The 72089-nt window shown below is 41.0% G+C and overlaps 2 protein-coding genes and 2 long non-coding RNA genes across 5 annotated transcripts; 2 read left to right on the forward strand and 2 right to left on the reverse strand.

Annotated features, from left to right (window-relative positions):
- Window positions 1-7088: 7088 nt before the first annotated feature.
- Window positions 7089-14578, reverse strand: LOC120317186. Its single transcript, XM_039363546.1, has 2 exons — window positions 13987-14578; window positions 7089-9745 (listed from the first exon to the last, which is right to left on the reverse strand). The coding sequence occupies exon 2, from the start codon at window positions 9725-9727 to the stop codon at window positions 8597-8599; it is 1131 nt and encodes a 376-aa protein (XP_039219480.1). The 5' UTR covers window positions 9728-9745; window positions 13987-14578; the 3' UTR covers window positions 7089-8596.
- A 7631-nt stretch (window positions 14579-22209) lies between these two features.
- LOC120317060 (glycine-rich cell wall structural protein 1.8-like) lies at window positions 22210-25191 on the forward strand. 2 transcript variants are annotated; one of them, XM_039363321.1, is made up of 3 exons: window positions 22210-22459; window positions 22564-22702; window positions 23424-25191. In XM_039363321.1, the coding sequence occupies exon 3, from the start codon at window positions 23442-23444 to the stop codon at window positions 24708-24710; it is 1269 nt and encodes a 422-aa protein (XP_039219255.1). In that variant the 5' UTR covers window positions 22210-22459; window positions 22564-22702; window positions 23424-23441; the 3' UTR covers window positions 24711-25191. The 2 variants fall into 2 exon arrangements, with proteins under 2 accessions (XP_039219255.1, XP_039219256.1); XM_039363322.1 differs by lacking the exons at window positions 22210-22459; window positions 22564-22702 and adding an exon at window positions 22839-23002.
- A 7902-nt stretch (window positions 25192-33093) lies between these two features.
- LOC120317051 lies at window positions 33094-35280 on the reverse strand. The gene is made up of 2 exons (XR_005559125.1): window positions 35142-35280; window positions 33094-33755 (listed from the first exon to the last, which is right to left on the reverse strand). It is a non-coding gene; the product is annotated as an uncharacterized LOC120317051 (long non-coding RNA).
- A 26796-nt stretch (window positions 35281-62076) lies between these two features.
- On the forward strand, window positions 62077-63554 carry LOC120317169. The gene is made up of 2 exons (XR_005559146.1): window positions 62077-62130; window positions 62890-63554. It is a non-coding gene; the product is annotated as an uncharacterized LOC120317169 (long non-coding RNA).
- The last annotated feature ends 8535 nt before the right edge of the window (window positions 63555-72089 follow it).

Consider the following 72089-nt stretch of genomic DNA (forward strand, 5'->3'; position numbering starts at 1 on the left):
AAAAAGCAAACGGAACAGTTATTTTGGGTGTACCAAGTTCTGACATGTCCTTTCAAGACCTATTTCCATGATAATGAGGTCTGATGAAATGTCCTTTTTCTGAGTCAATTCAGATTGATGAAGAGCCTGGAATCCATCAAATAAAGTGAATGCATCTGAATTAACTTGGAGCAATTTGAAGATCTTCTGAGGCTGCAGAGCTGTCTCCAGGTGGTCTGGATTGGTCTGAATAAGTTGGGTTTGGAGATCTGTTCCCGATCAGTTTGGGGACCAGGAGTTGAAGTGGATTGATTTTTGAAACTGATTGGACTCCCCAAAGTTGACTTAAGTCTCACCCCTGTAATGATTACATGCCAATTTGTCCACAAGCAACTAAAAGAATTTTCTGATTGGTATTCTGCAAATTTGTCCTTTCATGCTTTTCAGTCTTTGCGTCAATCCATAGCTGAAGCATTCAGTCACTTGGGCCCCAAGATCCAGCATAACTTAATAACTTCTTCTCCAGGTGACTCACTGCCACCTCTTTCCAAACCATGTTATCATGGATTATTGGATTCTCCCAAGATAGACATCCTTTGCAAAGGATCCAATTACTCAACAGTAATTGAGTAACATTTCAATTAACACCTGTTGTCTTTTAGCCTTGATTTTTTTTAATTTTTAAAATAACAGTTGTCTTTTATATGTTAATATTTTACTATCTTGTACATCACCCAGTTATTATTTTTTGTGAGACAGGCAGCCATGTAAATTTGATCAAATAAATAAATAAATGTTCAAAACCTTAAAGCAATCTCCTTTTATTTTTTTTATTTACTTTACATAAGCTCTTTAGCCACAAACAACACTAAGAAACATATATTCCAATAAACATAAATCGGATTAAAACATAAAAGTGCAAAAAAGTATCATAAAAGTATATATTAACAACAAAATATCACACATACACACACGACAGAGCATGGTTTCCTCCCTCCCCCGTCTTTCCTTCCTTCCTTCCTTCCTTCCTTCCTTCCTTCCTTCCTTCCTTCCTTCCTTCCTTCCTTCCTTCCTTCCTTCCTCCCTCCCTCCCTCCCTCCCTCCCTCCCTTCCTTCCTTCCTTCCTTCCTTCCTTCCTCATTTCCCAATTTGTCCCATTTCAATGTTTACATACCGGAGATATTTTGAGCCAAAGTCAAAAGATTTTTAGCAAAAATAAATGATGGGCCTTTGAAAGTCATTTGCCTAACACTTTAATGAACTTGCACAATGTTGTCATCACTGCATCCTCTCCTCCCTCACTCTCTTTTCTTCTTTTTATATCCCAAGGGAATATACGCGCGAGCACTTGAATCAGAAATCAGACTGGAGGCAAACTGTATCATCCCTGTCTGATTGTACGGTAGAAAGAATTAACCATGTTTTCTCTCTCTTGAACGGCAATTTTCACACGGTGCTCAGTCGGTCCAGCTTGCTGCTTTCTAAATTTTTGGTGCTGAGACAGGGAACTCACCATCACTAAATGTTACAGAGGCTTCTAAGCCATTGGGTTGGACTACTCTTTTTAAAATCACAGGTGCTAATTGCAGGAGCACCAAGGAAAATCACCCAGGATGCTATTAATAATATAAGGTCACTTCTCCTCTCTTCTCCAACTCCATACTTTGCAAATGTTTTCCAAGTTCCTCCCCAGCAATGCCCTCATCTCTGTGGCATGTTGCAAAAATGCCCAAAGTTTTTTCATTTTTGCTTCATCTTCTCATACCTACATTCCCTCACTGGTTGCCCCCCAAATGAAGCCTAAACCAATTGAGTCCCAGCATTAAGCAAAAACCTTCCCCTGAAATTACAAATCTGTCCCAAATCTGCCTCATTTAAGATGAGGCACACATAGTGGGCAACCTGTGAGATGTTTGGGGTTCTTATTGCCCTTCAACTATACCTCCCAAAAGATGCTGGTTCAGGGCAGGACTGAAGAACAATATTTCTCATTTTGTTTGACTAATCCTCTCGGCAGAGAAAAAATTGACAAGTTTTCCCAGACAGCCATGAATGAATAAAGAGGGTTTTGTAGAAGTTCTCCATCATTGGTGAGACTTCTGACCACAAAACCCAGAAGCCAAACTAGCCACTAAGGTACTGTTGAATTCCACTGCAAAATTCTTCTTCTTGATCCACAGAATGTGTATCTTCTATTTTTTGTGTGCCTTATGCTATTTGGAAGTGGATGAATCGAGAGGAGGTATATCAACAAAGATCTCCAGAATGTCGAGAGGGAAGGTCTTTCTGCTTATCCACACTATCTTAATCTTTCAATATTTCTTGAAAACATTTTTGAAGCCCACTCCCAAAATACTATTGTGAAGGAGAAGAAACAATTTTAGAAGCTAGTTTCGTAAGTGAAATCTTATCTGCTTTATAGTTATGCTGCTAAAAGTGGACCACATTGAATAGATTTTGATGAATGGATTTGAACCCTAAACTGACTCAGTTGGCTGGGTTAGCATCCTGTCCTCACATGCCAAAGAACTGACCCAGATGAAAACCATCCAATCCTGAAAAACTCCATCCAACCTTCCTTAAATCAGTGTGGATATCTATGTACTGTATCAGTGATAGCAATCAAGAATCTGGTTCAACGGGGTATGCCAGATCCATAACTGGCTTTTGGCATGTGCTAGTCTTCATTATTAGCATACTTTGATAATAACCCTTTTGACAGATTGTCACAGCTGGTAATATTGTCACGTGATGGAATGTCTATGAAGACTATGTGTGCCAAATGACATTGACCTCAATAGTAGGTGGGCCACAGATCTCCCATAGCTTTCTGAAGACATTGTTGCCTTGGTTCCCTTTGAATTTATGCCATTTGTCAACACATATTGATCCAATGCAAGGCTATGACCAGCATACTAATGCTCAATTTCCATTACTTTCTCCACTGCCAGGGTGGGAATTGACACTGAAAGACATTATTAGATGGAGGCACATTGGCTTCATGAAATGTGAGAAGATTATCTTTGCTACAGCCAACTGACATGGTTATTCTTTGGTGAAAAATGACCTTCTCATGAGATACTTCCACCCTTGTGTACATGGCATCTATTAATTGGACATATTGAAGGCAAAAGGAGAAGGGAACGGCAGAGGATGAGATGGTTAGATAGTGTCATCAACATAATGAACATGAATTTGGACAGGGGAGGAAAGGGGAGCCTGGCGTGCTATTTTCCATGGGGTTGTGAAGAGTCAGACACAACTTAGTGACTGAACAAAAATAATAGGACCTAGTTCAGGAGCGATGAGTTATAAATTGAAGAGTTGGAGGGAAGGAAAGAAGGGTTTGCTCCTGAGATTTTCTAAGACCCCTATCCTAGATCTTTTGCTCGGGAGACTTTCTTTGTGGGTAGACAACTTCAGGAATGTTGGTAAACAAATTTGAAAGGAACCAAGAAGCAAAGAGGAGGTGGTTGATTATAGTATTAGATTGGCAAGCGGAGGCTCACCCAAGAGGTATGGCCCAACACCCAGTTGCATTGAAGAAGAAGAGATCATTCAAGCAGGTGTTTATTCTTCACAATAATTACTAACCTTACAGAGATTTACTGCATTCTTTACCATCTTGATTTTGAGAACTGGCTTTTCAAAGACACCTCCTTCACAGCCTACACAAATCGTAGGTGGCATTCTTCCAGAGCGGTTTAGTCTAGTCTACAGGCCTGTAATGTATTCAAACCAGATCCAACGTTGCTTAGTTTCATGGTCCAGGCAAGGTTAGTCAGAGTCTGCTATAGGTTGAAAACGCTGAAATCTCCTAATCTAGCCACCGACTAATCCATCTTCTGGCAGAGTTTGTTTTGCGAAAGACCTGTATGTGGGAATGACCTTGGAGACTGGGCCCAGAGACACTTAGAGAATTTCAAATCAGATAACAGTTAGCATAGCCCACAACTACATAAGAGAAAGAGACTCAGAAGAGACCTTGTCTAATTTCTTGAGACTGTAAAGGAGATGGCGGGAGATTTGTACTTTCAATTTGCAAGATTCAGTTAATGCATTTTTACAATAAGGTAGAATTAGACCATCTGGGTGTGTTTCCTGTCTGGTCCACTTGCTAAGGCTGACAAGACATCAGCAATTATTCAAGCAATTCACATAATTGTTAAAAAACGAATGTGGTATTCTCCTTGTGGAATACCACAAGAGAGAAAAGCTGGAAGGAGCAGACAAAAGGGCTTGCTACTGAACTTGTAGTCTAGAATTCATTGGCTTGATGTCCTTGAGAACCTGACAACACTTTACAACTGTTTATTGGGGATACCATAATCTCTTCTTTATCCATTTTGAATATCTTCACCAACTTGTTCTTAAGCTTCTGAAGAGCTAGATTTCCAGAACAGGGGGCTAGGTTCAATGGGATTGGTTAAGTTGTAACTCAGAGGGTTGTGTGAATCCAACAAAATGTAGAATTCATTTCCCACATTTATATTTATATATCAGTTTTGATTTTCTGGTGTTTTCTGAATAGCAAACGATAGAAGGCAGTATTTGCAAGAATTTGAAACATTCTTTGCTCAGGATGAGATGATAAGCTTGGCCCTTAGAGGGCAGATCTTTTACTCCTTTGCCATAACTAACCCTGGGTGCAGTTGTGGCCACCAGGAGGCAGACTCTTCATTCCTTGCTATTGTTTCATTTCTCCAAGTGCAATAGCAAAGTAAGTCCACAAGAGGGCAAAATACTTTAATCTTTCAAAATAGTCCCTCTTTTTTTCCCTCTGAGAACAGTTGCAAACTGTAGCCACCAGGAGGCAGACTCTTCATTCCTTGCTATTGTTTCATTTCTCTAAGTGCAATAGCAAAGTAAGTCCATCAGAGGGCAATATACTTCAATCTTTTGGAATACAATAGTCTTTTCCCTTCCTCTGGGTGCAGTTTCAAAGTCTGGCTGCCAGATGGCCACCAGGGGGCAGACTCTTAATTCTTTGGAATAGTTCTAAAATGTTTCTTTCTGGGTGCAGTGGCAAAGTATGGCCAGTGGGAGGCAGAAATTTCACTTCTCTTTTTATATGGATGCAGCTGTACTGGGCCCAGAGAAAGAGAGAAAATTGCTTTAAATAATGTTATTTAATCTCTTTTTCCCCTTGCAGAACTTTCTCTAAAATATTAACAATTCCCCCCCAAATAAATTTTTACTTATAGCCAGTGTTTTTATGTGGTTTTTCCAAAAACAAACACAGGGCGGATGGAGGAATTCCTTCAAAGTTTTTCACATCCTCCTAATTTGGCATCAGCTGCTGATTTGATTTGTAATTCCAGTCATTTGACTGCCCGCAAGTGGAGAAATTGGTTTACCTCTCAAGTTCTCAATTTGGTTCACCAGTTCCTCAATGTCATCACTAGGGGGCAGTCAAAGCTAGTTATTTTCCTAAGCTAGAGATCTCTCTTTTCTGTAGTATGCTGTTAAAAGAACTAGTGTAGTTCTTAAATCTTAAAGGGGTTTCCAAACTTGGCAACTTTAAGACATGTGGACTTCAACTCCCAGAATTCCTCAGCCAGAATGGCTGGCTGAGGAATTCTGAGAGTTGAAGTCCACAAGTCTTAAAGTTGCCAAGTTTGGAAAGTCCTGTTATAGCTTGTCAACAAAAAGCATCCCAATGTGTCCAAAACAATAGTTATGGATGGAATGAATTGGCCGATACTGATCATTGTTCCTCTTCTCATTTTTACAGTGTTCTCCAAATGAGAAAAAAAGGGGTCAAAGAGGATCTTTCTGAATGCTGAATTCACTTCCGTTTTTGAGATTCCTTAGGACCTGTTGGTGGAGTTGAGCTAAGGATGGTGCTGGCAATTCTTTGAACGTTAGAAGAACCGGATCTGCGTGAATTCTGATAAGACGCTGATGCTTATGCACTTGAACCTGTAGGACAGGAATTTGCTTCTCCCTCTTTTGCAGTTTTGAGACTGTGAATTGGCCCCTTGGGTGGTTTCTCCTGGAAAAACGTGAATATGTATTTGAAGTGGTTCTTGTTTTAAATTCTGCAGATTCCCTCTGAAGCAGGATGGCGCTTGCTGACGGAACAAACTCATGAGAAATTGACTGTACCTAGGAAAAAATGAATGTCCTCGTGTTAAGCCCCGATGTTGCTTAATTAGATGGATAAAATAAATGGATTACTCTTATACACTAAGGAATTACCAGTGACAATGAGCAAGAACAGTTCTTTTTTTGGGGGAAAAATAATAATAATAACCCAGGCATGTCTTATGATAAGAAGATGAAGAAAGTATCCGAGATAAACCATGACCTGCCTTTTTCCATTCTCAGAAGAATCTGTCTTCTCATGTTTTAAGAATAATTTGCTGTACCTTTACTATGACTTTCACGTTTCGCTGGGGAAGGTCCAGAGCCTAGAAAATTTCTCCAGAAGACCCTGTTCTTCTCTTCCAAGTCATTCGAAGAGCTTGAGGTGAAAGATGGAAGATCTGACGTGGGAAGGAACTGGGAAGCAACCCTATTAAGAAAACAGGATTATGTTTCTTCTTGAACCTTCTTTTGATGCAGCTTCCAATTTTGCCACATGCATTGTTTTTAGGTCAGATGAAGGTCCACCAGGAACGGTGAAGAATAAAGTCTTGAAGAATGGAAGGATTTTGAAGCAGGCAACAACATGTTGTTAATAGATATCATTAGGAGCTACCGTGCACATATTTTTGAGGAAAGGAAATTCCATCCTCTCAAGGCTACCATTAAAGGCTCTTTATAACTGATTACTTACCATTTTAATGGCCTTAAATGATAGTTCCATGAGGTCTCCTGTGTAGGAACGTGGGACAGTGATAATAGGGTTGAGGGGTTACATTCTCCACTACACTTTTCGAAGCAGGAAAATTAGACATTCAGATTGAACAAGGATTGGGTATGAGCAGTGTAAACACAAAGATTGGTCTAGGGTTTTTTTTGAGTCAAGTTGGAGACGTGTGGTTGAATTTGCTCCCCAAAACTATCTGGTTACAATGAAAATTAATATTTCATATATTATTAGAATATTAGTTCTCTCCTCCCTTCCCTGCCAAGCAATTAATTAATAGGATAAAGTCTGCAACTTTTTAGAAGTTTAACTCAGTTTATTATTGGAAGAGTTGGCATTTTGAGAATTAGAATTGTTTTAAAAAAACATTTTGCATAATATAAACATGTGAGCTCTATTTCAAAGACTAAGAATATCAGTTATCATCCCTAAAAGGTTTTTTTTACTACAAACTGAGGATCATTTAGGAGATTAGTTCATTTCCTCCAACTTATCGCATCCTTCTGAAAGAAATTCCAAACCTGTTTGGTATAATGTTATCAAGATTTGTTCACCTTGGAGTACGTCTTCTATGGAACTGAATAGGAGGGTCCTTAGAACCACAAGTTTACTCAGAAGCTTTGTTGGGTCAATGGGATAGATCTGAAGAACCAACTTTCAGATCCTCTCAGTATCAAATCTGATTAGTTGTCGATTAGCCACACGTGTCATGGCAAATTGATCATCACCACCTCTTCTGAAGATTGTGAGGAAATAGTGGTTCTCTAGACACAATGAATTCTGAGGTCTTCTACTACTTGATGCTTGCAACTTTTTCTCATTAGTAAGGGTCCTTAATGTAGACCCACCTCATTGTTCTATATATAATACCACATAGAGTCTCAGTGGTCCTTGTAATCTGATGCAATCCTCGGGAGAAAGTTTTGAGAACATCCTCAAACAAGGAGGGCGAGAAGCTGTCCTAGATCTGCTAATGGAAACTTCTCCATCAGACATTGTATGCTGCTTGCTTCTACCATCACTTTTATTCTCTAATCTTTGAAAATAAGTTGTTTGTCCAACTTCTGATGGACCTCACTCCCATCAACATGGACGAAGACATCATGGTGAGATCACATGTGAGTACCCCCATGATGAGGTAGTGATGCAAGAGCCAAGCATTCCTGCCCATAGGAGAATGGACCATCTATAAGTTCTGCAGAACTTTGAAAAGCCAAACATCTTAACTGATTCAGGCCTTGGATTGATATAGAAGTTATTTTGAAATGCCACAAAATGCTATCTTTGAGGCAAAATGTGCAGATGACCTACATTTGGATAAATTCATGGAAACTAGGTTTACTAGAAAACATCTTGGCCACTGGTAGCAACAAGATCCTGCAGTAATCCACTGATCCACCAAAAGATATTAAATTAGAATACTCAGCATTCCTCATTGATCACAAATCTGGGGAGTTTTCTATTTCCCCTCTTTTCTGGTATACCACATTCCCATGCAAACACCAGACACTAAAAGGGCAAGTGATGCTACTTTGGAATCTATGGAGTCAAAAACCTTGATTGCCTGGGCTTTAAACCTAAATGGGACCCCAAGACAGGAGAAGAAACAGTCTACAACTTCTAAACCACTGGAAGAACAACTTAGATAAATGTCTTATCTGATCCATAGGTACGGTGGATGGTGTGTTTTTCCTCCTGGATGCACCCTCACTTTTTACATATACAAATACTTATAAAAATACTAGCTGTCTTTACAACATCATGTCCACTGAAAGTTTAGCAAGATGATTGTCCACAGAAAGTTTAGTAAGATGATTGGGAATGCATGGAGTATAAGGCATTGCGGTATTTTGCCAGTCGGGATTGTTGTGACAATGCGATGCTTCGGGGTGTCATTGACCGGCTGTACATCTCAGCCCAGGGTCGAGGGGGACGTCGGACATCAGGCAGAGGACGTTTGGTCCTGGTGTTGGTAGTAGCAAGGGCAGTTGAGGGCATCTTGCTGTCACATAAGGCCTTGGTCTCACTACCAGTGATGGCCTCAGATTCTGGAGGACATGAACTCAGAGTTTCTATCTTACACGCTTCTGGAAAAACTTCAAGGATGGGTCCCGGAAGGTCAACTTCAATAGGAGGGGGCTGGATAATTATTTTCATCTCTGGACCCTGGGAGATGCAGGATGAAGTGTCCATCAGCCCACATACTGTGGTGCATGTCTTGGCCTGTGGAATTAGAGCTTTGACTTCACCCTCGTCACCATTGGTGATGGCCTTTTGGTCACTGCCAGTGAGGGCATTGTTACCAGAGCAGGAGTTGTAGACTTCCACAGTACACTCTTCCGCAGCTAACTCAAGGACTGGACCAGGAATGGTGACCTCAATCGGCGGAGGGTGGATCACCACTTTGTTTGAAGGTCCTTGTGTTATGCAGCGGGCTGTGCTGTTGAGCCCCGATGGGACAGAGGATGAGCGAGTTAGACGTTGTGGAGTAGAGGAGCAATCGGAGACAGATGTTGAACGGGGCAATGCAGGGCGTTGGGCGCCACTGGTGATACAGTTGGTTGAGCTTTTGATGATACATTCATTGGGGTAGCTGGTGAGGACTGCACCCGGGATGGTGATGCAGACTGGCGGAGGCTGAATCACCACTTGCGAATCGGGACATGTGGTTGTACAACAGGGAGTATCTCCACCAGAAAGGGCAACTAAGCCTGAAGTTTTGGTGACAATGGCTGTGGAGCCCGACTCACAGCTCACCTCACAGCCATTAGTGAGGCATGAAGTCTGGCTTTCCACCAGGCACTGATTTGGAGAGGTCTTGAGGCTCAATCCAGGTAAGGTCAGGACCAGGGGAGGTGGATGGATCACCACTTTGGCATCTGGGCAGGAGGTGACGCAAGGAGTGGTGACACACTTCACACCTGAGCCAGACATTCTGCTGGGAGGATGAATCTGGAAAGGAGACAGAAAGGAGACAAGCAAAATTATCTGGGCGTTCAGCAGCCACATATGGTGAGAGATGGGCAGGTTGACCTCACCTTTTTTCTGAGAACATTCACTTCGTACAACAAGGTGAACCACTGTTTCTCTCTAGTTAACCTAGTAGAACTGGTTGGAAATATCATTTGTTCTTATTTGGGAAAGAGATTCTGATCCCAACTGTCCTTCCTTCCTTCCTTCCTTCCTTCCTTCCTTCCTTCCTTCCTTCCTTCCTTCCTTCCTTCCTTCCTTCCTTCCTTCCTCTCCTTTCCCCCTCTTTTCCTATATAACTCAGGTCACGAACATTCTCAAAACCTCCGCTCTTCTGACAGATGTCCCACAACTAGTCTCCCTCTTTGTTTCATTCTCTATTTTCCTGCCAACACCTTCAATCCACTCTCATTCTGCTCCCTTTCCCTGTCTGAGAAGCCAGATTGACAGGAGCCACAACTGTGGCAAAGCAGCTCTTACGTCTCACTTTAAGAAAACTCACCTTAGCCAGGTGGTGTGTATGCACAGCTATTTCACAAGCTTTATAGTTTGCAAGAGGATGTGGACACTCCCTGTTTTATTTTTCCCTCCCCTGTTTAACTACATCTTTGAACTGGTTTCAGGAAGCCAAACAGCTCCAGATTTGCTCAGAGATAAGAGAGCAGCAGAACACTAAACTGGTGAGGAAGGAAAATTCAATGTACGGTAGGGTGGGGGATCTCAGAAGGAGGAAATCAATCGGCTCAGCAAAGGGATGAGCAATGGGTCTTTCCAAATTCAAGTTTCTTGGCGGAGCGAGTTACAGTCAGATAAATCCTTTTTCCAATGTTGCTCATAACTGGGATGAAAGCACCGTTTCCTTCCTCCCAAATTGGGAAATGTATTCTGAATTGTGGAACCAAGGAGAGTGCTGGACACATATAAATATAAATATCTAATGCTCCAGAGGAAATTAAAGGGGGTCTTTTTGAGAAGAAAGACATTTGTCAATGTTCCCATCTTAAATGGAGACTGCTCTTCCAAAATGGTCTCAAGAAGAGGCATGTTCTCTTGTATGCTAGAGAAGATGGCACCGATCTTCTAAGAAAAATGTTCTTGGAGCCAGTTCTTTAAGTAAGAGATTTAAAGTTCTTGGGTTAAAATGATTCCATCCATCCAAACATTCATCCATCCAATTTCTGGATAAATTCATTTGAGTTTTCTTTTATTCTTAGGGGTGCCAACCATACCTCCCCCTTCATTTTTCTCTTTTCTCAAGTTCAACATTTGCATTTTGGCAAATATCTTCTAAGCTTCTAAGTTTTTAGCACTTAATATGGCTGATAAATGTCAGAAAGAAAAAAGAGTCTACGATTGAATGTCAATTTTGATTGGAATCTGTCTGAAGGAGTTTTCTATCTGGGTCATGACAAAAAATCAAAGTCAAAATTTCACCTGGGCCATCTGGCTCTGGATCTAAATACCTGATAGATTTGGTGATGCATCAAACAGTGGTTATAGCCTTATAGCTCTTTCATAAAGTAGCTGTACTTTCTCTGTCAGGTGACCATGCTCAGATGGGCTGAGAAATGAGAGACTCTTCTATTTGCATTGATGGGACTTCTACGAGTTTAAATAACAGGGAGGAGCAACTATGAGGAGGTACCAAAGAGGTTGAGTTTCCCAAGATGAAGCTGGTGGTCTGGGTGTGATGGATGGATGGGCCCATAGATATGTTCTCATAGAGTTCATATCTTAGGAACAATGAATTGTCAGGGATAAACCAGAGAGGAACCAGACCTGGTCATCAAAAGAAGCTTCTTGTGGTTCTCCAAAGATGGAGGAGAAAGCTAAAATGAGAAGGAACCTCACGTTGAGTACTCCCATGCTCTCCTCTCTTAGCAAGACCTTCTCAACTGAGTAGCACCTACCTGCTGTGTCACCTGTGAGTGCCAACAACAAGGAACAGGTATGTCGAAGGCATTCTGCTAACAAGGGGAAAGGTTCACAATGGGAATTTTATCTGAATCATCTCTACTGGAAGGGAAGGTGGCAGTTACCAACAAAGATGTCTATCTATGTGCCACAAAGGGTTTGCACAGATGAAATCTTTGTGTAAAGAATTTACTTTGGGGAAATGAATACATCAGAGAACAATTTCTGGCAAATTTGAAACCAAGCCTTGCTCCCCAACATTTTATGGAATTTTAGGTGAAATATCCCAAGAGGCAACTGATAGGGAAATCTCCCACCATCCAATCAGAGTTGAAGAAGCTTCTTGGATGAGAAGCGAAAACAAAGAAAAAACATCAACATCCAGTTGCCTCTTCAAAAAAAAAAAAAAAAAACACCTTTGGGACAACTATGATCTGGATGACTGAGAATCGCCATAAACATTTTCTGGAATATATACAACTAAAAAAAAGTTCTACGCAAAAGGTCAAACATATTAGGGGAAGTTAGGAATCAAAATGTTTGCAGATATACTTTTTCAATCTCTAATTTTTTAGAAAACCACCTATTGTAGCTCAGACCACTTAGAACACTTCCCAACTAATGAGAAAAAAAAACAACTGTTTGAAATTCCTCTCCTGTACTAGCCCCTGCCCCAAATTAAGCAAAAATTTTTTTTTCAAATGCTCTGTTTGTAAAATAGGGATTCTAAGCAACGTGGTTTTTTTTACCTCTTAAAGATACAACTGACTAATTCTGAAGTCATTATTTTACTGAGAGGGAGAGATAGTTGTGTTGACCAAGAGGTGCAGTGAAATTAAATTAAAAAGGGGTGTGGACGCTGTTGCCAAATTACTTAGGTTGCTAAATGTCAGCATTTAAGGAACTGGTTTTGACAGGTCCCTGAAAGCGTTGCTTTCATTTCTGAAAATAAAGGGCTTGTGAGTTGAAAGACGCCGCAGATGAAAGAAAGCTTGAATACAGGACAGAATTTTTCTATTGCTAGTTTAGGATTTGACACAGAGAGAATGGAGGAAGATTTGAAGTCCAGGGATATTAATGGAAACTTGATTATTGCTCTGTTTTTAATTTTTCCATTTTTAGAACAAATTAATCCACTACACTGAGAACTCTAGAGGTCTTCATTTGAACCAGATCTATATTTCATAGAACATAAAATAATGAAGGGTCCTTAGAGGTCTTCTAGTCGAACCTCTTGCTCAACAGGAGACCTTATGCCATCCTGGACAATCTCTTCTTGAAAATCTCCAGTGATGGAGCACCCACAATTTCTGGAGGCAAGTCGTTCCACTGGTTAATTGTTTTATGCTATATATTTTTTTTCTTATTTGAAATCCAGAGGCATGAATTTAGATCTCTCTCTCTCTCTCTGTGTCTCTCTCTGTCTCGCTCTATCTCTGTCTCTGTCTCTGTCTCTCTCTGTCTCTCTCTCTCTCTCTCTCTTTCAAATTCTGTCCATCTGCTTAGATTTTTAAAGGAGAAATTGTATCTGGCTCCTCAGACATTTAGTTCATTTTAAAGATTAAAAGATAAATAAAATTAGCACCAAACTATAATAAATAAACTGTTAAGACTTGGGACAACTTTGTGCACAAATCGCTCTTCTAAAGAATAGATTGTTTGAAATTAAAAAAAAAAGATTTGGGAGGAAAAGAGGATTATCTCAAGGAACCGATAGGAAGTGAAGTTTAAAAAATGGAGAGAGTGAAAAAAAGAAGCTTTTAAAGATGTACAAAATGATTCCAATTTTATCAATGTGAAACAGAGGAGAAAGCAGAGGAGAGGAAAAATGAAAGAACATGAGAGCTTCCAGTAATGGAAAACTGGTGTATTTTTTTCACCCACATGGAAATAAAGAACGAAATCTGGAGGAGAGAGAATGAATTTGAAAATCTGAGGAGTTTAAAACAATCCCATCTTTGAAAGAAAATGGAAAATCATAAGAAAAAAAAAAGGCAAAGAAAATGCGAATGTCAGGAATGTCAACCGGCCTCCGGTACAAAACAGGAGAGAGGAAGATTAAAATAAAATAAAACAAAATAAAAAAGGGTAAACTGAAAAATATAAAGAGAATTCAAAAAAGAGTAAACGGTAGCGACCAGTAAAAACAAGCACTCTTCCTTACAGTCAAATAATCCCTAAAGAAGTCGAAAACATGAATGTAAGAACATAAAAACACTCTGGGACAAAATGGGAGAGGGGGGAATATTAAAATAATTTAATAGTTGGTTCTTCACCCCTCTCCTCACAGTAATCCCAGTCAGACTTACCTGCTTCCCTCCACGCCTGGATCCTAAATCCCAAGAATCTGTTTTAGAGAGGCTCTGAGCTTTTTATAACAATTTCTAGACAGCCCTGGAGGGGATGAGGTGGCTTTCTCAAGACAAAGCTCTTAATTAGATCCCAACCAAACCATAGCATTTGGTCTAATTGCCAGAACTGTGGCTATAAGTCAGCACTTTAACTTGGATGTATGACCTGAACTTTGCACTGTCCACATGGCTCTTTTTATAGACCAGCAAAGGGACATCCCATCCCATCCCATGGGGTTTCTTATTAGCCTAAGCTCAACTCCAGATCTTGGCTTGTAGCACGTTATATGGGCTGCTGCTTTGGGAAAACCGTGGTGTGCTGAAACGTACTTCACCACCTGGATAGGCTTCTTGTTTTCTCCTTTCAGAATATCCCCTTAGTCAAAAGGTTTCCCAGCACCTCCCTGGACCAACCCAAAATTTCCATAACCACATCTGAGAGACGGTTGAGATGATGTAAGAATAATATCAACCCGACTTGAAATCTGGGGCTGTTTATACAAGCCTACATGAGTCGATGCTGCCTTAATGAGGCCACCTCTTAATACATCCAAAACCCCATTTCACCCCCTCCCCCCCCTTTTTTTAAAAAAAATAGAGAATAAGACAAGGAGGATGATCGGATTCTAGAGGACTTGAAAGTAGGTGACATCTTAATCTTAATCAGAATAGAGCTGGATGGGATCTTGGAGGTCTTCTAGTCCAACCCCCTGCTCAAACAGGAGACCTTATACAATTTCAGACAGGTGGCTGTCCAGTCTCTTCTTAAAAAACTCCAACGATGAAGCACCCACAACTTCTGGAGGCAAGCTGTTCCACTGGCTAATTGTTCTCATTGTTAGGAAATTTCTCCTTAAATCCAGGTTGCTTCTCTCTTTGATGCAGTTTCCCTATATTGTTTCTTGTCTTTCTTTCTGGTGCTTTGGAAAATAAGGTGACCCCCTCTTCTTTGTGGCAGCCCCCAAATACTGGAATACTGCTATCATATCACTCCCTAGTCCTTTTTTCTAGACTGGTCATACCCAAATCCTGCAAATCCTGTTCTTCATATGTTTTACCCTCCAGATCTTTGATCATTTTAGTTGCTCTTCTATGACGTGTTGCCAAAGTCTCATGATTCGAGGACAGTTATTTCACTTTAGCTTTTGTCTGTGTGGTTTTGTCTGCTTGGACATCCAATATCTAAGGGGCTGCCACAAAGAAGAGGGGTCAACCTCTTCTCCAAAGCCCCTGAAGGCAGGACAAGAAACAATGGATGGAAACTAATCAAGGAGAGAAGCAACTTGGTATTAAGGAGAAACTTCCTGACAGTTAGGACAATTAACCATGGGAACGACTTGTCTTCAGAAGTTCTGGGTGCTCCAACACTGCAAGTTTTAAAGAAGAGATTGGGCAACCATTTGTCTGAATGCTATAGGGTTTTTTTCTTGACAAGGGGTTGAACTAGAAGACCTCCAAGATCCTTTTCAACTCTCTTATTCTGTCTCACTTGCAGATACAACAGGAAGGGAGACAAGAAGAAGACCTACACACAGACACAACACACTCCTTCATTTTCCAGGAGAAGGAGGCAAAAAGACCTCTGTTTCATTTTGTTGTGAAAATAAACTCTACCACGCTACCAAAGAAAACCTACCCAAAAATCTATATTCTCCTGAAGACAAGATGGAAAAACACACCCAGGGAATGAGAAGATAGATTTGGACATATTATTAATTTGAACGGGGGAGGAACGGTTGCAAGGAATTCCTCTAAGTCTTGCCGTAGGTCAGTAAAAAGGTCCAGGTGATGGGTTTTGAGGAGAAGGAAGGAATGTCAAGGATTGAGCCTCCACATGTAGTCCAAACCCATTAAATTATCACACTGCATCCTAGAGACGCCCATGTGTGTTTAATTTAATTTAGGCACTTGGTGGATGAAGCGTAGCTGAGACATGAGTATAGCAAGAGGATTTACAGTGATGAGTGAGTGATAATCCCACAAAACATTGTGGTATAATTATGTCTGCTTGATGTTTAGTCAGCTGACCAAACTCTTGAGGACCATCTACCATACCTTTGGTGTAACACATAGCTAGGACAGGTGCTTGGGCTGGACACAAGATTTCTCCCAGCCTTTGGGAAGGTTAGTGATGGCCAAGGATCGGTGCAAATCAAAAACCCACGGTTAGCTGGGTCTGGATGACACACAAAGCCCTAAACTAGGGTTTTCAATCTGGAACTTGGATTAATGTGTAGGCCATGTCAAATCCGAAAAAGGCACCCCATTCCTGGTTGAACATATGGAAGACACCCAATTGTAGAAGTGAGGAACAACAATCAGAATGAGAAGCTACAAATTAGAGACTGAAATTTAATTGGGACATAGGATGTTGGTGCCTTAGAAAAAAGAAATCCAAATTTGCAGGGAAGGGAATATTTAGCTTGGTAACTGTAAACGGGAACTGGCGCCTGGAATTTTAATTGCTCACAAGCCCAAGTTGAGTCAGAGGGGGGTGAAATGGCTGCTTTATAAAAGCTGTAATTTTAAGCTGTGTCAGTATATATAGTGGACTTTAGGAAGTCATAGGGGACCATTCCAATCTATATTGGTCAAATTCCACTTTGAGAAATGCTGTGCAAACTCAACCGTCATGACCTCTAAACCATGACTGGGGACTTAGCCTCTTTCTCGAACCCATTTCAGAAAATGCTTCCCACAAAAGACTCTTTGTGATGCTCTCAGTAAGCTTAGCTCTGACTTATTACTTCTCTTCCACCAGCAACCCTGCTTTGAAAAGGCAGCAGATCCTTTTTGAGATAACCAAGTCTTTCAAGAAGACGTACCTTGAGTTTACTCAACTTCACGCTGAGATTGATGGGCGAATGACGCCCTCTAAAGGAAGCAGGGCAGAAGACATGGCACAAGTGTTCAAGAGTGGCAGCAGCTGGCACATATTTGCCAAGGCTTCACCCATGAGATGATATATCAGTCCAAGAAGGCTTGATCAGTCGATGGTCTCTTTGCAGAATGATTTTCTCACGCTATAGGTTCATCTCCAGAATTCTACATTGAATTTTGAGATCAGAGCTTCGGTGGTTGTCCTTAGTTTCCTGTCCCCTCAGTTCATTTGCATATCACCTCTCCTGTTTTTGCACATTGCCCCTTTAGCATCACTGATTGATAATGAAGAGCTAAAACTCTTCTTCTCAATGACAGTGGGTGGATAACTTGGTGAGATGGGGCCACGTTTCTAATCAAAATCCAATTAAGTAGATCCCTGCATATTTTTTGTCCTGAATATTATAGGGTATCTTATACCTGACCACTCTTCTATATCTTAAATGATTTATATATCCAATTGCTCTACAGCTTCTCTTTGGTTTATTATTTTGTTCTACAAGCATATCCATTCTCTAGTTTGAAAGGGCACATAGTTCCAAGAACATCTCTCAAAGCACTTTCCAAAGTTCTTATCCTGGATCAAATATTATTTCTGGGATATTTGTAACTCACAAACACCATACGATGTTCTTGTTCTGGAATAAATTTTACAACTCAGCTCCAGAGTTGTAGTGTGGAAAGATTAGCATTTGAAGGTTCCATTCTGAGGGAATATGACTGACTCTCCGAGGTTAGGTTTCTGAATCAGTTCCTGAAGTCACTTTATGGGTTAAATCAAAGAGTATTACTTCAGATGGTTTTTAGGATTAAGTTTATATCAATAAACTTGAGGGGAGGAATATTTCCAGAATACAGATCACAAAGTGAAAATAATGGACCCTCTATAGTTTGATAGGCTTAAAATGTCCTATACTTACATTCCTGTGATCTCTCATTGTGTTAAATTAATGTTAATTGTCCAACCTTGAATGATAGTTCGGTTAATTGAGTTTCTTCATTTAATCTTAGCTGAGCAACCTGAATGATATTATCTCTGTTTCTTAGAAAAAAAAGCATCATTTTGATGCTCCTTCTGGCCATCTCCTTGATATTCTGGTTTAAATGTTCTCCTGACTCAGAATTCTAAGAAAGGGAAATTCTTCTCTGAATGAAGCTTATGTGTTGAAACCCCACCCAAAGCAGCTGAGTTTAACGCAGCTAGTCCTCACATTTAATTTCATTGAAGTTAATTCCAAACCCAGAAACGTTGAGAGTTTCTTTCTGAATTTTGCTATGGCAAGCAAAATTAGGGTAGCATTTAAATCAGTGTTTCCCATCCTGGCCCACTTGAAGATGTGTGGATTTCAACTCCTAGAATTCTCCAGCCAATTTCTCATTATGTTAAGGGTTGGGGAAGGAAGGAAGGAAGGAAGGAAGGAAGGAAGGAAGGAAGGAAGGAAGGAAGGAAGGAAATAGAAGGCAAAGTATTAGGTATGTTCACCAAGTTAACTACTTTATACAGGTGGGATAAAGAAAATATAATAATAATAAAGAAACCTCTTTAAAAGAAATCTGGAAGTAGACACATGGAACTCTGGACTTCAGAAATATTAACCACCAAGACTTTTAGCTGAATTTATTTGGGATTGCTTTAGGTTACGAAAGAAATCCAATTTTTTTCCCCTAACATTCCTTGAATTTTCACCAGTTACAGCCAGGCATCAGGTGGGAAAGCCATTCTGGATCGGTAGAGTGTCGCCAGAGCCGATCTGTATCTAGAGCTCGGCTCCACTTCTAGACTGGACAGATCTTCATCGATGAAGTCAGATAGCATCGCTCGTCCTCCTACCCCCATTCCTCCACGTGCGCAGGGGTTATGCTGTGTAATCTGCAAAAGTTGGTTGGGGCAGAAGAGGGCAGGACCTGGGATGGTCAATACGAAGGGTGGTGGCCGTATTGCCACCGTGGAAGGCGGACATGATGCGTAGCAGGGGGATCGCCTGTCCATTTCAGCAGATGGAGGTGACTCTACAAGGAAAGAAAACCGGGGACAAGAAAAGGACCATCAGAATGGGCATAGCTGACTGGACCTTTCTGAAGGAGGCTAAGAGCAGCTATTGGTGAATGATGGTCTCTCTGCCTAACCTACCCCTGAAAGATTATTTTAACGTTACATGCAAAATTCTAGAAAGATAGTCCTACATATTAAGAATGATATTAATTTTTAGAGCACCACTCCTTTTGTAATTTAATGGTCACCAGATTAAGTTAACAATTCCAGCTCTGACTTCAGCTCCCAGCTTCTGGGAAATAAAATCGGCCCCAATTTGTATTTTTAGAAGCTCTCTTTTGAGTCTTACCTGGTTGTCTAGGTGAGGAGGTATCTCAAGAAGAAGCTTTGAGCAGCATTGTGTGCCGTGTGCATTTTTATAGCACTTTGAGGGCAGGGATTGAGAATATTTTCCCCCTCCCAAACACGACAGTGTGAGTTGACGCCTCACTGGGGTTTAATGTCATCTTTGCTCCACCAAATTACTTTTAATTATTTGCTTCCCTGGTTGTGAAGGCGGGATTGTCATAATCCTTGATAAGAGCATTCAGATTCTGTATAATTCTTTTCAAAAGGGAGGAAGGGTGTTCTCCAAAGTCATCTTGTTATGTTGGTGGGATACATCTTAGCTGTCTCCTGTTATTGGAAGGGGAAATGTCTTTCCTTGGGTGATGCAACACCCATTGCTAGTTGTCGTTGTCTTCTTCTTCTTCTTCTTCTTCTTCTTCTTCTTCTTCTTCTTCTTCTTCTTCTTCTTCTTCTTCTTCTTCTTCTTCTTCTTCTTCTTCTTCTTCTTCTTCTTCTTCTTCTTCTTCTTCTTCTTCTTCTTCTTCTTCTTCTTCTTCTTCTTCTCCTCCTCCTCCTCCTCCTCCTCCTCCTCCTCCTCCTGCCACATGCCTATTGAGGACAGTGATATAGATTCTCTGCTGGATGTAAGATGCCTTGGGCAAGGAATTAAGACTTATAAAATGACACTTGTAGGGCAATAAACATCTTAATGAGGACTTCCTGTGTATCTCCTCTAAATATCTTCTCCTGGGAGATTCTCTAACCGCAAATTGGCATAGCTCTTCCTTCTTTCCTTGACTGGGAAACACTGAAGCTGGTTTGAAATAACTACTGTTGACATACCTAAGCAGAAATGGAAGACACTCATTTCTCTGGGTTTGGCTTCCTAAAACCCAGCAGAGCTAATCTCCTAAAACCAACCAGCAGTTCTTAGGATGAATGCTGATTCAGAGGAAGGGGAATCTACTAAAATTATAGTTGTGTGGCCTTGAATATTAGATACAAATGAGCAGTCTTTCTTGATCTGGAGAGCATCAATCAGGGTAAAATCAGGAGGGATGAAGGAGCTAGATTAGGAAGACTTGTGTCACTATGAAAGCTCCCTGAATGTCTCTTGAGCCTACCTACCTCACAGGTTGTCGCTACAGAGAAAAACTGGAGAATAATATGTAGCTCTGGAGGAGAGATGGCACATCAAACGGAGAAAGAAAGGCATATAGATTCTTAAGCATGGCAAATATTGGATATCACTTCCATCAACTCAGAAGACAGTGAGATAGAATCAGGGTTTAATGAAAGGAACTGGCAAGGATTGTCTTCTCATAAATAGACACTGGTGGATGGACATGAACACCAAGACCACCATTTTGAGAATGAAGACGCTCTCTCTGGGACACCCCTTTTGTGGCAGGATCTACAAGATGTTCTCCAAAGCCCCAAAGTGCCCACCCTGGTTCTAAAAGTTTAGAGGGACTTTCTGTTCCATTTTGGGAAGGATATATTGGTTCTCTGTCCTGCGCAAGTTTAGTGAAGGTAGACTTTCAAAATGCAAGAGAAATAACCAGTCTCCTCCACATGTTAGGACAGCGAGGAAGAATAGGTGGAGTCTTCTTCACCTTGAGGAGGATTTGGGGTGGCTGAAGTTGGCATAACAGGGAGATGTGGACCTAGATGCAAAGCGTGCAGCTGTTTTCTTAGATAAGGTTGATGATCCCACCCAACTATCCAGAAATCTGGCAGGCTGCTCAACCTGGCCTGTCTCTTAAGGTTCTCACTGATAGGGAGTATCAATCTTATATATCTGCTGAACTCCTCAAAGTTGGGCGTATCCCAGGCTTTGCTCATTTGGGATTCAACTGGGTCATTTCCCCCGCCCTGAACCTCTTTTGTTCAAAGCCAACTGTAATCAGTGTCTGATTCATTCAGAGTGGTGCACCAATTTGGCAAAGGCGTGGAGATAGCCTTCGTATTTGACAGGTGAGGGAGATAATTTAAGATGGTTTTCATAGTTTTTTTTTTATAAAAAAACCGCCCTCCAGTTGGTTGTGTAAAGCCACACACAGCAGATGGTTTCTACCGAGAAGAAGTTGCTCTGGGTTTGTGAGGCAGAATCCCACATTCAACGGTTGATCTTGCTTTCTGTTATGAAAACAGCATTAGCATAGCTAGAATAATTTCAACTTAGTAGAATGCTGAGAAATGTATTCTTAACCTTCCTTCTCTGCTTTAATCATCCTTTAACCTATTCTTCACTACTGGCCACCCTATAAGGTAGACCAGACCAAGAAACCAATGCTATATAGGTCTAAAATTATACAGGTAGTCCTTGACTTACAATTTACTGAGTAACCATTCAAAGTTATGACATCACTGAAAAAAAGTGAGCTAGGACCATTTTTCACACTTATGACCATTGCAGCATCCCCAGGGTCATGTGATTTACATTTGGATACTTGGGAACTGACTCATATTTATGATGGTTGCAGTGTCCCCCTGGGGTCACGTGATCCCCTTTTGCGAACTTCTGATGAGGAAAGTCAACGGGGAAACCAGATTCACTTAACAAACATGTTACTAAGTTAACAACTGCAGTGATTTGCTTAACAAATGTGGCAAGAAAAGTCGTAAAATGTGGCAAAACCCACTTAACACATTTCTCACTTAGCAACATACATTTTGGGATTCATTGTGGCTGTATGTAGGGGACTGCCTCTGTTATCTGAACAGAGATAGTAACAGAATCTTGCATATTTGTCCTTCAAGGCCATTCCCGGAGCCCTCTAAATCTACTTTTAATTCCAGAATTGACCATCTCTAGTTATTGCCAACCACGAATAACGTCTTCTCTGTAAGTTTGCCCTCCCTGCTTTGAAGGTAGTGTCCAAAACTGTGTGGAGCATTAGTAAATTATTTAATTTAATGAATTGCAAAGCGGATGGGAAGCTCAGGATCCCAAATCATCTGCTCTTCAATTTTGTTGAGTTTTCAGATGCAGTTGGGCGTCTTCAAGAAATGGAACCAAGAGATCTCCAACAAATTCAGATGCATCTGATAATTAAGAACAACTGGAGTAAGCATGACATGTCTGGGATGGTACCCAAGGTGTTTACACAGCTGTGCATAACTGAGATACTCCAGTATTTAAAGTATTAAGGCTAAAAATCCATTACCCTTCTTGGGTAACCTTGTTGGGTGGAGTCATTATTATCCTGAACATGGAAGAGAGAAAAGGTGAGCAAACACACAACCCAGCAGTTGTTTACTACTGTTGCATTGGTAATCAATCGTTGGGGGAGTCCACCTCAGGTGATTTCTTCATCCTAATTTCTTTTCAGGTGTCAATGGTTGGCATTGAGCCCGGTGGTGAGTCATGCTCAGCTATTGGTGGACCAAGAGGTATAAGAAGTTTGACACGCAGCACCTTCCTTCAGCATCTCTCTGGAGTCTTTCGATCCTTCCATCAAGAAGAACGAGGTAAGTCAGAGCAGATGTCTTCTACCCTAAGATCAAGGTTGATCTGAATGAAGAGCAGGTGATGTCTTTGAGATGGGTTCCATAACTTCACTTCTCTTGCACCTTCTTCATGTCTTTGGGTTCTGAGGATCTGGCAATGTTTCCAGTTAGGAGATGTTTAGAAGGAGATTTAACCAATGGCTACTCTTCATTGAAATGATTGGATGGATGCTTTCGTTTGCACCTCTCTTTTCCCACATCAGCAAAAGAAGTCTGTCCTTTCTTCATGTTTCTAGAGTTTTAAGACCGTGAGGAACCAAGGTAAGATAGATGCCCAAGCTGGACCATTCACCATCACAATAAAGACAGTAATGGTTTTGAAGAACCTCAAGTATTGGTCCAAGTTTGATCCTCCAGATCTTGTTGGAAAGAACTCCCTTCATCCTTGGTCAAATTGAGGGGAGATGGACTTCGATATCTAGACTAGATAGTGGGTAAACAAAGGAGGACAATTCTCCTCTTCCTTTAAGAACTCTATGTCCTGTATTGATTCTATTCCTGAATTCTATTCCTGAATTAAGTGAATTAATTCTGAAATCGGGTAATGCGTATTCCACAGTACTTCTGACTTTCCCTGTCTTCATTAGTATTCTTTCTACCAACTGCATCAGCATGGAAACTCTTCTCATCTGAGAGAAACTTCTGCTGAATTAAGCACTTTCCTCTTGCTCTTCTCTTTCAGAGTAACAGTCCTCCCACTATGATGTCTGAGTGCTATGCCAGCTGTCCTGCCTCGACGGTCACAATTCAGCCGCCTCCTTTTGTCCTAAATATTCCAGGACCAGCATTATACTGCCCTGACCAAGTCTTTGGCATTGAACAACACAATCCATGTGCAGGCTTTGGTGGCGTGGTGGCGAGAGGTGGCGGTGGCATTGGTATTGAGGGTACTGTTGGAGGAAGTATGGGTGCTTTGGGTCCTGGAAGAGGAGGCTGGGGTGGTAGCTGGAGTGATGGAAGCGGAGTAGGGAGTAGGATGGGTGGTGGTTTGGGTGCTGGTGGAGTAGGAGGTGGTGGTTTGGGCATTGGAGGACTTGGAGGACGCAGAGGTAGTGGTCTGGGCTTTGGAGGACTTGGAAGGCCCACAGGTGGACCCACAGGTGGTCATCTGGGCATTGGAGGACTTGGAGGACTCACAGGTGGTCACCTGGGCATTGGAGGACTTGGAGGATCCACAGGTGGACACCTGGGCATTGGAGGACCCAGAGGTGGTGGTCTGGGCATTGGTGGACCAAGGGGTACCACAGCAGGTTTGAGTGGAGGTAGCGGAGTAGGGGGCACTATGGGTGTTCGCAGAGGCAGTGTTGGGACTGGCAGCATCGCTGACGGTGATTTAGGCACTAGGGGAGTTGAGAGCATCAGACATGGTAGTTTGAGCCCTGGTGGAAGAAGGGTCACCACAGGAAGTTGGAGTGGAGGTAGCGGAGCAGGGGTTAATGTGGGGGGTGGGAGAGGGAGTATCGGAATGGGAGGCACTATGGGTGGTGAAGGTGGAGTAGGGAGCAGCACAAGTGGTCGCAGAGGCAGTATTGGAACAGTGAGTGTCACTGGTGGCGATTACGGTCTTAGCGGAACAAGGGGCAGTATGGGAGGTGGCTGGACTAGTGGCCGCCGAATAAGTGGAAGCCACCGACATGGTGGTAGCATTAGGTACCACAGTGGTGGATATGGTAATGGTTATGGCAGTAGTGGATGGAGTGGCTTTGGCAGTGGAGCATACGGTGGTGGTAGCGGACATGGTGGTGGTTTCAGCAGTGGCAGATATGGTAGCTGTGGATATGGAGGTGATTATGGTGACACAGGATATGGTTCTGGATATGGAGGTGGCTATGGCCACACAGGATATGGTTCTGGTGGATATAGACGGATAGGATACTCTGTTGGTGGAGGATACAGAAGTGGTGGCTTCAGCAGCAGATCTTATGGAGGTTCCTATGGAGGCCCTTCAAACATCTACTCCCACTACTGAACATGGAAGAAATAACTCAGAGGTCCCCAGACAACTGGAGAAGAAAAACATGAAACTGAATGCTATGTTTAGACTGATGGACTTAAGACAGAACCATTGTCTTCTAACAACACAAACTCAGGTCTGAAAGTTTCAGTTGACTTCTGCGTCTTCCTGTTCTCTCGTCTGATGGCACCCCAAAAGAGAGTTAATTTCCTTTTTGAGTTCTGCTGGTACTTTCTGGACTGGAAGAAGTGGTAGAAGAAGAGGACCTAGCCTGGTGGGAAAATGGAGATGTATTATTCCTACAGACTCCAAAACTGTGTTTGTCTAGAATCCAGAAACACTCAATATATATGTATTTATAAGCAACAGGTATCTGCTACAGCAAGTTAAAACTCATGTTTCGGCTTAGCTACCCTGAACCTAGCCTGCAGCTAGAATTGAACCAATGCTTCGTTATTTCTTTTGTTCTTCTGATTAAATTTCCTTTTGCATCATACATTTTTCTCCTCTTTGTTTTCCTCCTACATTCTACCAAGCGTCCCCAAACTGTTATAAACCACAAAGTTGTTTGAAATTGGAGGGTGGGGTGATGGGGTGGAGGAGAAGACATGATTTTCGCAAATAAGAAGCATATCAAATAGTGCCCAAACAGATTTGGACTGCAAACCTCCAGTTGACCACTAGAGGGCCCGAAGAGAGAGATGAAAAATGTTTTGCTTCCCGCTAACGATCATTTCCCAGCCCAGATCTAGAAGCTTTACAAAGAAATCCAAAGCTTGATCTCTTACTTCTAAATGAAGAAATGGCATTCAAGATATTGGCTAAAAGAAAATCATGGGGAGGAAATACTAGATTTTGCTGGAAAGAAAACTGGATCTGTAGTTACAGGAGGAGAAGAATTGGACTCTTCATACAAACGTCTTTAGACATTCCAATAGTCCAAATTGTCTCAATTTTGCAAATACCAGCTGTCACCACAAGAGGGTGCAGTCTTACAAATGTACCAGGCTGCATAGAAATTATTTATTTATTTATTCAGCTTGGAGAATTTTGAAAGATTTTTTTTTTTTAGCCACTGCTCATAAATCACAAGGGACTTAGTTTCCTGGTGACCTGCCAAGCAGAGCTCAAAGATCTGAAGAGAGAAGAAAAGATCCGAAACCTTCAGCTGTTTAGAAAAATAACAACAATCTTTTTGAAGCGAAATAGTCTTTTCCTCCCCCCCCCTCCCTTTGGTTCATATTTCTTAAACCCCAGCAAACCCCAAGAGGCTGTCATCTAATTTAGTCCCTGATTTTCCGTTTGTGTTCAGAGGGGTTTAGGATTCTGGTCATGGAGAATGTATGCTGGAATAAAGACCTAGGAGTTGCATTTGATTTATTTAGATAAATCCTCAATTTCATTTCTGGATAATTGTAATCCGTGTGTCTTTCTAAACTGCCCCTATTTGCCTTTGAAAGAAGTGCAAGAGGTAGGGTCTGTCTACGATAAAATTCTCCATGGAACTGGTTTAAGGGCGAAAGTAGTCTCACTTTCCAAGTTTATAATCTCAGAGGCACGACAGGCGAGGAAAAAGCGATGCGGATGGTAAAGGGGAAAAAAAAGCAAATTGGACACCAGTTTTTCGAGCTGCAATTCTTATCACAACTTGTTGGGATCATCGCATTTCTGAGAAGTTGATTGGAAGATGAGATATTGAAAAAGGAAATTTTTTTTAAGGAAAAGTGCCCTCCCTGTTTTAAGTAAATTTGTTTTGCCTTCCAGGATTATGCGGTCTACCACAATGATGTAAGATACATGCTATTTGTTTATTTAAAACCGTGGTCCTATATTTAAGCATTTCAGAACAGTGTTACAGCACTGATGTAACGTAGGAGGGAAGCCAACAATTAAACGAAGTCATTTAGATAAAAACTAGACAGGAGCCAAACCACAATTTACAATTCTCTTCCATTCTCTGGAATGAAATTAATTAGTAAACAGTTTTGGAGAGGAATTTTAAAATAATCTACTGGGCCCATAACTGGCTAGAGCAATGTTTCTCAACCTTGACAATTTTAAAGTGTGTGGACTTCAACTCCCAGAATTCCTAATCAGCTACTGATATTGAAACACACTTAAGTCAGCAAAGGTGTGTAGCAGGAAATTTCTCTGCTGCCTTTTCTTGAAATTATCAGTATTTCCAAAATTTCTGTCTGTGTTTGCTTAGGATGTGGGAGTATGTCTTGACAAGCTATGTCAAATAACAGATCAAGGCACTTTTCAACTGTGTTTCATTTCAAAAGAACTATGTTTTATAAAGTAGATTAAATGCTGGCAGATGTTCCCCTGGTAAATCCATTTATGATCATCCAGAGAGGTTATGGATCACATGTCCAGGACTTCTGCAAACTCAACAATTCAGAGTAGTTTGTTTGCTTGTTTCATTCTTCAGTTGACCATTGGATGGTTTAGTAGGTCTTCATAAACCCATCTTTGTAATTCGATATTCAATAACATTACGGTGTACACCAGAAACTAAGCTTAAAAAATAAATATGGTTTTGTGCAGTGGGTGGATGGACCACATCTTCCATGTAGGTGTGGAACAGTGAAATTGAAGCATGTGCAAGTGAAAAACTTCCTAGTATTTCTCCATGAGGGTCCAGTCAAGCTTAAGAGCTACGTGATGCAACACCTTCCAGAAATCTCTGAAGGCATAGCCAAGTTAAAACCAAGTTACTTTTTGGCTTGACCCATGAGTGAGCACAACCCCAAATCCAGATTGTAGAAAATTGGGGCCCTAATATCTCAGACTTCCTGTCCATAAACAGGAAGTGCCTGACTGGAACATCCCATATGAGAAGTTGGGTGGTGGAATTCCATCACCACGTTAGCTGGAAAAGATTTGTTCTATAAAACAGATTTGTCTAGTGGAGTGTGAATGCTTACTAGTATTACACAATTTACATACTCATTTGCATTGGCAGTTTTAACGCTTTGGGAGTGAGGGAACATTGATGTTATAACCTCAAGTATTTAAATAACCAAAAAGAAGGAGCTAGACGTCAAGACATTGGATCTTATACAAGGTTCCTCAGAGTTTACACAGTAAGAACATCTCTGTTCAATCAGCCCTGTTTATTTTGAGCAATTCCAAGAAACAAGAAAGCCCCACAAAGCAGGGGATAAACATGAAGTAAGCATCTTACTGCAACAAAAGCTTCCAATAAACAAAATCAGATCAGGCTACAGTAGGTCTTCAGCTTCCTGAAAGATCACGAAACAAACCAAGATAGTTGCAATTTTTCCTCCCATCTAGAACCAGTAAATACTGGGACTGTAGGGAGTGCTTGGCAGAGCTCTGGAGTAGAAGCTGGAAACCCGATTTGTTTGCTGGGCATGGCGTTGGTTGTTGATGGCACACGGATTGTGTTGCTCAATGCACAGTGACTGGTCAGGGCAGCAGATGGTAGGACCTGGGATGGTGAGGATAAAAGAAGGTGGCTGGACTGTCACCGTTGAAGGAGGACACGAGAAGGTGCAATGGTCCCTCATGTTGGAGCCAGCAGACATTTTGAAGTTCAGTGACAGATCTGCAAACAAAGAGACTCGGATCCTTTAAGATGCATGCCGCACATTGCAAATATGTGCAATTAAGTGATAATTTACTTTGTTTTCAGAGTTTGGGAAATGCACAATAGGGTGACCTTCCGAATGGGCTGGGTTTCATTTAATGCCTTTCTTGATTTTGGAATTTTTGATTGCTTCCACCTCAGAGGACTTTAGAAAGAATCGCAGCAAGCGACGCTAAGACAGACAATAGGGACAATAACATCCAAGCCGTGTGTAGATTATGAATCATCCTGAAAACCAAATTTACACAAGCTTGGGAGTGGGAAACACCCTTACCTGCAAAGAAACATCTCCACAAGACATTTCTTCTCTCGTCGCCTTTCTCAATAGGTAACAACCTTCAACCGGCATCTTATAATTACCTAAGCCCTGATCCTGATTGGGCTTTATAGGTGAACAGCCTAAGTCACCCACATCCACCACCAAAACCTAACCAAGTTTAATCCTAATCCTATATTAATACAGCTGCGTTAGCAGTCTTGGACAGAGCCTAGAAGGTCTTAGTTGGACCTGATGAAAAATCTAGGCTTTTCAACACCATGAGCAGAGATTGAAATGGTGACACAGCAATGACTTCATGTTTTGGAAGGTGGTGGAAACATGAAGTGGCTGTGGATAGTTTTGTTCTAGAGATGTAAGATGGATCTTGGAATTTTGGACTGATCCATTCTAGGGGCCAAAGGAATTGCGTTTTAGGGGATAATGGAATGGACTGTGATGTTCTACATTCATCTAAACCTTGAGTCCCTCATTCTAAGGTTTTATTCTTTCTTGTGGAGAAGAAACCCCAGATCATTAAACTTCTTATGCCGATTTCCCTACCTTTAAAACCAAAATCAGATTCAAGAAGCTCTTGGCAGCTACGCAATCACAATTTATTCTCTATTGAAGGACAGTACAATTACTAGAACACGAGAAGAGACATCTTCTCATCCTAAGAGACATCACCAAACATCTTCCTGCACCTAAACATAGAAACGCACCAAGGAAATGCCCCAGATTGTGAAGGTACTTACCTGAATCCTCAAAGTAGATGCGAAGATGGAAGAAAGTCTGCGGGATGAACTCTTTATAGCATTCATCTGACAGCCTGGGGGCACGTTTGAGAATTTTGTTTGGGATGGTGGGATTGTTGTCTTGCTGAGTCGATAAATTTTCACGAGGAACTCCCCAAGGTTCTTTAAAGCTAATAGCTCCCTGTCTCTGATGATACAAATATGAATACTTAATTCACAATCATCTTCCAAACTCAGCTGAACAGCATGATTGGCCAACCTCATTTCCAATGGAATTATTCTTAGAAGCAACATTACTTCATCACCTGAAATTGCTTTTTAAGCAGGAATACCCAACCAACAGATGTGGTGCCAGTAGTCCTCCAGATTATATGTTTTGCTGACATCCCAGAATGAAAATGTTGGCCTTAACATTAAGAAGAGAAGATGCTTTCACACGTCAAGAAATCCTTGGGATGTACAGAATAACAGTCTGAAGGGACCTTGGAGGTCTTCCAGTTCACGAGGGAGACCCTAGACCATTTCAGACAAATGGTTGTCCAATCTCGTCTTAAAAACCTCCAGCGATGGAGCACCCACAACTTCTGAAGGCAAGCCATTTCTTGGGTCTGTTCAGACCAGTCTCGTTGTAATTGAATAAAGGGCTCTCTAAGTTTTCAGAAAGGAATATTTATAGTTCTAAAGAAGTTCTGGTTGAAATCTAGATGTTCTTCAGTCAGTGGAGAGGCCCCACCAGATTTGTATATTTTTTGAAATGGAAAGAAAAATAAGAAGCAGAGTCTTATAACTATGTACAATGAGTTATTTACCAAATGAAACAGTGACCATATTTATCATCTGTAGTGGCAAAAGCAGGTCCATTGGTTTGGATTTAAGTAAAATACTGTCTTCTTGACTTCAGAATTCACCTGTCACATTCAGGAGAACACACCTTTGGATACTGGCCAAAACAGAACTGCTGATAACTTGATTTTCTATGAATTTATTAGTCTCTTCTTTTAATATCACGAAAGTAACCATTTTCATCAATCTGTGGGAGCAATTTTTATCAGTTGTCTACCTGCTGGATGAATTGATCCATACTTGTACGCCACCTACAAACTCAACACTGACAATAAATGGCATAAAATTGCAAAGGACCCCAGTACAATAGTTGGTGGTTAAAGTCAACTAATTCAACAAAATTAAAGCTGAAGGAAGACCAACATGATGTGCAACAGAAGATCAAGTCTTCAACATTCAAAGAGTTGGATCTTTACCACTTCTGAAATCCAGATGAGGGTCACCTGGACCTCAGGAGGACATTTGTTCCATGAGGTTGGGACTGCCACCAAGTGGGGTGATGGAACTATCTCTGGGCTCCTGTCCTCCCTAACCTCATAACCTATAGTACCCCACATTATCTTCTCTATCTAGTTGACAGCTTGACCCTCACCCTGAACCATTTCCAGATGTTCCCCTCCCAGCTTAAAACACCCTTCCTGAATTTAGGACGTTTTAAGATAAGAGCATTGAATGCAGAAGAAAATAAAATATTCCAATTTGTTTACCCTTCCTCCTTAGAGGGAACCGTAGGACAAACCAAGATAAAGCAAGTCTAGAAACATCTCTCAAGTTTTTATCTTTTCCTATACCTCCCAGGAGATAATTTCCTTGTGGGAGAAACCTCAAATTATAGCAATGAATTGCCCAACCTATTTATGAACCCAGGAGTCTTGCAAATCTCAAGATAATGATATGTGAGTGTTACACCCTCCTGCTACTTCCTTCCAACTGACTCAAACCATGCTCAAATATTGTCAGCTTTCATCTGTGGTTTGTCCAATGACAAGAATCAAGATGAAGAGACAAATATCTGGTACTTCCTTGAGTTCTGGATTAAGAAGGGAGGAATTAAGGTACGTGGTCCTTCTCCCTTCAAAACACCATCAGTTGCACATCCAGATAAATGTTGGTATCCTCAGCTCATTGAAATTTGAACTGACCCACACCAGAATGGCAAAATAAGAAAGTTGGTGGATCATTCTTGACCTCCTTGACTTTTTCAGGAATTCCAGAGAAGGTCTTCACAAGTTGCTTGATGGAATCTCAGCAACATTTTATTCAAGCTAGTTCTTTCTTCCAGGTTAGACATATCCGTATCTAACAAGGAAACTCCATAAGCCTCCTTGACTACCTTCAAAATTGCTCCAATTAGTTAGCAGGGCCTCCCTAAATATTAAATATTCATTCAATGCTACCTGTTGGGTAGAATAATTTCACGGCAGCCCACAGATTTTTATCATTCAAAAGCTGAATCATTAAAAATTAAAAAGCCACACTTAAGCTCTCTAGTTCTACAGGGAGCAAAGATTAGATTTTGGGGAAACAATCCAGATAAAAACATTAACAAGTTTCTAGACCGCAGGACTGTTGGGAAAAAAAATGTGGTTTTAGAAATACACGATATAAATTTGTATGACTCTAGGCCTAACAACAGAGGAGCCACGTCAAGTATTTTAAATGTAGTACATTTGAGCCAAATTGGACTTGTTTGGGGTTATAAAAATATTATATTCCATTGAGATTTCAGGCATTTGAGAATATAGTTTGTTTAGCAATAGCAGAGGGGTTGATATCTGGAGCTGAATTATGATCAAATAAGACCCTTGGGCATTTCTTAAATGATTTGCTGCAATTGTATTATAGCAATGGTGGATGCTCCATCACTGGAAGCTTTTAAGAAGAGACTGGACAGCCATTTGTCTGAAATGGTATAATGGTATATGGTGAGCAGGGGGTTGGACTAGAAGACCTCCAAGGTCCCTGTCCAGCTCTGTTTTTCTGTTAACCTGTTCATACATTTGCAAAGATTAATCCTTAATATCTGATTCTCAACCTTCCAGATTTTTTTAAAAAATTATTCATTCATTCATTCATTCATTCCTTTATTCCTTTATTTAATTTAATTTAATTTAATTTATTTATTTATTTACCTCCTTCTAATTGCTTTGCTTGAACATTGTTGGAGGTGCACGGAACTCTATTGTACAAAACATTCCTGCTATAAACTGGTTTCTACAGAAAGATTAGAGGTAATTCAAAGGAATGAAGATCCCTCCCATCGAACACTCATCCCCTCCCCAACTCAAAAACAGAGAAACTCAAGAAACAACCAAACAGCTTTAGCGAGGGATTGTTTTGCCATCGTTTGGACCTGAGGCCCGAGTAAGAACATCGTCGCTTTGGTGTTGATGGTAGTCTCTACAAAATGTTCTCCTAAGAGTGAGCTGAATGCAAAAAAAATGGGTCTACGTTGCAAGGTTATGGGGCTTAGTGGTGATGTTCAATAAGCTTCGCTTTCCAACTTTTATGGAAAAACTGTGGGTCAGAGTTTTGGTTGAGAACCTGAGGAGATATTATGGATCAAGGTTATAGAAGACCTATCATATGGATTCCGTTTTATTTTCAAATGGATTTATCCCAAATTTGCACTCTTTTTCCAAAGGGATGGACAATTAGGGCAACTGAAACTGTCCAGATGGAAGTGGATACTATCAGGTTTCTCCATCTTGCAGGAGATATGGAGTATGCTAGCTTTTAGATCTCAAACTTGGGATCTAAAAATGACCCCAAATGCACTTTTTAAAAAAAATAACTGGGAATGAGATGGAAATGTTTCAAATACGGGAAGGGGTTAAAATGCGTAAATGGCCTTTCCCAAGAGCCTAGAACCTCTGGAAACTCTAAAGGTTTCCATTAGTTGCTTAATAAACAAAACAGACAAAGTTTTGGAATGCAACCTTAGAGATTTTTTTAATATGAACAAAGACACATGAGAACATGTTTTACAGGATGAACATTTGACTGCAAGGATGGACTTCCATCCCCAGAACTGGGTTTTCCTCTTGTCAACCTTCCATAGGTCCCCTTTCAACCAGCTATGGAATCATATCCGATCTGTACAGAAGGATCTTTCTCTGTTTTGGGAATTCAGTGGAAGGGTAACCAGAGTCTGGTGGCTTGTCAAACGTAGAGAGGAAAGGAGTTAGGTCTGGCTTAGATGTGAATGTGGAAAGAAACAGGTGTATCATTGTAAATGGTCAACTGGCTGGCTTCCAGAAAGTCCACTGATGGAGAAGGACTTCATCGTCATGCTCAGGGGGGTTAATAAGATGACCGATAGGTGGAGGAGCTGAAGTTGGCACTCGGCAAAGCTTGGGAATAGAAGCTGTTGAAGTTGGAGCCACCCCTTGTCAAGGGCAAAGGATATGCAGCACATGGGTTGTGCTGTTCAATGCCCAGAGGCTGGTCAGGACAGTAGAGGGCAGGTCCTGGGATGGTGAGGACGAAAGGTGGTGGCTGGATGGTCACAGTTGAAGCTGGACATTGAGCGTAGCATTCGTTCCACATTGAACGGCTGGCAGCCATCTTAGGATGTTGGAGAGAGGCTGAAATGAGAAGAATCAGGACCAAGAGGAGAAGTTATGAGAGGTGAGGACCACAGTCAGAAGAACATCACCACCAGGATGGATGGGGTTGTGTCCTCAATGTTCTACTGAAAAGAGATCTATGGATAGAAAGGCTCCAACAGGTACTTATTACAATGGAAACTACCAAAGATAATTTTAAAAAAGTTTAGAAAAAGGCAGTGGATATAGGAGGGAGAATGTATTAATAATACATTTTGCTCTCTGATGTATGGAACAGTTCTGTAATAATTTAATAATCATGCAGGATAGTGCAATATAAAGTACTGGACAAACCAGTGTCCATCTCTTTGAAATATATATTTATGCATAATATTATTGCCTTAGAACATACCATATATTAAAGGATATTTTATACCCTGCATAAATACATCCCTCCACAATATGTATTAACTCTAGAAATATTGAGTATAAAATATGTATTGCATAAAATATTGTATAAAATGTTGCATTAACATGCCACATACATTAGCAGATTTTGTAAAATATATTGCATTAGAAAACAAGGGCTGTTTTATGCACAGCATATATTAATGCAATGTGCAAATAATACGCATTTCTCTAGAGAACGGAGTAGAATTTCTAATATGAAATATGCATGACATGATAAAATATTGCCTAAAATGTTCTGTTCAGCTGCTGCATATATTTATACAATATAGAAACAATGCATATTGCTCTACAATAGATCTTTGTTATATCGCAATATATATTACACAAGACATTATTAAGAGTAGAAAAGATTATCTTTAGAGATTGCCTTTGTTGCTTGGTATAATATCCATCTCTTATAGTCTTAATCTTCATCTCTGGTTTGGGAGAACTGCTATTCCTGTGCTTGAAAAATATTAGCTCCTGGGGAAGGGGAAGAGGAACAGAAGGAAAGGAGAAGGTCTTCTGGAATACGTTGACTCCAGAGATTAATGGTTCTCCTTCGCTGAGGAGAAGATCCAATGCCAAACTCGGGGACAATAGCACCTGGACTATGTCCTGTGTCTTCAGCAGAGGTGGATTCAACTCGCCTTTTTCCCAATCCTAAACCATTCTCCTTCAGTGAAACGTCATCCATGTTCTGGAGGCACTTCTGCTTTTGAAACTCTGCTAGCTTGGTTCCTGACTTTCATCTGCAATTTTCACAAGCTTGGTTTCCCTATCTCCTGACCCTCAGCTTGCCAACCCAAACTCCATCTCTGTCTTCACTGGAGAACAAGGACCTGAAGACAACCCTCCCTCTTAAGCATGCCTTCCCAAGTCCAGGGAAGCTAGAAGGTTGCTCTTAATCCATGGAGTTGAGATCCTCTTCAGAATCCCTCTACACACTTGCAAAGAAACCTTGTAAGAACTTACCGGTTCCCAAAGGGTTTGAAGATGTCAGAAATGAGGAGATGTTCTGAGATGTTTCCTCAAGGAGCCAGCTTTTTATACTCTCAGTTGCATAGCCTCCAGGAATGAGACACCCAGAATGAATTTCCCAACTTGGTGTCACAAGAGAGACACCCTGTAAATAATTCCCCACCCAGATGGTGATTACTAAGCGGTGCAATAAGAAAACAATTTATCCACCCAATTTAGTGACAATTAGGTTTGACCAGCTCAATGCAAGGGAGCTAATGTATGTTACGCCCTACGGATGGATTTAAGAAAAAATGGATGGCTTTATCAAGTGAAAACAAGGAGTTTCCTCTGCTTAACATTCCACAAAATGCTTTTGGATTGGTCACTCATGAGTAAAGATTGCAAGGCCTACTTGGAGCGAAGGAAAAACAAAAATTTGTTCTGGTGGATCAATTCACAGGCAAAGCTCTCTTGGAATAAGATATACCCTCGGAATTGGATATGTCTAATTTAACGAAATGAAGGACTAGGGGTGACATGATAGCAGCATTCCAGTATTTTGAGGGGCTGCCCCAAAGAAGAGGGGGTCAACCTATTTTCCAAAGCACTTGAAGGCAGGACAAGAAGCAATGGATGGAAACTAATTAAGGAGAGAAGCAACCTGGAATTAAGGAGAAACTTCCTAACAGTGAAAACAATCAACCAGTGGAACAGCTTTGCCTTCAGAAGTTGTGGATACTCCAACACTGGAGAATTTAAAGAAGAGATTGGGCAGCTATTTGTCTGAAATGATATAATGTCTTCTGCTTGAGCAGAGTGCTGGACTAGATGACCTCCAAGGTCCCTTCAAGCTCTATTATTCTGTATTCTGTATCTATAAATCAAACAGGCCAAGCAGCAAAGTGAATGGTCAACCATTGTCAGACAAATAAATTATTAAGTGGTTCAAAACCTTTTCTGCTGTGAGTTTTCCCCATGGAAGACTCCAAGGTCCCTTTCAACTCTGTTAATTCTGTTGTTCTTTGCCAAGTCCAATTAGTGATGGGGAATTAATTAATTAGCCAGTTTAATGAATTCATGCAATACAATTCATACAGTTCATCAGTGTTTCAGTTTCCCCACCTCTCCCTCAAGAACTAGCTTGGGGACCTACCACAAAGGCAGGGGCTACATGCCTAAATATGACCTTCAACTTCAGTTGAACTGTCATAAATATCATGCATTTCCCAAGAGGGGACTTGTCTTCTCTTACTATGACATTTGTGGAGCTACAGATTCCACACAGTTTCATGATTGTATCATGAGCAATAGGTAGGTGACACAGTGATTTGACAGAAGCTTATTGTTGCTGTTTGACGTTCCTACAAAAGACCTCACAAGGAGAGAATTAGTTAATGGGTTGATCTTGGAGCAGATACAACTCACTGAGTTGGAATCAAGGCACATTGTTGGCATCAAATACTTATTCTAACCGTGAAAGTTCATCCAGGTGGAAGGGGAATTTGGGGGTGATAAAGAATCTGCTTCAGTGGCAAGAAAGGGCGGAGGGCTTACATGTGGGAAGAACATTTAATACCTCTGGTGGAAAATTCTTTATTTTTTTCTTGTTTTTGAGTTCTCCATCTAGCTGGTAACTAAAAAAAAAATAACCATATAGTTGTAAATCTGAGAGAAACTTTGGCTGAGATCCTGGAGAATTGTAGAACAGAGAGTTCTGGACAAGCTTGGGACACTCATCAAGTCCTGGAAGAAAAACTTTGTAGTTCATGTTGATTTAGGAACCTAGACTGGAATCCAAATACGATATCACTTTTATGGAAGAAACAGAATATTAGGTGAGACCATAAATCAGAAAAGTTCAGAATGAACAAATGGATGAATGAATGAATGAATGAAAAATGAATGAATGAATGAAGGTCCAGAATGGATGAATGGATGGATGGATCAATGAATGAATGAATGAATGAATGAATGAATGAATGAATGAATGAATGAATGAACAAACAGAAAGGTCTAGAATTAAAGGAAGGATGGATGGAAAATCAAACCAAGATACCACCATCTCCAATAGTTATGGCTTCTAGCTAACCAATGTTACAAACTCTGAACGGACAATAATTTATCAAATATTCGCTAGCTGTTTTGAAGTAGAGGCTAACTCATAACTACAGCAATGGATTTCAATCAAGGATTCAGCTTGAATTTATTTCTCTTTTTTTCATTAATGGAAGGATGAATGTCTGGTGAGACCATGGTGACATCTCTCTGATGATGACTTCCAAAGGTAGTTTCAGTAGCAAGGTTGGCCTTAGATCCCTCCTAATTTTGTGATTCAATCTCAGATAAAATCATAGAGATATTGTGTTAAGAAGAGCCAGATGGTTGGTATCTACTAACCCTACCTTCTTAGAAACCCAACCCAGAACATAAAGAGATGTCATCACTTTGCATCAATTATCTGGCTCCACAAAACTGTGACTCACTTGCTTATTGATCAATACTGAGGTCTAAGGAAAGGCTTAGTGACTTGAAAGAGCAAGAAAGAGCATTCTTAAGTAGAACTTCCTTCAACTTCTGGAGAATGAGACTTCCTGTTAAAGAAAGACCTTTCTTAGTCCTCCTAAGGCATTCTTGAAGCAGTTTATGGTTGAGTCCTAACTCAAATGCAACTCATGTCAATTGAATCCTAACTTAATTCAACTTACTTCTATTGAGTCCTAACTCAATTAAACTCAACTCAATTCAATGGAGTCCTTACTCAATTCAACTCATCTCAATTGAGTCCTGACTTATTTCAATTCACTTCACTTGAGCCCTTCCTCAATTCAATTCAACTCAACCGGGTCCTAATTCCGCTCAGCTCAGTTGAGTCCTAACTCAGTCAAATTTAGCTGGGTCCTAACTCAATCCACAATTCATGGATTTCAATCGGTACATCCAGGCTTATGGTACACTGGATGGACCATAAGCATCCCCACTTCACCATATGTGATTCATATTAAGATATAAGCTAGAATTGGAAGTACTATCAAAACTAGGGATTGAGAATAAAGAAGATGACTTTAAGGAAGATATGGTGGCTAGGTAAAAGAAATATTTCTTCTGTCCTCCATATTCCTTGAACATGGATGAATCAGTAATGTAGTTCAGACAACAATTCAAAATGTACTTTGGGAACGATTGTTAGGAATTCCAGTTAATTCAAAGGGGAGTGGAATATACAATGAACAAAAACTGCACAGGTAAGATATAGAAGGAATCTTCTAGGTCCCATCTTGGACCTTCAAGACCTTGTTATACTACAGTTCTTATCACCTTGATGGATGGAGAAGTTAGAATTGCGATTCCATGCCATTTGAAGAATCCCTAATTGGGAAGGGTGAATTGAAAATGCTTGACTGCATAACCAAGTATAACAGAATAACAGAGTTGGAAGATATTGGAGGTCTTCTAGTCCAACCCCCTGTTCAGGCAGGAAACCTTATACCATTTCAGACAAATTATTGTTGAGTCTCTTCTTAAAAACCTCCAGGGATGGAGCACCCACAACCTCTGGAGGCAAGTCATTCCACTGATTAATTGTCCTCACTGTGAGGAAGTTTCTCCTTAATTCCAAGTTGCCCAATGCTTCTCCGTGATCTTTTTTTCAGACACAACTCCACAATTTTTTTTCTGTAGGATTCTCCTTCTAATTCCCAGATTAGCTGTCAAAATTGCACGGAGGGTTTTATACCACTAATTAGTTTAGATTGCTGGATCATTGGGTGTAACCTAGTTTCATATTTTCCACCATAAAACCCATTCAGATATAGTAAGAGCTACAGATCATGTTGAAGGCCGATGACTATACAGGAAATTGGTCAAGGCTGAAGTTAAGGAGAAGGCGAGTGAAAAACTAGCACAGCAAGGGAATTTTTCCAGAAACGCACTTTCCCATGTTGTATTTCCTGGTGATGGTTCAACCTGTGCTTCCACAAACCAGTTCATGAACTTGTCTTGATGAAGGCTCCTGAAGACTTCCAACTTAACCAGAAACTTCCGGGTTAACATAATTCTTTCTACTGGAGGAATTTTTTCCCCACCTGGTTGCCTCCAGATACAATATAATTCCATTTGCATAATGAACAAAGATTTATGGATCAAAAAACCAGCGTATCTGGGCGATACCAAGATGGAGGTGGCCTTCAAAGAACTTGCTTGCTTTTTGCAGATTTCCAGTAGCGTGCTTCCTTTTAGCTATGAATCCTAACCATCTATTCCCAAAACCTGATGTTTCTTTCCTTCTTTCAGTAGATTTGTCTCATTTACGGAGGTGTAGAATACAACATAGACAAACAGGTCTCAAAATCAGGTGATGCAGTCAAAATCACCCCGTCTTAATCCCACTTTATCCCCATCAAATTCCACAACTATTTAGCTCTTTGTGATGAACTTTTTTTTACTTTTCGAGCCTATCCTATCTACCATTCTTGCTAACTACATGGGAAAATCACATCAGAGGGCAAATCTGGTTAGGGTTAGGGTTAGGTCTCCATGAATCCGGAGAACAATTGCGAAAGGGATTTGTAGTGCATCTATGCTTAGGAGGGTGTTGGCTTTTCAAGATTGGTTTCCTGGTAAAATTCATGGGAAAATCCCATTTCTACTTCCAAGATGTTTTTGGAACTTTTCTCAAAGAAGTTAGAAAAGGGTCTACAACTGAACCAATTGTCATGGTTCCCACAGATGTTACTCTTCAAAGAACTTTGGAGCTAACATTGGATGTTCTTGCTTTGACACCAATCCTTTTATCCACTGAGGTCCATATTGTCTGCTGGAAAACTAGGAATCCCTTCCACCCTCCAGAACTGAGCTTCCATTCCTATCCACTGAAAAAAAGATGTATAAAACTACAGTTGAGCAACTTGGATCAAGAATATTGTCCCTCTTTGCCAAAAGGGACATACCTTCCGAACAACATAAATAAATAGAGGTGAAGTAGCTGAGATAATTTATTTTGGTTTATCCTTGAAATTCAAAGTAGGGTGTGATGCTACCATTCATCCATGGGTCCTAACCCAGAGATGGTGCAACTTTTTCTTCTCTCTTGGGCAACTGAGGTAGATGCTTGTGTTTATTGATGAACGGGTGTCATGGAGAGTCAGATAACAAATATCACCAACCATCATCACCACTCCCTCTTATAATTGCAATGTCATTCTCTAAGTCCTACTGGAAAGAGATGAGCAACTTCCAAAGAAGACTGGAAGACCCAAAAACTTTGTAGCAATGCAGATCCCAGACCTTAAGCATTGTAACGGGACGTTGATCAAATCAACTTTATGGATTCAAAATCATGGTGTAATTTGAGAGAGGAAGGGAAAACCAGCTTGAGGAACATTTTCCAATGCAAAGACGGTTTATTTTGTTTCATATGCTTCCTTTAAAATTATATCATTGATAAACAGACTGGCCCCAGATCAAAATTCGGATAACTGCTGAGAATTGATGTTAATGATCTTGCTTAGGAAAAGTCATCTTTATCAGGACCTGTCAAGGACATGGAAAATTAATTCTTCTATGGTTTGCACTCCACTCTTTCCAATTTTTGCTGAAGGATATTGAGGCTAGTGTACCATACTATAGCGTTGCTTGTGCCTTTCACCACATTTTTGCACCAAATAAGTGAAAAGAAAGAGGAAGGAAGGAAGGAAGGAAGGAAGGAAGGAAGGAAGGAAGGAAGGAAGGAAGGAAGGAAGGAAGGAAGGAAGGAAGGATCCATTCCCTATTCAGTAAATTTTGCACACCCCTGGTAAATCCTATTTCTTATCTTATTGCAGAGAAGAAGACCTAAATGGATTTACTTGTAGAAAGACAGATTCTAATTGCAAGTTGGAAACTCCTTCTAAGAGTCAGAAAATAGAACCAGGGACCCAGAGAGGTAGTGGTATCCCTTTCACTGGATGTGACCAAGTGGTGTCTAGACCGTGATCTGTCTGGAATGCTTGAATGTGGATTCTTTCCCTGGACAGAGATTGGATCCAAATTAGGGTCCCTGATAAGCATCCCAACCCCCAGGAAGTGGACTTTGTGGTCCCACATCTCTGGAAAGTCTCAAGCTGAGAGAACCTGGAATTGGATCTGCTGACTTGGTGATTTCCTTGGTGCTCCACCCTTGCTTTCTGAGAGGATAATTTTGTGGCTTTTCTGCCCGCCCACATCGTCTTTGCTTACCACATCCTTCTGAATCAAGTAGATTAAAAAAAAAAAAACTAACATAAAGCCACAGTTGAGTTGATTTATGAACCTGTACAAGGCAACCACAACAGCTGCTACAATCTCTTCGCTTATCTTTTTGCCAAAGTTGGTTGCCATAACTGCACAACACTGATGGAATACACAACAGGATTGTGTCAGACTATGTGGACATTCCACTGAAAAATTGGAGTGTCTGTAGGATAGGGAGGGCACACCTGCGTTGATGACATCATCAGGAAAATGCTGGGACGTACCCACTTGCAACAGACCTTCAGACCCAAGGTTTTGTGTAATGGTGATGTTTGTATTATGTTGTTATGATGTGCAGGTATCGCTGTTGTGTAATCACATTCTGCTGTGCATGTAGCTTTGGGGCCCCTACTACACCACCTAGAAGTCATCAACTACAGTTTTTTTTTTCAATAAATAGGACAATCATCTATTGAAGACCGTCCCAGACAAGATTGGGCCACTCATCAATCAAGAAAGGCTTTGTAGTTCATGTTGATTTGGGAACATAGCCTGGAATCCAAATATAATATCACTATTAATGGAATAAACAGAATATTAGGTGAAGCCATAAACGAATGAATGAATGAATGAATGAAGAGTGAATGAATGAATGAATGAAGAGTGAATGAATGAATGAATGAACAAACCAGAAAGGTCATGAATGAATGAATGAAGAGTGAATGAATGAATGAATGAAGAATGAATGAATGAATGAATGAACGAACGAACCAGAAAGGTCCTGAATGAATAAATGAATGAATGAAGAGTGAATGAATGAATGAATGAAGAGTGAATGAATGAATGAATGAATGAATGAACGAACCAGAAAGGTCCTGAATGAATGTATGAATGAATGAATGACCTTGAATCCCATTTTTAATTTTATAATCAAGAAAATTCATTTTGTACTGCTGTCAACAGAAGTTGTCTTTATCTGGCCACCTGCTGCCCCCTTGTGGTCTTTTTAGAGATAATACTTGACTACAATGATTGGGTTAAGGGTTAAGTTTCTCAAAGACAATTGGTCTTGGTTGAACCTCCTCTTTCAGAGACAGCTACCCCTAATTTTCATACCACTCTTGGGGGCCTTTCACAGAAACCAAATCTGGAGTCTTGTACCCCTTCCCGGTACATCTATGTCACGGAGACCCATCAACATTAGGGAGATGTCCATCCAGGAGAATGTGTCCCAAAGATGTCCTTGGACCTAGAACCAGCCTTTACAAAAGCCAGTGGGATTGAACTGATGGCTTGGGCTGGGCTGACAAAAGTTGCATTCCACCATGAATCCCATCAGTGACCATTCTGCTCCTGGATCTCTGCTTCTAGTGGTTCCAAAAATAATTCTACAAAGTCCATCAGGCACCCTCCTAGGCTATCCCATTCTGTTGAAGGGCATCCTAATGACATACTCCTTGTATTCATGTTTTCCTATAATGGATCTTTTACAGGGTCAAGTGTGAAGTTGACAAATCAAGTGAGCATCTCAAGTCTGGCCACCTGTGTCACTTGCTACCCCCTCCCAGTGCTTGATTTAACTCCTATGTTAGTTTAACATTCTTTTATGTTAGTGTAGATCCACCTATTCCTGACACACAACTTCACCTCTTAGAAATGTTTCCCTTGAACATTAAAAACGAAGCTTTGCCTGGGCTGGTCTTCCACACATGAACCTTTTAAGAATTTCAGATATGTGTGGAGATAGAGTTGGGTGTCTGATACAGGTTGCAGTCATCGTTTAGCAAGTCTGTGTTTATGTCTGTCCTCAGTTTGCTTGGTTCCATCTTTGTCTGGAGAAAACCTTTTTGAATTCTGATTTTTAGACGAGAACATTTCAATGCTAGGAGACTAAAGTTTGATGCAATAAGAAGTTTATTTAGATGAAGAATCAATGTGAATTTTTTTTGGAGAGAGAGTCTAGGTAATGCTGGTCTGAAAAATCCCACACCAACACAAAATTATGTGCATAATATCTGAGTCAGAACGTAAAATTTCCCAGCAGCCTATGCTATGATAAGGAGGATCAACTCCATTCAAGGTCATCTCTAGCAAACATTACTCAGAAATGAGATCAATCTAAGGTTGGATTTAACCATCTTCTTAGAGTGTACAAGCACTTCTAGGAAGGAGAAGATTAGGTGTGATGATCTGGTCTCCCATTAATTAATGAACTGACCACTCATTTTCTTATGAAACCCCTCAAATTGGGGTTGTAGAAGAAGACCATTGTTCCAGAACATTAATGGAAGACAAAAACAATCTCGAAAAACAGTTTGAAGGACACGGCACATGGAGTTCCATCCCTGGTTGGTTACATGATGAAGAAAGAAGATCTGGACCTCAATGAGCGATGAAAGCATGGAAACAAAGATTGGGCACACATTCCTAGAAACCACATGCAAATGTTAGAGGGCTTTGAAGACCATCTTAGGTCATCCTTGAGGTCGTTCTTGAGTCTAAAAGTAGTAGTCACTTTCCAGGGATTTCAGGCTTGAGCAGCTGAAATCCGATGCAGCACCGGCGGGCAGCAAGCCATACCCTCCGTGATTGATGATCCCGCTGGGTGGAAAGGCAGCACAAGGGTTGCATTGCTCAATGCAAAGTGATTGGTCAGCGCAGTAGATAGAGGGCCCAGGGATGTTCAAGGTGTAGGATGGTGGTTGTATGGTCACGGTCATGGGTGGACAGCTGGTATAGCAGTTCCATCCAGAAGCCATCTTTGCTGGACTGAAGGATTGGGAGCGAAGGCAACCTATTAGGAAGGAGAGGACACGTGTTAAAGACCACCAATGAAGTGTAAGTCTCAGTATGGTGAGATACCATATCCCTGCAGTAGCTTAGAAAATGATGAGGGCCACCACACAGGCAAGTAAATACATCACAGGATGCCAGACAACTCAGTAACAAAGTAAATACATTAAGTAAAAACAAGGAGGAAAGATGGACATGAAAGCTACGGTAGAAACTTTGTTGATGATCAGCACTGGAAACTTCACATCTCTTCCTTAAACTAGACATACAGAATTCCTGCAACCGTTCTTCATATGTTTTATCCTCCAGTTTTCGTTGGTAAAAACCAAAATCATACCCCTTCCTCTTTCTAAAGCCCTTGGGCAGTTGCCTGATTTAGAGAAACAGCAAGGGGACCTTTGGATATTCCAACTCCTTTACAAATGCAAAACCTTAAATGACTTAATATGAAAAGAAAAGTTAGCAGAAGATGAGGGGAACTGCAAGAGTTCTCAAAGCTTGAAACCTCTTAGCATCACTTACCGGGAGTGGAAAGTTCTTCACTCCAAGACAATCTGTCTTTTTTTCTCGGTGAACTCTGAGTTTTTATACCAATCTGTCTCTGAGAGTTTTGGTAAACTGTTAACACGATGTTTCTTTATGTCCCTCCTCTGTTTTGTCAAGAAATGATTTCACCGTGGGTACAGGCGCATCTCATCTCCTCCTCTGTGATTCTATGGTGTCTCCTTCCAGAGGTGGGAACAGTCTTAAAATTGCTACAAAATTCCACAATATTATTACTGCTGTTGCTGAGGATGAGCTGTTGAGGTCAAAACAGTTTCTAGAACATTGAAAAAAGGAGGTTTTTGGGGGGTTGGTTGACTTTGAGTTTGGCTGAATGGATGAAGATCTTCACATTTTTTTTCTTTTCTTCCTTTGATTGTGTTGAACTTCCTTAGTTGATCCCCCCCGCCTTCCTGGTTGGGAAAATCCCTTCAGGTGATCAGGCCAAAGATCTTTTCAATCCAATATTTGGTGTAACATGTATGAATCCATCTTCCAACCTTGCTGGTATCTGTTCCTTTTTCCAGAAATGAATTGTATTTCTGTTGAGTCTGTCTGTGTGTGTGTGTGTGTGTCTGTGTATTTCTCTCTCTCTCTCTCTCTCTCTCTCTCTCTCTCTCCCTCTCCCTCTCCCTCTCCCTCTCTCTCTCTCTCTCTCTCTCTCTCTCTCTCTCTTCCATAGCTAGGCCTCCTCTTTGATTCCTGTAATATTCAGGACATATGTCACTCAAGAATGTGACACATTTCCTCCTTGTGTCCTATCAACAGCTGATCTTTGCAGGACATCTCTCATAAAACCCTGACAGCCTGGAAGGACTCTATATGCTACCTGTAAAAGGGACAGAATTCCAGTTGTGACTCATTTTCATTTGGGGAAGAGCTGAATTGTAGCAGGTTCCAGATGATTGTCTCCACCTACGAGGTAGATGGATAAACTAGCAAACTGGAACGGATGGTGGCAAAGAGTGAAGTCACCCTTAAAACAACTCAGGAGTTACATAGAGGGAGGTGATGTATAAGTAACTAATTAGAGACTTGGGGAAGGAAAAAAACACCACCTTTCTGATTCCCTCGTGAAAGCTATAAAAGCCTAAGAGAGAATTCCATGGTGCTTGGTTGGGTTTTTCTTGAGGTAGGAATTGGTAGGTTTTGCACAGAAAATTGAATTATGCAAGGATTCTTCCTGGCACCAGAACTTCCTTGCCACGAACCTTAAGAAAAATAGAAATAAGTCTGTACAGTACTGTATCTATATCTTGATTTTTGCCTGGATGTTCTTGCTTTTAAGGTCTTGCTGATTCAGAGGCTCTTAATAGATTCATTAAATGTGTTCCATCAGAGTTCGGGGTTAGCCCAAAAGTGCTTTTCCAAATTGAACTTTCTTGGGTTTTTTTTCCCCCTTTGAAACATTTTGCTTCTCATCCAAGTAGCTTCTTCTGGGTGAGAAACAACATATTTTCAAAGAAAACCCCAAGAAAGTCCAGTTGCCTTTTGGAAAAGCATCTGGAGGATTGAGAAGCCATAGATGTTCAGGGATAAAGTTTCAGCACAGACCACTTAACATTTAGACAGTGATGTGAAATGGGCAATTATGTAGAAGAATGCTTAATGTTGATCAATGAAACTCCTGGAGTTAAACCAGGCATTTGGATAATTATTTAGTGAGTGTTTAGTCGATGGTTTAAAACATGGGGATACATGCCTTATCTTTGTTGTGAAGCTTCTCGTTTCTTGATCTTCCTGGCTACCATTAGCTTCACCCACGTCCAAGATGACTTCTGGATGGAACCACGGTTATACCAACTGTCGTTGCATGACAGTGACTGTCCAGCCACTACCATTCGCCCTGAACCTAATCGGCTCAGCTCTTCCCTGCCCTGAGCAGTCATTGTGCATGGAGCAATACAACCCTTGTGTCCCAACACCCCACTGTGATGACTCCCTTTGCAGCAGCGCAGCCTCAACTTCCAGTGTGGCTTCTCAGAAGTCCATATCCAGGAGTCTGCGACGTGGATGCTTTCCTTGCCGAAGGTGTTGAGGTCAAAATCTGGGAGAAGATGGAGAAGAAGGATGGAAAGGGAATTCATGATGGCAGTGTCAAGATTGAAGCTCGTTTCTCATAACACTATTTTTCTACTTGATTGGGCAACTTGACCTGACCAAGGGAGGGAGGGAGAATTCCATGGTTTTACTATATGGGTTGGGGTTGTGTGTGTCTTATTAGAGATGGTTTTGCTTTCATACATGCCAAAATGATGTACTCAATAAAGTTTTACATTAAGAAACCAGAATGTCTCGAAGCTGTTTGCTTGGTTGTTCATCAATCAGAACCTTGACAGGTGGACATTGTGCAGATGTAACGTTGACTAATATTAATAACTCTACTATGTTAGAGTTATTGTGGTGTTTTCTAGATTAGACTGAACTATGCCTAAGAAGACACCTTTGTGGTTTTATGTATGTGTGTTTCATTGGGAACATCCTTAAAAGTTTTGAAGGAGTCCTCTGATGTAAACAATTTCTCTCTTGTTTTGTAGACAATTAATTATGGTTTCATTCCAAAATAAAATCTTCATTGCAATAATCCCTTGGTTTTTCTGTTGCTTCTGTGTCTTCTTCCGAAGGCAAATGCTACAAACCAACATTATAGTAGAGGGTTGCATGAATGTTTAGCAAGGCTTATCAAGAATGCCTGTTGAGCAAACCAAGTCTTCTATTGGATGTTTGAACCTAGTTTTTAATTTTAAGTTTTGCAGCATTCTTTTCTGGCCAGGACTTCAAAAAATATGTTGTTATGACCTTGTGAAGTGCCAACCAAGGTGCATCACCCCCAAAATTGCACTGCGGAGAGTCACCAATGGAACTGAATGCAACACAAATGCAAGCATTGGCTGTTTTCGCCTCTTCTGAAATCAGATACCACAATCAGTGTACAAATGGATCAGGACTGTTCAGTCCAAAAGTGCTTTGGTTGTTGATGAATTTAAGGGATGTATCTAGTAAACTCTTGAAACTGAGCCATCCATTTTATTTGGCTGTAATTTTAAGTTTTCTTCATTTGCTTGGTGTACATGTGGATTAAGGAGGCATGTCTATGAGATTCTCAATCATCCAGGTTCCAAAGGTGCTTTTTTCAAGACACAACTGGACTTTCTTGTTTTTTCTTTGAAGATGTTTCACTTCTCACCCAAGAAGCTTCTTTAGCTCTGACTGGATGGTGGGGAATGGAAGGATTTGCAAGAAATATAAATCAAATCACTTCATCAGTTCTGTTCACCACATTCAAGCCTTGGCATCAATCAACTTTTTATCAGATCAGCTGAGTGTTCAGATGTTTGTATGGCCTTTGTGATTAAGGCCCAGGAAATTCTACTAAGCCCAGGAAATTCTGCTAAGACTATATATCCTGATAGAGGGGGAATGGGACCAGGAGAAAACATGATTCCGTCAATATGTTGTGATCAATTTTCCCCAATATCTAAGATGGTCAGAAAGACTAAGGTGAGATGTTTGGCTTTCCTTGGTCCATATTTTTGTGGTCAAAAATGGACAATGCTGTATCACTTCAGATGCAGCTCTCCACATTTTTGAGAACTAGTATGGTGTACGTGGACCCTGGAGTGTACTAATTAATTGTTCATGATGCTTGCTGATTTCACCCCTAATAGGAAGAGGTACATGGAAATGATGCAACCTGCACAAAATTGAACCAGTTCTAGTGAAGAAAATTCCATTCTACTTCCTTGGTTGAGTGATTGATTGGATTTATATGGTCATCCATCTCACACCAGTGACCCTGGGCTATTTACAAGAATTAAAAATGTAACCTCAACCCCAATATCCAATGATCAAACAAGAGCCCCACTCATAAAGAAACACATCAACTGTAGCATAGTTGTTTGTCTTCCTGATGGCTAAGACCTTGTGAAAGGCTAAGAGGGTCTGGTGGTTTTTTTTTCTGTTTTCTAGGGCAGGTGCTACTACTGAGAAGACCCTCCAGGCCAACCAGGGCCAACTATTTGATGGAAGAGATCTGGAGGATTCCCTCTCTGCTAGATCTGGCGGGCTGAGCAGAAACAAGGGAAACCTAGTCTGAAGTCTATGTTGACGTTTGAAGAAGTAATCTCATAGCTAGAGCAGGGAAAGATGGGATCTTAGAGGTTCCCAATGACCCCAATCTCTTTAGCAAGGCCACATTTCTCTTCTCCAGAACTGTGGTTTTCTTCACTGACCCACAGAAAAAGTAGCCAAAGATCATAACAATAGAATAGTAACAAAATGAAACTTTTGGTTTGGTTGCAATAGATGGTTTATTTTAAAAGAAGAGGAGAAGCAGCGGAATGTTTCAACTGCACCCAACATGGAAGAATAAAAATTGCCCTTTGGAGGAGAACATTGGTGAAGGAGAAAGAACATCTGGAAAGACTAACAGCAATAACTATGCAACTTCAGTAAGAAACAGGCGAGATTGTAAAACTACAGAGGTTACGTTCTTGATTCATCAAGAGATTCCATTGTGAGCACACTCTGCTACTTAGAATATATTCCCAAATCTTGGGTGGCATAATTCTTGGTCCAGGGACAAGTGGCACAAGGGTTTTCTGGAAGCAGGGCAGCTGGAAAAGGCTGATTTACCAAGCAAGGCTTCCTATACATTTCAGGTACATTTGTAGAGTCCATGTCTACCAATAGAATCACTCCGACAATCTCAACCTCTCGTATTTCTTCATCTCGGTTGCCTGATGGGTGATCTTAGAATCTCTGGCTAACCGAGCTCCATTCACTCTGACTCCTGGGCAGAGACTTCTGAGGAAGGCTGGGGGAAGAAGTGACGGAGCTGGCATAGCTTTTACGAGCGATGGGAGGACACAGTGGTGGAACACAAGGGTTGCATTGGTCAATGCAAAGAGGTTGATCGGGGCAGTAGAGAGATGGGCCTGGGATGCTCACGGTGAAAGGTGGTGGCTGAAGGGTCACGGTCACAGGAGGACAGCTGGAATAGCATGGCATTCTTCCACAAGACATGGTAGATGAGCTGGTGTGGATCTAGAGGAACACGAGGAAAGAAAATAGATGTTGAATGGAAGGGTTGACCAACTCAAAATCTCTTAGTCTTCAATTTCTAATTTCCAACCCTCTTTGAACCTTTGACCCAGGAAGACAGAGACTCATAGACTCATAGGTTTGGAAAGGACCTTAAAGGTCTTCTAATCCAAGCCCCTGTTCAAGGCAGGAGTCCTACTTGGACCCATAAGACATGTTCAATCTACAAAAATAAGGAACCATATTTAAGAGACTAGCTTTTACTCAACCCAACAGCTCTTTTCTTCATTGAAATCTGTGGGGTTTTCACAATTCACCAGCAGGCTAAGATGTTCTTCACTGGTCTTCTAAAGTCTTCTAAAGTGTGCCTTCTCCTTCAACCTAAGCTTTCCAAATATTTATGGAAGTTCAGTAGATGCTTAAGGAGGAACTGAAGCTAAGGGATGAGAAAACTGGACCAAACGAAAACCTTTCTAATCTCACAAATATAAAAAGAGAGGAACAATTTCTAAAGGTTGGTAGAAGTATCTCAGCTCAACTTACCTGATTCCGACACGAGATGGAAGATTCTGTTGGAGGATCTCAAACTGGAGGAAGTCAAGTGATAGAGCTCTGAGATTTTCCTGGGTATTTATACAGTTTCTCCAGCAGAAATAGGATGATTAATCCGATTTTTTAAAAGTTCTAATTAACTGAGTAAGCTTTGTGGAACACCCTGGTTGGTACTGCAAGGGATACACTCCATCTATGTTTTTCTTTGGTGTTTAGGTGAGGTTCCCTTTTCCTGGCAGCTGCTAAAGATTTCTGGGTCACGTTGGGCTGATCCCCAATTTTCTAGCTCCATTTGATCACCGGATTCTTGCTGATTCCATAGAAAAAGAATACAATTTATGATGAAGGGTGTGCATTTTGCTCACAAAACAGGAGTTACATGAGTGATGCTTTTCATCAAGCTTGTAAACTAATAATGAATTATCATCCTGGGCTGATCTCAAAAAACTAAGCAGAGTTTATTACAATACAATTTAATACAACACAATTTAATACAATGCAAGTTTATTCAATACGGTGTAATACAATTCAATTTAGTACAATAAACTTAATGCAGTATAATTTAATACATCACAGGTTAATTCATTAGAATTTAATACAGTACAATTTAATACATTTTGAGGCCACATAATTTAACACAATGGAATTTAATATAATACAACTTTATTCAATACAATGTAAGGCAATTCTACTTAATACAACTTAATACAATAGAATTTAAGTTTAATCTGTTGAATTTAAATTAATTCAAGAGAATTTAGTGCAAGAAATTAATGCAGTAGAATTTAATACAATATATTTTAATGCAGTACAGCTTAATGCAATACAATTTTATAACATACAACTTAATTTAATACAATGGAATTTAATATAATACAACTTTATTCAATACAATGTAAGGCAATTCTACTTAATACAATAGAATTTAAATTTAATCTAGTGAATTTAAATTAATCCAATAGAATTTAATGTAATAGAAATTAATGCAGTAGAATTTAATACAATATATTTCAATGCAATACAGCTTAATACAATACAATTTCATAAAATAAAACTTAATTTAATACAATGGAATTTAACACAATATAACTTAATTCGATACAATTTAATACAATTAAAATGTTACTCTATGATAAGACTTTAAGACAGCAGGGTAGATTTCTTTTGTCTCCCAAATAATAATTATAAATAATTCAATAATAATTTATTTTGCCAGTTCTACCCAGGTTTAAAAGCAACCAGCGCCTTTGATTATTCCAATCAATCAACTTTTTTTGCCATGTTCACTGATCAGTAAGTATATATTTTTTGTAATAGATGTATAATTTTCAATGGTATAAAAGCAAGACAGGTTCTGAACCCCAAAAGGAAAAGAATAGGGAAAAATGATAAAAAGGCAAAATAAATAGATTTATTACATGGAATAAATGAATAAATGAAAATAAATGGAATTGTTAGTCACCCAGAGCCATTGATTGAGATGAGTGGCTCTAGGGGTTGAATGAATGAATAAATAAATATATGGTTTTTTTTCTTTCCCACTGAAGCATAAATATGATGGTGAAGAAATGTCAGCTAATTTGTCAGCCAATCTGGGGCTAATCCTGATGTTTTGACTCAGCTCTAGCCAAAATGACTAGGGATCACTCGCCTCATAGTAGATCCGAGACAGAGGGTCCCCACCTATGGGGAGAACACAACAGAACCAGATAAGCAAGTGAGGAAGGGCGGTTACAAAGTGTGAACTCATTCTTGAAAAAACTTGGGTGTCATAGCGTTGACAGCTAATTGGAGGAGGACAAATAAACCATTTGGTCAGGATACTTAAGAAATTGTCAAGCCCTGGGGAAGTCAGAAGATTCGGGCAGTTCAAATGAGCATAAAGACTTAGATCTCTTGTGGGCGTGCAAGGACTCGTGACTTATGACGCGTTTAACCCCTCCCTCCCTCGGGTTCAGCCTGGTCATCTCCTCCATCAATTGTGTCAAAATTCAGAGGAGGAACAGGAGTGAAAGAATCTGATTTGGGGGGCACTAATTTACTCCCCTTGGGTTTTATTCATTGCAGGAACAAGTAAATTGGGTGTCCTGAGCACAAGTGAAGGTTTAATTGAACTAAATAAATTAAATTAATTTAAACTGATTTATTGTTAACAGCTGTGCACAGGAATCTTCTCAACTGACGATTGGAAGCTGCTTAGATTAGACACTCAAGGAGTTTGGGACTTTGTTCTTTGTGGCTACGTAAGGATTCTAGGCTGATTCCCCCTTTTCATTCCGCCCCCAGATTCTGCCAGCCCTTCTCTTACAGTTGGGGAGAATTCTGTGTTGACTTGATCTGTGCATTCTGTGTGAATTTCCCCCTGTTGACACAGGTAGTCCTTGAAGTATAACCATTTGTTTAGCAATTGTTTGAAGTTACAACAGCACCGTTAAAAGGTCCATCTATGTTACCTAGTTGAGTAATGAAAGTCTGCAAGCAAACAAACAAGCTCAGAGAGCATCAAAGATTCCCCAGCTCAACCCCAGCTACAAATATTATCTATTGGAATCTTCCCTCCCTCTCTCCCTTCCTTTGTCCATTCTTCCATCCCTTCATCCCTCTCTTCCTGCCTCCATCCCTCCTTTTTCCATCCCTCCATCCCTTCCACCACCAGGAACGATTGCTGGAATTGGGCATGTCTAGTTTAATGAAGAGAAGGACGAGGAGGGACATGATAGCAGCGTTCCAATATCTCAGGGGCTGCCCCAAAGAAGAGGGAGTCAAGCTATCCTCCAAAGCGCCTGAAGGCAGAACAAGAAGCAACGGATGGAAACTAATCCAGGAGAGAAGCAACCTAGAATTAAGGAGAAATTTCTTGACAGATAGAACAATTAACCAGTGGAACTACCTGCCTCCAGAAGCGGTGAATGCTCCAACACTGGAAGTTTTTAAGAAGAGACTGGACAGCCATTTGTCTGAAATGGTATAGGGTTTCCTGCCTGAGCAGGGGGTTGGACTAGATGACCTCCAAGGTCCTTCCAACATTATTATTATTGTTGTTGTTGTTATTATTATTATTATCCTTCCCTACCTCTCCATTCCTCCATTTCTCCCTCCCTCCCTCCACCTTGGACTGCAAGCAAACAACTGAACTCAGAAAGCACCAAAGACTTCTTGTGTTAAGATTCCTCGCAAGCTTCATCGTCATTCATTGTTGAAATGGAAGCTTCACTTGTCCGTCAAAGTTTCTCAGCTCTGAAATGTTCAGATTGTTTCTTAGTTCAAGTTCCAGCTTTATTAAGAGCTCCTAGCTGCTTTTGATTTTGCTCCTTGTGAACCTGCAGGCTGTGGAAATGTGTACCTTCAAGCTTTTCAAAATAATTTATTTAGTGCTACCGTACAATTTTTGTTCTCTTTGGCTGTCATTTCATCAAATTTTCCCCCCTAAGGACAAAGAAGACTGAGATTGCTGCCCTGTATCCTTTAACCACTGCATAGGGATATCATCCCTCCCTGACCCCATTGACTTTTAAGGAAGGGGGAGAAAGCAATTTTATTCATATTCAAGCTTTTCTGTTAAGGGGGAATGACATGAGCACAACAGGAAACCAAAAACTTCAACGCAGAAAAGGATTTTATTTAGAGAGACAGGCAATATATAGCTGAGGGGTTTACAGGAATTGGATTGCAAGGTCAAACATGGCCAGGAAGAGAAGATTCCCACAATCCTAAGATGGGACTCAAACAGAAAGGATGAAGTGTCTTCTTATACCAGTTGACCGAATGATGGGACTTCTGGTCTGGTCTGGACAGACCCAACAGAGACTCTAGAACGGTGTCCTTGGAAATGGTTGGTTTGAGAAAGGCAAGGGTAGAGTTCATACACGACATAAATAGATTTATTGGGCTATAAGATCGGGATGTCTCAAGTCCTCGGAGTATAATTTCAAGGCTTAGAACATCTTGCAAGATCCACAGCTCTTCTAGTATTTGGACACAGTTTTCTGAGAAGAAGTGCTGGCCAGGATGAGCGGGCGGGGTCTCCCGTAGTTTGAGACCCCACATTGAGGAACACAAGGGTTGAATTGGTCAATGCAGAGTGGTTGATCAGGGCAGAAGAGAGCTGGTCCTGGAACGGTGACCATGAATGGTGGTGGCTGGATGGTCACAGAGGTGGGAGGGCAGGTGAAAGAGCAGAGGTCCCATCTGGAGGCCATCTCGGTTGAATTGGGTGGGTGGATCTACAAAAAAAAAAAACACACACACACAGAAGAAAGAGTTAATTAAAGTCAGACCCTTAATTTTTTCTGTCCTATTCATGCAACTGTTGAATGAGGAATCTGAAATACAGTGGAGGACCTTGGCAATGAGATTAGATGCCAAAGAACCTCATTTTTAACAACATGATACATTGAGGAAGACCTTCATCCAGAACTTGGAGAACTCATGAAATGATGAAATATCTGGACACAGTTTCCACCTATTTCTTTCCAGGAGTTTCAATACTCAAATACACGAATGATTACAATAAATTGGATAGGAGAGCCACAACCAGCCAACAGAATTTGCAACAGGCAGCTCCCCCTGGTGCCTAAGACCAAGTTTTTTAAAGGATCTCCAACAGAAAAGGTAGAACTTACAAGGTTGAGTAGTGAACACAGCTCAAGTTGAGTTCTTTACTGCTGAACGAATCTGATGTTAGACTTTGGATCTGCTGGACTTTTTATACGGTTGCAGAATGGGTGATGCCTTCAATTGCCAGGATTCTAATTAATTGCTCATTGTCGTTTTCCTGTTTGCATCACTCACTTTCAAGGCATGACACCACCGCGTTTTGCATTCTTGGTGCTTCATTCACAGGTGGAGCCCTTTGAGTGAAAATCACAATGGACCAAATCTTTCAAACATTGGTTTTAGGTCATTCATAACCAAGGTTGCTGATGAAACTTTAGGGACCGCAGAATTGGAAAAGCATTTTGTTGAGGTTCCTCACATTAACAATGGAGAGATGTTCCTCAGGTTTACCAAATAGTGGAGAAATAAGATGGGAGGTAGGCTGGATCGGATCAACAATCAATTTGGGCCCCCCCAAATGGATAAAGTGACATGGAAAGATGTTATACAGGGAAATTCAATATTGCCTTCTTTCTTGGGTTCCACTCAGTATTAGATACACCAACATGACAATGTGAGACTTCTCCATCCAGAACACATCTATTCTTGTCCATGGTTCTACCCTATAGTACCTTCTGACTCCATTCTGATCACCATTTTGGAAGCTGGTCCAAGAAATAATGTAAACCAGAACAGTAATGACCAAATTAACCATTTTGGGTTGATCCAAAACTCAGGAGATCTCAACTTTGACCCTAGCATTTCTAGACATAATTAAAAAAAAGTTAGATTGGTTGATGGTCAGTGCTGAAGGTCAGAGTAGAAGGCACAGGAAATTGATTTTGGAAGACAGATTTCTGGCACCTAACAAGGAAGAAAAGGAAGAAAAAAAGAAAGAAGAGGTATATAGCCAGATAGGTGTTATCTTGAAGAAAAGTCCATGGTTTCCATGAAGAATCAATGCAGTTTTGTTAGTTATTTTATTCACCCCCCCCCCAAAAAAACACTTCAATTACAATAGAAATATGGTGTTACAGAATTAGGATGAGAATATCTTGGTGTGTCTGGGTGGATTATCCTGGCTACTGAAATAACCATGAATCAACCAAACATTCATGAAGAGGTTCATGATGTACAACTAGATAATTGGTCCAGTCAAGTCCAGAAAGCGTGTTTGAATCTGCTCTCAGAATCTCAGCCAGTCATTTCAAATGCAAATTCCTAGAAAGGGATAATTATTTGTGGGCCCTCTATCTTCCTGAGCTAATAATGCGAATTCTAGACTCCTGTCTTTCCCATGTATGCCCTTGTGTGTCTGAACTGGGCTCTATCAATACCACGGCTGATTTCCTGGACAGGAAACGGAGCCTTGAGATATAACATTGTTTCTTCTACTCAATATACATCTCCCTGCAGAAAATGTGTCAGGATAATTATAGTAATTCTACAACATGTGTAAATGTGTTGCCACTTGTTAAGTGTAGGATGAGACAGCCAGACGTTAATCATTATGGCTTGAAGGCTAGAGGCGGGGTGAAGGAGAAGAGTGGAGAAGAGCCAAGATAAGATGCCTTCTTTTCTATTTCCTTGTCCCCGAACCGCTGTTACCCCCAGCCCCATCACAGATGGGTGTCAAGGTGGTCTTGATTCCACATCTTTCTTCCCCCAACAGAAGAAGCAGACCTGATTGGAACCACTTACAAAGTTGGAGGCCCTCAATGGAGAACTTCAGGCGTGAACAATCAACCAAAGTGCTCAGACTCAGTTACAACTTTGAGCCACCTCCAACAGCCTGCCCCAAATCTTCCCAAATCCCTCAATCCATGGGGCCTATTGAAATGAATGTACACCTGGCACAAACTCTTGAGAAACCAAGAAGCATTTAAATCAGTCTGGGGCATCCCTTTGTTCATTCTGTATTGTTTCTCTTTTTAATTGGTAGTCTCTTCTGGACTAATGAAGGACTGAAGCTTCCCTTTATTTTGAAGGGAAAGTCTTTTAACACCTTGGCTTCCAGTTAGAAGACTGATGGTAGTTCTTTGTTGGGATAGTTAGTTTTTAATGTTTATTGTGGTTTTATTTGAATGCTGCGCTGAGTCATGTATCCAACAGGTGGCTATATAAATTGTCTAAATAAATAAGATAAATAAATGTGAGCTGTGGTGCTGCGGTGGTTAGAATGGAGTACTGCAAGCTGCTTCTGCTGACTGCCAGCAATTTGACAGTTCGACCCTGACCAGCTCAAGATTGACTCAGCCTTCCGTCCTTCCAGGCTCAGTAAAATGAGGACCCAGATTCTTGGGGGCAATAGGCTGACTCTGCAAATCATTGAGAGGGCTGTAAAGCACTGTGAAGTGGTATATAAGTCTAAGTGCTATTGCTACAAAGAAAGATGTTGAGACTCTGGAAAGAGTGCAGAGAAGAGCAACAAAGATGATCAGGGGGCTGGAGACTAAAACACATGAAGAACGGTTGCAGGGATGGGGTAGGTCTAGTGAAAAGGAGGACTAAGGGTGACATCGTAGCACAGTTCCAATATCTCAGGGGCTACCACAAAGAAGGGGGGGGGGTCAACCTATTCTCCAAAGCACCAGAAGGCAGGAAAAGAAGCAATGGATGGAAACCAATCAAGGAGAGAACCTAGAATGAAGGAGGAATTTCCTGACAGTGGGAATAATTAATCAGGGGAACGACTTGCATCTAGAAATTGTAGGTGCTTCATCCCTGGAGTCTTTTAAGAAGAGATTAGACAGCCATTTGTCTGAAATGGTATAGGGTCTCTTGCCTGAGCAGGGGGGTTGGACTAGAAGACCTCCAAGGCCCCTTCCAATTCTGTTATTCTGTTATATGGCACTTATGGTTCTATATGTGGACATTTGTATAGATAAAACAAAACAGGGGTGGGCACATACTACATAAAGCTATGTCTTCCTTCAGTGTGGTTTAATGAAGAAATTATGGATTGGGATCACTTGATGACTTAAAAATGGTGGATACACAAAAATGGTATAAGACCTTGAGGTCTTTGTCCAGTATAAATATGAGGGATTTTTTTCAATATATATATATATATTTATATTTGGGGGGGAGGGCAGGGTTTTAATAAGGTGTCCCGGTGTGGGGTATAATTCAGTGGAGATTCCTTTCTTGTGCACACCCAATAAAAATAACTTTGAGGCCTTGAAGCTGCAACGGAATTCCCTGTCTTGGTCTTCAATTGTCCAACTTCCAAAACCCATTTGTGTTTTCCTTTTGCTAACAGGAAGACCCTGTGGAGTGGAGAACCATGGAACTGGAAAAGATCTTGGAGGTCTGATGTCCTGCTCAGGGCAAGAATCCCCAGGTCATCCCAGACAAATGGTTCTTCAACCTTTGCTTGAAAGCCTTCAGTGATGTTCCTCACTGGAACATCCTTCTTGTATTGCACAACCAAATCTGGACGTAATCCAGTCTGATCAGTCAGGGTAGAAGGAACATGATTCCCACATCTCAACTACTTGGTTATTTCACCATTGGGGACCCATTCAATTCAGGAGAAAGTTAATAACACAAAGTCATCAGAGCAGGAAACCATGATATATTTTTTTCAATGCCATTAGGTTTTATTTGGGATGAGAAGCAAAGCATGTATAATTTTTCCACAGTTTGATTTCAGCAAGCACAGAAGGGATCAAAGAGTTAAACCACCAACCAAGAAACAAAGCGAAAGCTTGCAAGAAGATGAAGAAGTCAACTTGAGAGAGGAAGCCGTCAAGAGCCGACATCCACAAGGGCAGTTGATGTGAAGAGAGGTGGGGGGACGGTCTTTGTTCTAGCCCATCTGGTGCCATCTTAGTATTTGGTGCAAGGATCACAGATGCTTTGGACTCTGGGGAGGCATTTCCGAGAAGGAAGGCTGCAGGAAGTATAACAGGAGCTGAATCTGTTGCGGTTGAGTCCCGGGCCGCACACCATCGGACCATAGGATGCAGGACTACAAGAAGCAGGACCACATGGTGCTGGACCGCATGATGATGGACCACAGACCGAAGGAGCACACATGGAAGGAGCACACATGGAAGGAGCACACACGGAAGGAGCACACACTGTGGGCGAGCAGGCCACAGGAGAACACACAGAGGGAGAGCAAGGTCTGCAGGGGTCCACACAGACATATTGCTCAGGGCAACAGAGGGAAGTGCTGGGGATGTTCATGGTGAATGGAGGTGGCTGCAGAGTGACAGTCACTGGGGTGCAGTTGGGGTAGCAGTGATTCCATCCGTAAGACATGGTTGATGAGAAGGGGTGTGGATCTATGGGAAGACAACAGAAGGAAGAGCTGAGAGATAGCATCCCACATAGATACATACATACATATATGAATATAATTGGATTACTTCAGATTAGCATCCTGGCTTTCTCCCTGCAGGGCATCTAGGACTGTTGAGCTGTTAAGAAGCAGTTGGGAATTAAAACACAAGGATGTGATTGAGTAGGGCCTTGCATATGGATAGCATCAGATATATTTGCGTGGAATTGCTAAGAAGGCGGCTATGGGAGGACGTCAACGGAGTCCTTGATTAACTTCTGGAAATCCACCAGAGCTGTTTTTAATGCACCCGTGCCCTCCTTCTCTCCATCACATGTGACTTTTCTTCCTGAACCTGAACCACATCTACATTCTACTCAACTAACATGGCTCTTGAAGGACTTCTCAGTAGCTTCCAAAATGAGGTTCAAAGCAGACCAAGTCTTGAAGCTTTTGACCTTGGGGAAGTAATTCTCCACCCAAGGTGCCTTCACACTAAATAGTGGAGAAGAGAACATGCAAAATGGATGATGTTTCTTTAAGTCAAGTAGGCCTTTGAATGCATGAGGAGGAACCTGACCATTTAGGATGGAAAAGAACCACAATGAAGCTATGGTCCATTTCTCCATTCCAAGAAAATCGGTTTCAAATGGTTACCTTTATTATTATTTTTCCCTGAAGAACCAGGCTGGTCTTGAAGTTGACAACCAATGAAGGATGGACCTCAAGAACAAGAATCAATCAGGGAAAAGTTGGCTGAAGGATTTCAGCCAAATTAAAAATCTCTCTCTAAAACTTACCAGCTCCTGTAGAGAAGTGGATTCAGATGGAGTGTCTTGATGCTGGATGCTATTTCTCCCAAATCCCGGGGTTTTTATACAATTCTTCCAGTTATTCTAAAGGATGTTGTGCTTTTAATTAATTGCAACAGTTTTCCCCGGTGTCACACCTATGTTTTCTCAAGGAAGGATTTTTTGATCCTTGCAACTGTCTATCTTCATGCCTACCTTCTCCCAAAGTTGGCTGAAATGTTCCCAAAATAATTTGGGGGGTGTCAAAACAAAACAAAACAAAAAGGAAAGAACTGACTCAAAAATGGCTAAAATAATTTCGCTATCCGGTTGTGGATTTCCGGATTTTGAGTATAATTTGCTGATATTTACTTGGAATAACAATCCAAGTGGGGTGCAGTTTAATTGTGATGTTTGACAGGAGGACTTACAAAAATCACGTGTTCAGGAGACAAGCTGCAGAACTTCCTAAATTTTTCATCCTGGAGCTGTAAAAAAGTGGAGCAGCGCTAATTTTAAGCTCTTGATGGGATGCCTAAGTAAAATTCCTGCCCTGTTCAAGTGGAAACTCTTTACTTTCCAAGTTTAAACGCTTATATTTTCCATATTTCTATTGTTAAATGATCATGAGAGAGAAAAAAAGCATTTAGAAAGTTTGTTTTCTAATGTTCTCTCAAGAAATTTCAAGAAAAAAAGACCAGAAAAGTTTCAGAGTGATCTTATTACGTTTTTTTTTTTAAGTCAAAAATCAGCATTTCAGAATGTTCCTATTTCTCTTTTCTTTTCTTTTTTTAAAGCCCAGTTTCGTTAAAGTAACTTAATCAATTCAATCAATTCATAAATGGAATCAGCTCCCTTCCTAACTTACTGGGTGTATTTAACAGGTTCACTGTTTTATTTCAGTCACATCGGTTTTGAAGGCCAATGTTGCTCCCCATTGTTTAAAAATATGGGCATGTACTGTAAATCATCATCATCATCATCATCATCATCCCGTGGCTGGGCCTGGACGGCTATCGGGGGCGGTCCCTATGGTTAAGGGATTACCGATCTCCTGATCAGTAGTGGCTTAGCCACCGTGAACCAACCCAGGCACCTTTCATCACTAATGATGAGAAGAAATAAAAAAAATCCCATACCGGATTGGTCGTCACCTGGATCAACAAGGACCGCATCAGATGCTATGGCTCTTGGACATCTGAATATATCACAACGAGCTAGGAACATAAGTGTAAAGAATGGTCCATAAACCACAGTACCACCTGCTACATCGGAATTGAGCAAAATATAGGAACGATTGCTAGTTTGGGGTCAACTTTAAAGGAAGAGGATGTGTGGATTCATGAATTTCAAACTTTATTGGTGGCCTAATGAAAGACTAACTTTAGGCTAGCCTAAAAGGAACCAACTGTGCCCAAATTTGAGTTCTAGGATCTAATGGAGAAGGTTTTGAGTCTCAGAAGATCACAAATGTCTCTTGATTTTCCTTATTTGAGGGGCTCCTACAAAGATGAGGGGGTCTGAAAAACTATTTTCCAAAGCACCAAAAGGCAAGACGAGAAACAATGGATGGAAACTAAGCAAGGAGAGAAGAGAAGCAGCATGGAACGAAGGAGACATTTCCTAAGGTTGATAGCAATCAACCCATGGGACAGCTTGCGTTCGGAAGTTGTGGGTGCTCCATCACTGGAGGCTTTCGAAGACAGACTGGATAACTGTTTGTCTGAAATGGTAGAAAGTCTCCTGCTCAAGCAGGGGGTTGCACAAGAAGACCTCCAAGGTCCCTTCCAACTCTATTATTCTATGTTCTACGTTTCTTCTGCTCTTCCATCAATCATGTTCTCCAGCCTTGTTTCTGGTGAAATCTATGGGCAATCTCAATCATGAATGGCTAATACTTCTTTGGAAAGCCTCACCCCATCTCAATGTCTGTCTGGAGGGACCCCACCTATGGGTTGAAGCATCAACAATGAGGAAGGAGGCTTAAGAAGAGTGAAATCACCGTTGAAACTGCTTGGGTGTTACAAATAGGACAAAAGGAACATGGTGAGCAATTAATTAGAGCCTTGGAAAAAATCAAATGCATCACCCCTTCTTCAGCTGTATAAAAGACCCAGGAGATCCACAGTTCAGCATCAGATTCCTCCAGCACCGAGAGAACTCAGTCTTGTTTCCATCGCATCACCTGGTAAGTAAGACAGTGAGATGTTTTAACTTGTGTGAAGCTGCTGGCTTTGATGTTTCTTGGCACAGCCATCTGAATAGTTTACTTCTTGCAAGAATAATCTTTGGGAACGGAGTTAGAATGTCTTAGCCTCAAATCTTGACTTTTCTCGCTGGTGGGCTAAAGACCGACCCCCCCAAAAAGTGATCTCCCTAACTTTGAGTACCAAGGTCAAACCTGAGATGATTGGGTGGGTTCCAGCTTTCTCAATGAGGACCATCTTAGCTTCAGCACCCAACTGTCAAATATCAACCCCACTTAATCTGCCAGCGGTAATTTTATGAAGTCTTGTGTTTTTCTACAAACTGTTTGCATCAGAGAGAATGATGAATTATCCAAGCTCTTCAACGGCATAAATATTTATATGTTTGAATTAAACAAGGATGGTTTAATTAAGCAAATGTTGAGCTGACACAGGGAAGAGGGTGTGGACTTTCCCTCAGAATCCCCGAAGGAGGTTTTCAAGCAAAGTCTGAGATGGTTTGAGGAGTCCCATCTGGGCAGGGAATTGAAAGAGAAGACCTTCCTTTCCAATCACGTTTTTATGGATTCCTACCACGATTTTACTAAGGTCTATGCAGACTATGTTTCATTCTTTGCCCAAAATGTTCTCTGCATCAGAGATTCTTAAAACAAGTGTTGGAAAATAGATCAGAAAGCCTTGAGGTAGCTCAATTTTATTAAGCTTTGCACCCTCCTTTTTCTCTTGATTCTTGCCTGTAGATCCACCCACTCCTTTGGACCAAGATGGCCTCCAGATGGGACCTATGCTCTTTCAACTGCCCTCCCACCACCGTGACCATCCAGCCACCCCCCTTCTGCCTCAGTATCCCAGGACCTTCTCTTCACTGTCCAGACCAGCCTCTTTGCATTGAGCAGTGCAACCCTTGTGTTCCTCTTCCCTTTCGTGGGCCTTTATCCCTCCCCTCAAGTGGGAGCAGTGCAGCCAGCATTTATTCTCAGAAGTCCCAGCAACAGCAACAGCAGCAGCAACATCACCAACGATTCTAAGCGTTGATGTTCTACACCCCAGGAACAAGACAAAGGATGGACCAGCTTAAGAGAAAAAACAGATCACCAAGAACCAACGAAGAACATCTTGATGGCTGAAAGATTTCACAAGAAGATCAGAACCTCCACATGCTGTCCTTAGAAATTGCTCTTCCCCATGGCATTTTCTGAAGGACTTCAAGTTGGGGAACGCCATTCCTTTAGATCTGGGATGCATCTGCATTTGGGCTCTCCAAAGATTCTTCACTCACCCTGGAGGGAATTGGGTTTCATGCTTGCGTGGTTTTGATGGGACTGCTTTCTTTGCTGTAAAACTGACGTCTGGAATATTAGCTCTGCTTTCCCCCCCACCCAATAAAATCTTTATTGCATTCAAACTTCCTGTCTCTGGTTGATGGTTATCTGAATCTCCCTGTTTTTTTAATGATGGTTCTCCAAAATTAACAAAGACAAAACAAGAACTAGGCAAGAACATTCATAAAATGTGAATTAAAAGGACAAAAAATTAAAAGGCATATTATCCCCTCTCTCGGCTGAACACTGATAGACGTATTGCAATAATAATAGCTTGGGAAACACGTTTAAAATTTATAAGCTTCTACATGTATCAGCAACCCAATTTGACCTGCCATACGTTGTATATCTGAAGAAAAAAATTATGAGCAAGTTAAACAACAGCAAAGTTAAAATTCCAGGCCCTCTGTTAACAATCTGTTTTTGTTATTTACTCGTAGAAAGTCTACAGTGGTTTCTTATCTACCACAAATCACCCCAGTCACTATTTCTGATCTATCCAGGATTGAATATCCTCATTTGGCTCATAATAATTAAATCTTTCCTTGAGATTTTAATTGGGGACTTTGTCTCTCATTTCCAAAGTTTGCAAGTCTCTGTTGTAAATATCTCTACCGCATCCACTGTTGAATAATTCTCCTTAAAAATTCAACCATGAGAAGTCCTATGCTTGGACTCCTGTAACCCTTTCACTTAGAAGTTCAAAATGCCCTTGTTTTCTGATTCAACCATGAGATAGTCTTCAAGGTGTGGGAGATGAAAAATATAGCCCCCTCCTCATATAATAAGATGAGGCTGGAGCAAGCGTGAGAAAGGTCCCACAATAGTGATTTAAAACAAACTCTATATTGTTTCACAATGTGGACATATTATTTGTAATCTGCTGAGCTTTGTGCAATGTGAAATTGCAAAGTAAGTAGTTCTATGTATATTTGGAACATGAGTATTGTAACCGTGGGAAAAGAGGAACTGAAAGTAACAGATGGATAGAGGTTTCAGATGTACACTGGTATGTGGAAACTGCTGGTCAGCACAAAAGAACAAGGAACTGATTTTGCAAGATAATGATTGTCTATGGGTGGTTGTTAGAAGAAAGGTATAAAAATGTTGGCTTAGGTCTAGCTCAGGGCCATTGGCCTATAGCTGTCCTTTGGAATATGCTGTGCCATATGGTCCTCATTGCAATGCTATGTTCCAAATTATTAGAAAAATAAACCTCTGAATCTTAAAGTAAGAATGATTGTTTTTGTGTTGCTGTCTCTTGTCTTTTTCATTGAGTTTTTCCACGACAAAGGGAAGACCTATATGATGTCTCCTGTAATTCTTTAGCTTCAGACGTTCAAAATGCCCTTGTCTTCTGACTCAGCCATGAGATAGTCTTCAAGGGAAGACCTATGCTATGTCTCCTGGATCTCTTTAGGTTAGACGTTCAAAATGTCCTTGTTTTCTGATTCAACTATGAGTTGATATTCAAGGGAAGACCTATGTGATATCTCCTGTAGCCCTTTACTCTTAGAATGGCATAGGATCTCCTGACATGGGCAGGGGAATTGGTCTAGAAGACCTCCAGGCTCTCTTCCAACTCTATTATTCTATGTCCTATATGTTCAAAATGACCTTGTTTTCTTCTCTAAAGCATTGGCATGGAAGCCAAGCAGCTCTCAGCAGGCCTGACAAACATCTCCTGTGTTTCCAGGTGGAAACATGTTGGCTGAATTCCTTCTAGGAGTTTCCCATTGGATGTAATGCAAGTAATAATTGAGATGTCCTCCATAAAAGTCAGAGTTCTTCTCTAGCCTATCATGAGACTCAGCTCCCAAGAACATTTTCTTCGTTTTTCCAGCCCAGATGAGGACAACTGCTTTCTTGTCAATCTGCTGAACCTTCGTGATGTGGCTTTTAAAAACTGGGTTCCTACACTCAGCATTGTAGTCTGTGGTTAGATATGCTCAATTAATCATGTTTAGGTGAGACAAGTTAATTCTTTGGATGGTATCTCCATACACACATCTTACCACCGGATCAAAGCTAGCTTCAGACATGGTTCTTCAGAACTATATGTCCTTTCCCTCCCAACATTCACTGACTGATCGGGACTGAGCTTCCATAACATCTGAAGGACCCAGGTCAACCAACCCTATTCTAGTTGATCCTCCAAAAGTGATAACTATTGATGGACTATGGAGATCTTGCCTTCAAGGAGTGTTGACCCAAGGATTCTTGAAACTGTTACACTTCATCACAGAACTGTGATGAAGATGGTAAATATATTGGGACTTAAAGTAATGAAGGAGAAACATACATGTCTGATGCAAGAGATGGTTTTATTAAGGAGCTCAAGTTTACAGGCAGGACAGAGGACACAAAATGACAGGTCAAATGCAGAAAAGATGGACCCACAAGATGCTGAAACAGGATCATCAATGGTGCCAAGGTAGCTTTGAAAGGTCTTTCAATAATATAAACCTAGTCTCAGCTGCATTCCCACAACATGGGAATTAAATGGTTATTAAATGAACACATTTCCTGGGTCTGCAGAATCTAAACTGGATGGGCCCAACACTGTAAGTCAAACACAATCCCAAAAAGAGAAACAACTCAGTTTAGTATGTTATGTTAGTCCATGTGTTAGGTCTTCATCTGTTCTGGTTAATCATATGGTGGGAACTCAGCCATCCTGTTTATTCTGAGATCTCTTCTCAATTCAAACAAGGAAACACTAAAACAGAAAAAGTCTCCTTGGGATTGGAGGGAGCATCCAAAAGATCTCCAGAACTTGTTGAAGTACCACACCCAGCCTCCATCACCACTGACCGAGCCAGCTGGGAATTGAGCTTCAACAATCTCTAGAAGAGCCATAGATTCCTCACTTGGGTGATCTAACTTGGCATTTGAGGATGGATACCCAAAAGACAAGCACAAATTAAAGAACTGTCCTCCTTGACCATACATGGTTAGATCCCAGGTCCATCATCTCGATATTCTTGTTGTTATAGTGGTCATGGGTCCTCCTCAGCCTGCCATCCATGATTACTGGCCTCAGTAGGTACGATAAGAAGCATATCCATTCTTGCTTCTAGGCAAACACTTTGGAGAAGGTAGAGCAGGGGTGGTAAAACAGGGAGCTGCACTGTGGGGCAGGCCGTGGTAACCGTAGTGGCTTCTCCCATCCCAACAGTGAACTGGAGCACATGGGTTGTGTGGCTTGATACAGGCAGGATGGCCTGGAGAATATTGAGCCGGTGTCATGATGCTGAGGGTCAAAGGAGGTGGGTGGACCGTCATGGTCATTGGAGAACAGTTGGGATAGCAGTGGTCCCATCCAGAGTGCAGACGTCCAGCGTGCATTGTGTTGAGCTAAGAGAAATCCTGGGGAGAAGAAGAACAGAAAATAGCTAAAGAAGAAGACAGCTCAAATACCCACCTCAGCCTTTCAACGTTATTGAAAAGAGCCTTCTTCTGGAAAAAAAAAAATTGCAACAGATATGTGAACATCTACTTTGGATTCTTTGGGATCAACTAATCCTCCCTCTGCCTGGGGGCCCCATGGCTGCCCCATTTTTTTATTTTTTTTAAACCCACCATTTTTATGGCTTTTCAACAAGAAAGCAAATTAATTGCAGCCGAAACCTGAACGTGTTCCAGCAACTTGCAAGATCAGAAGCCGCGTTGCAGGTAGCAACAAGAATTTTAGCTAATGATGGAAAGGAAGGAAGACACGAACACCAGGTTCAAGGAAGAACACCAACTTATGATACAAGTCATGCAATATTCTTGGTTGCCTGACCGCTAGAAGCATGATGGATCCACAAACCCACCCAAAATGCCCTTAGAATCCTATGCGATGGCTAAGACGTTTGGCCGAAGTTCTCAAGAACCTCTGCTCAACTTACCAAGTTCTGCAGTTAACCAGCAATGTGATGTTCAAGGTGCTTTGCTCCGAGACGTCTTAGCCTTTTATACCTCCTTTCCACGGTTCAGTGGGCGATAGGTTTGCTTTTCACAAACTCCTAATTTAATCGCTAAAAACAACATTTTCCTTGGGGTCACACCCAAGTTTTCTCAAGGAATGACTTTCTATCTCTTTGTTCTTCTTGAGCCTTCCTTGTATTTCACCGCACGAGGAGAGACTCTCCTTTGAAAATTGCCGGCCTTCCCCAAAATTCATCTTGGGAACAGCCCAGTTGAAACAACTTCGGGAGTTTCACAAAAAAACCCCAGATGTCTAAGGCTCTGGAAACCTGGTTTTGTCAACTGGCTTGAAGATCCCATGACAGAGAGAACCCTATTAAGTAGTTACAGTGCATGGCGGATCACCGAATGCACAGTTGGTCTGTGTTGTTGGGATTTTTTTTTTGCTTGTTTGTTTATCTTTTGATTTTGCAAGTTTAATTGGTTTTTATCTAGTCGGATTGTTCTATTGCGTACGCAATAAACTATCATGATTTCAGTATGGGTATTTTTTTACACTTGACCGCTTCAAGACAGTTGTTGTTTTTGTGAATGTCTGCTTGGTGGTAGAAGTGGGATTTGATTTCGATTTCTTCTTTCTCAATCTTGGCCATTTGAAGATGGGCAACTCCCGGAGTAACTCCAGAGACCACAGGCCTGACCTCAGGTCCTTGTTTCTCAGTGTTCCTTCTACTCAAACATTCTTACAAAAATAAATCAGAAGGATCTGGTTTCACTCAGCAGAGCAGGGAAGAGCAATCATGTCTTTCTTGGGGCTGCCAATCCTTGAATGATTTTTGTTTTAAGAAAGTTGCCCACTGGAGCAACGCCTGGGAAATGTTTACGGAAGATGGGTGAGCCAAGAGATTTGTCATAACGAAGAGATAAACAATCGGGATAATTTGGGAACATGGCCAGACTTAGTTACTAAGCGCTTCTGTGGAAACTGTAGAAGACAGTTGTGATTTCCTGCGAAGGAATTACAAAATAGGTTGTATGAAGCCAGGACAACCATCTGTCTGAAATGGTGTGGGGTCTCCTGCCTGAGCGGGGGGTTGGATGAAAAGGCCTTCCAATTCTGTTATTCTGTAATTCTGCTTTCCTTCCTTCCTTCCTTCCTTCCTTCCTTCCTTCCTTCCTTCCTTCCTTCCTTCCTTCCTTCCTTCCTTCCTTCCCATTTCTTATTCTCACTGGAGGTTTTCAAAGAGAGATCGGGCAGCCATTTGTCTGAAATGTTATAGCGTGTCCTGCTTGAGCAGGGGGTTGGACTAGATGACCTCCAAGCTCTCTTCCAACTCTGTTATTCTGCAATTCAGTGCACAGATTTGGCTCACGAAGAAATAATGTTTTACACTGTTTAAGTCAAGATGCTAAGAACGCCCGTCTACCATTTCCAACTTCAACTTCCTAAACTCCAAGAACTCTGTTCTGTTAAGTCCATCTGTCTCAACTTTTTGTTAACCACACTCCTTCAAGCAACAGAAGAGAATTTCTGATGAGCCTGATCTCTTTTCTTCCAGAAAAATCTACCAACATCTCCTTGGCACGGTCAGTCACAGATGGTATCTTCTGAAGAGAAGCTACAGAGAAGAGGAATGAGAATGGCTGGAGCAGAGTCCCTGCTGGTGTTATTCTTTTCCAGAAACTTGCAGAAAGAAAGCAAAGATCAAAGCAAAAACAACATCCCTGAACACCATCTCCAAAACTGGAGGAAGGATCTGAGATGTATATTTGGGTGTTCATATAGTCTGGACAAGTGTCATACTTCCTTGTTGAAAAGAAAAGCTGGAGGCGAATCCGTAACTTTATGATTTCCTCTTCACCTGTCGGCCTTGGGAAGACCTGTAATCTGTCACCTGCTCGTCAACAATTTTAGGATTTATCTCTTTTTGACAAGAGCGGTAGGGAAGCCAAGCCAAGAGTGACCCTTGGTCACTCTTTCCAATGAGTTCTCCTGAGGTTAGATTTTATTGGATTTATCTGAAGACAGTCATGGAGGCAGATCTGTATAACCAAGAAATAGTCCTTTGTTGCAGAATTAGACCAGTGTTTCTCAGCCTTGGCCATTGTAAGATGTGAGGACTGGCTGGAGAATTTTGGGAATTGAAGTCCACACATCTTAAAGTAGGCAAAGTTGAGGAATGCTGAATTAGACACTAGATTTATATATTTCTTCTCTTAGGAAGGTCAAATTCAAAAGCTCCAGACGATGATGAATGCCTTCAGAAGTTGTGGGTGCTACATCACTAGAGATGTTCAAGAAGAGATTGGACAGCCATTTGTCCAGAATGGTGTAGAATCTCCTGCTTGAGCAGGGGTTGGACTAGAAGACCTCCAAAGTCACTTCCAACTCTGTTATTCTCTTATGATGATTATGTTATCCATTGAGTCCTGTCTGATTCTATGGGCCAGCTCTCTCCACATTTTCTGATCTTGCACTATTTCTTTGAAAGCTCCAGAAGTCTAGGTCAACACATTGTATGAATCCATTCTTGGGTTCTGTTCCACAGACTGGACTCAACACATGTGAATGGGCCAGACATGAGTTCCACAAATCACGACAGTTGTGATGGGTCTCCTCTTGTTCCCCCCAAATTTAGAAAGTAGAGGATCTCCTTCCAGAAGGATGAACTCAATAACCTAGCTACCATTCTGGAAACAGATCATTTCAGTTCTAACATCTGGGGGAGACCTAGTTAAAACCACCTGCCTCTTCCCCTTCACATACTGTATTTCAGACTTAGCTCTGGGTCATGCATAGTTTGCGTTTCAGGTTCTTGGAGTGATACACCCTAGTTAGATGATGTCTTGGTGCCGAGGGGTGAAGGGATTGGGGTGGAGAACAGGACTTCACTGTTATTAAGCAGAGGAAAACAATAATTTTGAGCAATTTGGAACTTCTGCGTAAGTCAGAGTGCCTAGTTATTCAGAAGAAGTATATAAATATACCGACAATCCTCGGCTACTTTTGTTTGGACAAAATTCCCACACTGTTCTTCAGTCAGGAGGTAAGGTGTGATTCCTTCTATATTTTAAACACCAAGCCAGCTAAGCAAATAAGGGCAAAGTAGAGAAACAGAGTTCTGATTTACAGAAGGCCAACCTACGCTTATTTTTCTCTAAGTTGTTTACAGGGCGCCTTCGTTCTCCTCCGTCGTGATGGCCTCCTACAACTTCTCCGCTTCTATGTCCTATTCTTCCAAGCATCCTTGCTTTCAGGACAAACCACCGTGTCTCTGCGTGTATGTTTCACAAATCAACGTACCTTTGCACAGGGAACCGGTTTCTACTCAAAGCAAAACTCTTTGCGCAGATCAGACGATCCAAGGATTTTCCAGGCAGAAGAAAAGAGAGTGTGCTTGCTTGTCAACTTCTCGACTGTTGAAACATCTTATGGAAGGTCCCAACTCTATAAGCTCTTACAGTCTCCAAAGGAACCCACCACTTTGGTCATATAGGTACATTAAATGTTAGGGGTCCAGGTCAAAGAAGGGAGAAACCAAGAGAAAAAAAAGACTATTTTTATTCAATTCAATTTGATTTATTGGATAAAGTGGGATGTGGGTCTTCTTAAAAATGCCATGAATGGAATTGGGGCCCTGTCTGGTGCGGTCCAAATGTGAGGATTCAAGAGAACTCATTGTGTTGAAGCAGGTCTGGAATTTGTATCCCCAGAAGCACGTCTGTTTTTGTGTAATTGTCCTTTGAATCGTCGGATCCCAATTCAACACATCAAACTCATTTGAGAACTCAAGATTCAGTTGATCGAAGGGATAATCTGGTTCAAATTGCTTAGAAATGGAAGCTTTGTCCGATTGTAAACAAATACAGATCAGTGGCCTCATTTGTGGTTTATTTTTATTGTTTCCCAATTTTCTTTCCTTTCTTTCTTTTTTTTAGCGTACTGCTTTTTACTGTTTTCTAATTTTCTCCTCCTCAAAACTTAACCCACTGCTTTAAATTACTGTTAATAATGAATGAAATGAGACAATATGCTAATTTCTCGGGCTCAGATTTAAAAATGACTTGTAAATATGTTTGAGTGCAAGCAATTCTCTGTTCTCCCACTAGATGGCCACGCTCTCCTGCTTGATATTGCACAGTTCATACTTTGTGTGCTTCTTTTAAACTTTTTATTTATTTATTTATTTTAGTACCAAAGTTTTGGAAAACTTCAGGTATGGTCCAAACGGTTCATTACTGTGATCCTAGAGGGTTAAAGTCACCCTGAGTGACTTGGGTGGGCAAACTAGAGTGTGTAACTGAATCCCACTCCGTGGGTTCAGAATACTGAACATCTGCAATTGATCCAGGAAAAAAACAACAACAAAATTATATTGGATGAGACTGTAACAATTAATTTAAAAAAAGGGAGGAAGAATCCTTTTTTGATTTGTCCAAATCCATACAGACCCAAATCTGTGAATGTGATTCCCTTAAAATCCATTCAGACCCTGAACAAACATTTAAAATTTAAAAAATGCAGGAACAATCTGAATGAACCACGGAGCATTCTATACAAATTGCAGAATCAATCTGACACTCTTTAAATATTTTCCCAAAGTCTCCAACAGGGGGCAGAAATAGCCACTCTTTCATTCAGTGCTAACCTTCTTCACAAGAGGGCAGTAATTCATCATTTATTTGAAAAAAAAAAAAAACAGTTT

The sequence above is a fragment of the Crotalus tigris genome, unplaced genomic scaffold, assembly GCF_016545835.1.
Source record: "Crotalus tigris isolate CLP2741 ecotype Arizona unplaced genomic scaffold, ASM1654583v1 scf7180000019553.37968852642:3898890, whole genome shotgun sequence".
NCBI lineage: Eukaryota > Metazoa > Chordata > Lepidosauria > Squamata > Viperidae > Crotalus > Crotalus tigris.

Bases quoted from the DNA above. Each gene is read 5' to 3' on its own strand.
- LOC120317186 (XM_039363546.1), bottom strand. From the start codon at position 9,727: ATGTCTGGCTCAGGTGTGAAGTGTGTCACCACTCCTTGCGTCACCTCC.
- LOC120317060 (XM_039363321.1), top strand. From the start codon at position 23,442: ATGATGTCTGAGTGCTATGCCAGCTGTCCTGCCTCGACGGTCACAATT.